Raw genomic sequence first — 72,089 nt, 5'->3', positions numbered from 1 at the left:
GTTGATCACCTTTTCAAGTAAAACAAAGTAGAACATCCTTTTGAAATGTCCGGAACATGCGTTTTTGACTGTTTTGGTTTTGGTTTCATGAACAGAAATCTTAAAGGATGAAATTGAAATTTGGTATGTATACTTTGGACATAATGGCTTTTGAGCTGACGTAAGAGGGTTTCGGAGATATTGAGTGTCAAGGTACGGCCTATTTTTTTATGCCCACCCGATATATGTCCAACGTGGTAAGACCATAGACGGACGGTCTTGCCATCCTACGCGGACCCTGAACCACTCCTTACTGACATCCTAGCGCGATCGTCCGGCCATGGTGATAGCATCATGGTACCCTCATGGGAGTATCATTCTGCTGTCCTGATCAGAATTTGCCAGTGCTCATCCTGTGTTGTTACGAACTTCTTTACGGAAAATCCGTCGTGTCTTCAGGAAAATATCTTTTCCTGTTCACCAATTTCTCGGCAAATCTATCATAGCAACGGTAGCCTACGGTTTCCTTGATTTATTTATTTTGTTTATTTGATTGGTGTTTTACGCTGTACGCAGAATATTTCACTTATACGACGGCCGCCAGCATTATAGTGGGAGGGAAGCGGACAGAGCCCTGGGGGAAACCACGACCGTTCGCAGGTTGCTGGCCACTGGCTTCCTTGATAAAGGTCGGGCATATGTAATGCAATGTACATTTTAAACTTGCACTTTCTGTATACAAACTGAGACATTTCAATAGTGCAGGGTACACCGGCAGAAGCCGAATATATATATCTATACACACACACACACACACACACACACACATATATATATATATATATATATATATATATATATATATATATATATATATATATATATATATATATATATATATATATATATATATATATATATATATATATATATATATATATATATATATATATACACATACTGTGGCACTGTGATGATACCATGGTACACGCATCCCGATCAAATTCTATAAAGATGGTGTACAGATAATCGAATACCACCCGACCATGGTCGGCCCACCATACAAGGATCGTACGTAGCCAAGATTGGCGTAGGACAGGTGTACTGCAACTCTTGTTATATAATATATAATACATGTATGGCGACAATTTTAGTACGCCGAATGCCAGCCACTACCAGGTATTATCTGGTAGGTATTCAGGTGAGGTCTTTGTCACAGTATTAACTTAAGTTGATCAGGCGTGTACCGTTTGCCAAAAGTCCATAAAGACCTATGCGTATATAGTCAATAATGCTGATTGATTTTTATGTATATCTATATGTAGTAATCAACAATTAAAAGTTATATATTTTTTAGTGTCAAGCTCAAGTCTTTTCATTTGGAGGTTAAATTAAAATTTACATATACGCACGTGGGTACCGCACGTGAGGATGAACAGACTGAGATGTGCCGTATGTAAACATTTTATAGGAATATAATGAGCCGGATATCTTAGAAAATCAACATGGGTGAAATCTGAAGCCTAATTTAGCCACCAATTGTTTGGCTAACGTGACGGATTAGTAAGGCTCAGCGGAAAACCATAGAAATCTCAGTATGGATTATAATGTCGAAGTAAGATTGATCCAAGACAGACTAACATCCTTCCCTTTGATGACAGTGTTTTCATTATTTCCATCAAACCTCTATCCGGTCATCGCGTTGTAGTGTCTACTTTCAATTCTTCGTGGCGATGTAAAGCTGATCAAACCCGTTTGTCCTTCATGAATATGAATGACCTTTCAGAGGAAATGAGTATCTGTGGATTCTTGTGGTAATGACGAATCACTTAGAGAGACACGTGTCGATCGAAATACCGAGTAGTGCAGAAACTAGTTCTTCATGGATCCATGCCCACTGTTATCAAAGGAACGCAGTCGATTGCAGCGGTCAGCCTGGCTGGAGAAAGGACCACGGTCATTCCCGCACTGTTAAGGGACACGCACTTCCTCGCGACAATACACAATGCACACTAACACAAAAAACAGCCTCAGTCGTGCTGTTTGGCAAGAAATGTATTGCTCTGAGGAAGTAGTCGTTATTGATTCTGTCCGTCTGTGGAACTTGAACTTGTGGTTTTTTGCCCGAGAGACTGTGTAATTACTGCACCTTTCCATTCCGCCTCTGATGGTATGTGAACAGGTAGATGGTAATTCAAATCACTGGGAAATTTCCAAGCTGACGATGAGGTCGCTATGGACAGCGTGTCCCACGGAGAGATGAAAAGTGTCGGTAATTTTGTGCATTAATTACGATTGTGGACTTGTGGGTGGCATCCCTCACAGGCATTCTGTTAGAGCCTACTTTTGTGCAATAATTATATTGGAAAATCGGAGCCAGTGTACAGCGTATGATACGCGGTAGAGCACGGAGATGTGGGTACAGTCTCGCTGATGGACAGCCGTTGCTGATAGCCTGAGTGAAGAACGACAGCCCAAGGCAGGACCATCCTGACACAGTCTGATCTCTCCCTATCATATCTCCGCAAGGTTTCCTTTCCAACGACTCTACATAAGTGGACATTGTGCTTGGTGCTGCTGAAGACGGAACTGATAGACTGGCTGCCCTGATGGTATCACAGTGCTGTACAGAGCACTTCTGTCAATGAGCAAACACCCGGAACACAAACGCCCCGGCGCTAGACGTCCCGTATTGGATATAATATTAGATTTCACTCTGTTGAATCAGCGAGTCCGGCACCTCAATACAGAGAGCTGTTTCCCACCAGCTGTGAAACTTTCATATTAAAAATGAGTGTATGGCGACATTAAAAGACGCCTGGAGCTTGAGAACACAACAGCATAACCCACGGTTTGACTGATATGAAGTTGTTCACAGCTAAGCGTTGCTGTCTTGGATATACGTCCGTTTGCGGATAACCGGTAAGCCTTTTCTTCTTGTTCCTAGTTGTAAGGTCATTTATTTGGGATAATTTTGTTGTTGTTGTTTTTTGACATTAGCACAAAAACAACTAGCTCCGTATATAAAGACTTACACAGCGCTAAACTAATATCTAAAGGATTTTTACTTACGAGTGTAATAAATCTTTATTTTATGGCTCTTTCCATCTGCTTTGGCAGAAAATTGTATGTTTATGTTTTTTGATACAGTTCGTTTAGTGTTATTAGAGTGTTTCTGATGTCATGTCCAAAACTTATTAAGTTTCTATCATAAGTGTCACTCACTTAGGTAACTTTGCCGATTGCCGGAAGCACCTGGTGTTCGCCACGTCATTACCACATATACATGAATTTATAGTGACGAAATGCTATAAACATGACTTTAAAACCATTATCAACTTTTCATGAATCCACACAAAGATGGCATGGCTCCTGTCTCTTGTCTAGTTTACAATGAATCCTCTACTGGTCAATTAGCCTGGTTATAAGCACACCTATCTGGCTGCTGTGGCATTGATATATTTAGGTAATGTAACATTTGTGGGTGAAGACTTCTGATTATAAATACTAAACATCACATCCGTATGTAATCTATTTCAGTTAGTTATGGAACATCAGCCGATTAACTGCTAAGGTTATAAAGATACAGTTACATGTTCGTATTACATGGTTGTATTTCAGAAGTGGAACACATATTTGCTAATTTGTCCGTTTATAAATAAAGCGATTATGGCGGTATGCGATTAATGTGTTTTAGTTATGGGACACCTGTTCCATTTCCTCAGGTTAGAAGGAGATATTGGCCATGTCCATCACTGAAGCATTTTAGTAAAGGCAAACACATACTTGTAGATTTCACATGTCATCAGAGCAATGGTCATGCATTTTCGTATGTTTCGACTTTGGGAGACCTGGGATCAAACCCGATTGGGTCATACCAATGACTTCAAAATATGGCACTTCTTGCTGCTTCACTTGATGTTCAGCACTGAGAGGTACGAGTAAGAAAACGGTATTGGTTGACTCGCCATGCTACAAGAAGACGCAGTATATCTACACGTTTTTTTTTTTGTTGTCATATGACTGAAAAAAATTGTTAAGTACGACGTTTAACCCAAAGCATACATATTCGTATGGTACTGGTGTATTTCAGTAGTGGTTCTTAATGTTATGTGAACATCGGTCATATCCCTGTGACATTGAAGTATCTGGTGATTCTTCAAACCACCAGAACATCTATCATATCCATTTAGCGATGTATTTTTTTCTTTTTAATAATAGAACACATTAGAGATAATTCCTCAGGTTATCACGAAACAGTGTTCATGTTGATTTGGCACTGATTCATTTTATTGGTAAAACTGGGTTATTTTTCCGGTAACAGGAAAAATGTTCATATCTGCAAGGCATTGTTGTGTTTTTCTAAAGGAAAAGAAAACACTCATTTGTTGTTTCTTTGGGTTATAAATAAGATCATCGATCATATCGTATTAAACAGATTAAGTGAATTACGGTAGATCTTATGAACACTTCTATATGTTATAAGAATACGATTATATTGGACTTGGAATGTATGGGGTAAAGATGTTCAAATGTGACATCGAAAACGCGTATTTTTGTCCCATAAAACGAAGCGCGCACGACTATGTGGCTTTGGAACATTGACTTAACTGTCTTAGTTGATATGTGAATTAAATTGTAAAAGTAAAGACATAAGCGATCAGATCCAGTCTAAAAAATAGCAATATCGCCACCATGGTAAGAAAGTGTAAAGCGGTCAATTACAAAATCGCTTAGAACTCTAGACATTGCTTTGTTTGGAATATAATACCAAGAGGAACATTCTGATTATGGCTTTGAAGTTTAAACATGTGCCAATACCCACAGAATGTTCCGGCATTAGAAGCCCTATGGTATATTTACGTGAACGGTGGAGAGAAAAAAAGTTGTTATGGCGACTCAGCGCTTTACTGTTATTTGTAAGGTTTCTCCTAATGGCTAGAACAAAAGAATGGCAAGCTTAGCAGTGTTGGTTCCACCAAGCCACTGTGCCGGTCATCCCATCACTCTGTCGCAGACAGCGGCTTATTGGAAGGTGACTCAATTCCATTACCAACCACTAGTTTGTTTTAAAACAAAGCAAAGCCGATCGTGACACGGATATGGTATTTTATGGATTACAGCGTTGTTTTGCTGCAGTAAACATTACACAGGGTAATTTCTGAGAGGGTTAGAATAATGTATCATTAAAATTTCAAAATTTAATGAAATGTAACAGGCAAAGGCCGGATAAAGTGTAAATCACTTTTTGGATAATTCGTTTTATTTTAACGTAAAAGGCATCAAATGAGTGTACATTGAAAAGTTGGGATGATGAGTAAGACAGTCCAGGGATTCCTCGTTAAAGGAAGTTCTATAATATAACCGTCTGAAAGATATATAATGTGAATATTAACCCTGTCAGCCATATTTTTTTTGATACTTAAATCTATATAAATAAAAAAACTGTAGCCCTTAACAAATAGGTGCAAGTTAATGCCGTAAAGGAAATGCCGCAAGATCAGTGCTCGTTTGTTCACTAAGTGATTAACTGTTAAAAACCGAAAAGTTAGAGGCGAGAACTTGCTTTGTTGGTTGTAGCTCTATGCTGGATAACCGACCAAGGCTAGGATAAAGAACATATGGAGAACTGTACGAAAATAGTAGTATGACGTACCTTAATTTGTTGTTTGCCATTTATATAAAAATAGACACCATTTCTTTTATACAAGGAATCCAGATTGCACAAAAGTCCATCATATTAAGAGGAAGTCTTCATATTAAGAGGAAGAGGTCTTTGTATCATCATGTAGCATTGCAAGGTGCCCCCCTCCCCCCTGCGGTGCTTTATTAATTGAGATGTGTTAGACTGTCTTTATCGTGAATTTTACTCAGGCCTGAAAATAACGGCGTAGAAAAAGGCGAAATGCATCATCAAAATGGCCCGCGAAGCCCGCTTTACAGTAATAGATATCTATATTTCCCCCACATCTTAATATATTTCCTGCTGATGCTAGCTTTTCCTTTCTTTGAATAGTCTTTTCTTTGAATAGTCTTCACAGCTAAGGCTTGTGTTTACCTGATATACAGAGCTCAGTCGTAATATCTACCACGCTGTTAGTTGTGGCCCGTACGCAAATATACATATTAAATACATATAACCTTTCATACGACATCGAGTGTGTCATGCAACACACTGGCCAGTACAGTTACCTCCTCGAGCAATATCATTTTGTGCTGTATACGTTTACAAATAAAAGAATTTAATTTCATTTACCTTTTTGAGATTTACATAAAAGTTAACTATCAAATTTCCTTCAGTGAGTGCTTGGGGTTTAACGTCGTACTTAACATTTTTTTTCAGTCATGTAACGACGAAGGAATCCTTAGAGCGCATTTAATGTGCCTCCTTATTGCAGGAAGGATTTTCACCACTCTTTTAACTACTGCTGCTTCACTGAGACGACTTACCAAAGGCAAGTACGCTGCCCAGCCCGAGCCATTACTGGTACAGGTCAACCAGTCGTTGCACTAATCCATTCACGCTGAACGCCAAGCGAGGAAGTTACAACTTCTTTTAAGGTCTTAGGTGTGACTCGACCCAGGATTGACCCTGTATCTAACGCTCCCGAAGCGGACGCTCTGCCAGTTATGCTATTGGGGCCGGTGTGAGGCAATTGTTTTCGAAATACGACATTAATAAAATATAAAACAGTCGAATAAATACAGTTGGCAAGTAATTACGTGGTACATGAAAGAAAAACTGTGTGAAAAAATGTTGTAATTTGTGGTCATTCCCAAGCTAAAAAGAGCACCGCTGTCATACGATTGCTCAGGACGGCTTTAAGATGAGTAAAAGCTTTAATGACATCTGTGCCGTCTTAACGCCTTTATTTCATTGAATGTCTCTATGTAAGGAGAAACTCTTGCTCAGCCATACGTCTAAAAACTGAAACAGGAAAGGTACTGAGTAGCAGCGACAACCTATGTCAGCTTATATTTAATTCATAAACACTAATTTCTTCTACTTAGTCCTCCAACCAGGTTCTTGTTCCCTTGGGGAGAACACGTCAGAGTTGGCGGAGCTCAGTCTGGGCTCTTGTGTAAGCGTGCACGAGTCTTCAACGCTTTTGGGTGATTAAGCCGTTGTCGCCATTTATAAAAAAAGCCTTCACCTCTATTTGTTTTGTCCCACAAACATGTCCAAAGAGACTGTATTTGACAGTGATATGTGTCACATTGATAAGCTGTGAAGGAAATGATTTCGGCTGGATATCAGTTTAGCTTCGTGAACTTCCGTTCTACGTTCTGTCATCAGACCCAGTCCATGTACATGGACAGGACAAAGTGTTTAAGTCTAAATGCTGAAAGGTATTTGTCCCTAAAGCAAAGAGCACACGGACATTTTTGTCGAAAACGTGATTTCTTGATCCAGACAACAAAAAATTCTTTAAATTTACTCGTGTGAAGATAATCACAACAAGAATTTCTGAGCTGCAAACACTTGACTCAGCTCGTTTAAAGTTGGGCAACAAGAAATTCAGAAACAAATGAGCCAGGAAAATTTTTTTTCTCGTCTGCGAGCAATCTGTATCATGTGAGAGCGTTGTCGTCTACATCAATCAGTCAGCATCTTCGGAAATGTCATGTGAATACTTACAAAATGGAAGATGTGACACACATTTTTGGGGTCACGTGACCGAGAGTAATCTTTCGTCGCTGGAATGTTGAAAAAAAAATGGACAACGAATGTTGCTCGTGTGCGGGTAACCGATATACCGGAACATTTGACACCGGGATCTGAAAATTCCATTTTCGACCTATCGATGCTATCGATCAATCAATCAGCCAATAAATTAAACAAATTACTGCGGGCATACTCGCATGTGTAGTGTACTATTCTCATTGGGCAAAAGTACGTCGTGCAATTTTATGTATAATATAGTGTAGCGTTACTTAATGCAAAATCCCTCCCACCATAATGCTGGCCGCCGTCGTATAAGTGAAATATACTTGAGTTCGGCGTAAAATACAAATGAAATAAATAAATAAATAATACAAAATCTGCTAAACGCTAGTATATATTAACAAGGACATCCCTTACGATCAGACATAGCATAGTTCTGGAAAACATAAACCATGAATAAATGACACACACGTTACTTGAGTGCTCTAATCTGTATCATTGAAAATAATTGATCATAATGTCATACTATGGTATTGGTTTTGCACAGAAATACTGTAAAAAGCGTCCTGTCGTCTCAAATAAAACTCCATTCATCAGCAGATATCGCCTTGCAGGACTGCTTCCCGGTTACAAACTAACAGTGGGTTGTCTTTGTGGGTTTGGAAGCTTAGATTAGACATACGAGATGGCTTTTCGACGGCATTAACTCTGTATCAGCATTCGGCGGCTACGTCATTTACACTGATGTGTAAAGACAGCCCTCTGTTTTTCACGGCCACTAATCTGCCGTTTGGGACTACTCACTGACTGGCAGAAAGGATAAAAATCCCTTCTGGGCTTGCGGGTAGTTGAAGCTTTGTCAAAATGACGGTCGACATGGACACACACACTACCAGTATGAGAAACATAGGAATAACCTGGCAATCATCAATGGTGTAAAATAACGAACGATGTCTTCAAGTTCTTTGCTCTGTTATGTGGCTTACTACGGCCATTTTTGTTTTGGTTATGACTTCATTTCGTTTGTATGCATTATATGCGTGAGGTTTTACATTGTACTTAACATTTTACCGTCATATGACAATGACGACGAGTAATTAGGTATATGAACAGATACTTTGTCTTCTTGTGGTATGTCGAGTCCATGCCACCAAAGCGTTGCTGCCACTGAAGTATCATGCCGAAGACACCAGACATGATACCTCACCCAGTCAAATTATTTCAACATCTGGCGAACCAGTCCTGTTTCCTTGCTCTAACCTCTCAGTACTGAACGCCAAGCGAAGCAGCAACAAGTACCATTTTTAATTCTTTGGCATGACCAGACACGGATTTGATCCCGAATCTCTCGACTTCGAGGCCATTAGGCCACCGAGACTTAATTTCGTAATACCATGAGAAAGACTACACCCCATAAGTAAAACCAGAGGCGCGACGAGAGTGTAACTGATGGCAGTTTGTCACAGGTAATCTGTACACGTCTGAAGAAGGACGTCTGCGTTTGTAAAAGCTCGTTTCCAGTGATATGTGTTTGTATCTCTTCGTTCATAGCAGGTACACTGTGTCAGAATGACTGAAAAACACAATATGATCTAATACCGCTTAACCTTGGGCTAGGGGCCGTAAAGCCATGCTCATTACATCTGTATGATGCCTTTATGAACAGTTGCAATTAACGCGCGACTGAGATACTTCTTCAATTGTTATTTGACATGGAACTCATGTACGGACTACGAATTTGAACTTTGATATGGAATTCATGCCTGGAATATTCATTGTCTGCCCGGCATCATTGAAAACTGATGATAGCTTCTCTCTTGTGTGTTACCGGCTTTATTTCTTATTTGTATAATTTCTTACGTACCTTTGTCTTTAGCAGCTAGTGATAAACGTTGTTTTGGAAATGGATCTTGCGATTATCGACTTGGAACGCCTTTTACGGACTACAAATGGTATATGAATGTCGGACTTGACACTTATATTTCCTACACTGTTTGCTTGATGTCGATTTTGGGCCTGACAGTAGAGATGTAATAACAAAATATGCTAAGTTTAGACCAATATAATGAAAACATGAATGTGCGGAAAATAAAACGTGAATGTGTGCAAGTGGAAATAAAACATTAATGTGTGCCAGTGGAAATAAAGCATGAATATCAGCGAGTGGAAATAAAATATGAATGTGCTGGAATGGAAATAAAACATGAATGTGTGCGAGTGGAATTAAAACGTGAATGTGTGCGAGTGGAGACAAAACATGAATGTGTGCGAGTGGAAATAAAACATTAATGTGTGCCAGTGGAAATAAAGCATGAATGTGGGCGCATTTGCACCAGATGAAATTAAACATGAAGATGTGCGAGTGAAAATAAAACATGAAGATGTGCGAATGGAAACAAAACATGAATGTGTGAGAGTGGAGATAAAATATGAAGATGTGCAAGTGGAAATAAAACGTGAATGTACGCCAGTAGAAATAAAACATGAATATGTGCGAGTGGAAATAAAACATGAATGTGTGCGAGTGGAAACAAAACATGAATGTGTGAGAGTGGAGACAAAACATGAATGTGTGCGAGTGGAAATAAAGCATGAATGTGTGCGAGTGGAGACAAAACATGAATGTGTGCGAGTGGAAATAAAGCATGAATGTGTGCGAGTGGAAATAAAGCATGAATGTGTGCGAGTGGAAACAAAACATGAATGTGTGAGAGTGGAGACAAAACATGAATGTGTGCGAGTGGAAATAAAGCATGAATGTGTGCGAGTGGAAATAAAACATGAATGTGGGCGCGATTGCACCACAGGAAATTAAACATGAATGTCTGCGAGTAGAAATAAAACATGAAGATGTGCGAGTGGAAACAAAACATGAATATGTGAGAGTGGAGATAAAATATGAAGATGTGCGAGTGGAAATAAAACATGAATGTGCAGGAGTAGAGATAAAACACGAATGTGGGCGAGTAGAAATAAAACATGAATGTGGGCGCGATTGCACCAGAGGAAATAAAACATGAATGTCTGCGAGTGGAAATAAAACATGAATGTCTGCGAGTGGAAATAAAATGTGAATGTATGCGAGTGGAGATAAAACATTAATGTGTGCGAGTGGAAAGAAAACATGAATGTGGGCGCGATTGCACCAGAGGAAATAAAACATGAATGTCTGCGAGTGGAAATGAAACATGAAGATGTGCGGGTAGAAACAAAACATGAATGTGTCCGAGTGGAAATAAAACATGAATGTGCAGGAGTAGAGATTAAACACGAATGTGGGCGAGTAGAAATAAAACATGAATGTGGGCGCGATTGCACCAGAGGAAATAAAACATGAATGTCTGCGAGTGGAAATAAAACATGAATGTCTGCGAGTGGAAATAAAATGTGAATGTATGCGAGTGGAGATAAAACATTAATGTGTGCGAGTGGAAAGAAAACATGAATGTGGGCGCGATTGCACCAGAGGAAATAAAACATGAATGTCTGCGAGTGGAAATGAAACATGAAGATGTGCGGGTAGAAACAAAACATGAATGTGTCCGAGTGGAAATAAAACACGAATGTGGGTGAGTAGAAATAAAACATGAATGTGTGCTAGTGGAAATAAAACATGAATGTATGCGAGTTGAGATAAAACACGAATGTGCGCGAGTAGAAATAAAACATGAATATGTGCGAGTGGAAATAAAACATGAATGTGTACGAGTGGAAATAAAACATGAATGTGCAGGAGTGGAGCTAAAACATGAATGTGCAGGAATGGAAATAAAACACGTATGTGCGCGAGTAGAAATAAAACATGAATGTGTGCCAGTGGAAATAAAGCTCAAATTCTTGTGCCAATTGCATCACTAAACCACTATGGCTTATTTTTGTTCATTATAGACGGGATTAAATCCACTCAAAGGATTTGATTCTGTCCCATGTTGATAGTCTTGGACGGCAGTACTATGGTATCGAGTGTGTGCACATTTTATATTGATTAAAAGAGCTCGCCTTATATAACTTTCTTCTAACCACAATTTAAACAGGTGCACATTGTTGCAGATTAGACGAGATTAAAACTCTACATTGTTTGCCGTTAAAGGTAAAATTAGTACTTCTGTATGACGTGACATGTCAAAAATATTAGGCAAATTTTGTCGACATTAATTTGCCCATCACCTGTCTGGTCATGTTCTGGATACCCAAAATGGCACAACTTTTCTTCAGGAACTACAAACCTCAGCACATCAATTTTCACCATCGTTCGTTTACTTTAAATAAGATTTTGTTAAACTCATTTCAGGCGCCCTTGTTATAGTAAATGTAAGCAAAATTAGTTACCTGACAAGTATTTTGAATTTTTCCGAAAGGTCACATGGTACAATCGGACGTGTCTCGCCTTCAGGGATAAAAGAGTACAAACTCCCCTATAGTTCACCTCAAGATGATCTTAACACCTTGGTGTAACTTTAATCTCGTAAAGTTTCTCAATAAAACTCTGAACAACCATACGTACCTAGTTTTTTTTTTTTTTTGGACGCTGCATCAGTCCCTAGTTCAGCGGCTAGGTTGCTAAGCTAACTAGCAGATGAAGTTGAATTGGTGCGCCTCAACACCCCAACTAATGATAACTAAGAGGCACGAATATGTACATGTTTTTTTTTTTGCTTAAATTGTGGCACCACATTGTAACAAAGTTAATAAGGCTATAGAGTCACAGCATTGCTCACGTGCCGAGGCATCAGAAAGATCTTGTGATTCATGAGATATGTAAAGGGGAAGAAAGGGTTAATATAGATAGCGAGGGAAAAACTTAAGTCACGTGTTGGCTGAGTTGCATCAGAAAGCTCTAATAATCAATACACACAATTTATCCCTTCGTGACAACAAAAGGCGTAATCCACATTTAGATGTCCCAGTAATTTACACGCACTTTAAACATCACGATTTCGGAGAAGTCACATGCTGGCTATATTTGTTTTTTTAATAAGGTTTCTCACCGAAGAAAGAATCGTGCTGATTTATATCCTTAAAATAAAACTGTTGTAGATTCCACGTACCAAGTAGCTATGCTTGTTATCAGCAAATGTCTGTAATTTTCTCCGTAATATACAGACAATTCCAACGACAAAAAAGGGGAAAAAATTAGATCGTGACAGATGAAAATTAGACCTCTAATAAGACTTAAACTTCAGATATGGAATTAGTAACACGTCGTTTGGCTCTCTTTTCCCATTGATATGTATGCCACTATTTATTTATTTATTTGGTTGGTGTTTTACACCGCATTCAAGACTATTTCATTTTACGACAGCAGTGCCCCAGGGAAGCCCGCGACTATCTGCGGATCCCTATCACCATTTAATTGTAAGCGTTATATTATTGAGAGGCGAGTGAAAATCACTACCTGCGTTTTTTAATAAATGTATTATATTTTCACTGATCTGTTTGAGTTAAGAATGAAGATCGACTAAAAATAATTATCAGGTACTTTTACAGCCCGGTGTACTTATAAAATAATTTCGTACGATCGCAGGAAATAATTTCTTGTCAGGAAAATCACGAATCTACTGCACTGGAAAAATCAATGTGTTAAATTTAACAGAAAGTCTGCTATCTGAGTGATACTAGAATGCATTTTGTTATTGCAGCAGATTATTCTGTTAAATATAACACACACACTCTATTAATTCAACATAAACCTATTAGACTACCATGCTATGTTTAATGTGACACCATATTGTGTTACAATAAGAATATAATACATTCCAGCATCACGTGCACAACAGGCTTTCTGTAAAATTTAACACATTTTTTGTGATTGAAAGCTGCAGTTGACCCAAGCAAAGCTGGATACAAGTAGTGAGCTTCTTTAGTCAACAGTTTCTGATTGAATGGTGAAGAATTTGTTATTTAAGTCTGCATGGAAGAACCCGTATTCGTTTGCATTACGTCGACACCCTTCTGGCTTTGCCCCCATTGCAGTGAGACTTGGGTATGAACACTGGCTGGCCAGATTTAGAATTGTGATTAAAATAGGCTCGATCGCCTTAAGTTGGCTTGAGGTGAAGTAATCCCGGATTGATGAAGACGACCGCTGAGTGATACATTGTCGTGGTAGGTGATATTGATGACTGGTCGAATGCCAGCTTCTGACTTGATGCAGTGGTTATCAAGTGTTAGAAGAGGAGTTGTCAGCCGCATTATGTCAAACTAACATATGATGAAGTGCCTTAGTTTTTAACACCTAATGGAACTTGCTTGTATTTTTTGTGTTTTAAGATGATATTTTCACGACTGAATAACGTCCCATCTGATACAGTATGGAAATCGATTCGGCTGACGCGGACTAAACCTCTTTTGATTCAGCGCGACGTCTTTAAAATCCCAAGCTGGTAGGAGGCGAGAAGCCTGCAAACGGCTCTACACTACTTGAAAAAAGAAGGAAAAAAAAGACCTGAAAAAATCCTCAGCAATAAATTACGAATCCATATTAAAAGATTTATGCTGATTAATGCTGCCGCATTTCCTGGAGGCTAAATGTCGCAAGTGTTATTTACCCCAGTCGATCTAAGATTTTTTCCCCTCGATTTATTGGGAAATCACAACATATTTGAAAATATACAAATCACATTTGATGTTTTATGACATTTAATAAACCGATTGAGATATTTATAATAGTATGCCCCAAAGAAGTGTTGGTCCTTAGTGCCGAGGTTTACCTCTGGGGTTAAAACATTGATTTACTGTGACTGAATACTGTTCAAGTCACTTTACTATCCTGTCTGCTTGCGCTGAATCATCGAAGGGGTTGTTCCTGTATGCCAGGAATTTGATACCCAGGGTGAGAGTGTTTGATGGCACCACACCATTTTGAGATATTCTTGACATGCCCTTGACCAATGACCTCAAGACCTGGACAGCGGCCTTACGTCAGGAATTTTACCCGGCACCTTTCGAGATGCGGTTGTTTTCCATGAGTTCCATCCTCACACAAACTTTACCGCTTAAACACAGGGGAAGTATTCCCGAATATCGTTTATGGCAGTAAGTAAGAAATGAACGTTTAGAGGTTAGAGTTATCATAATTCTGTCTGAATAGAAATCCATGGGTAAAGTTTCTATGATTATCACATGTTTCGTTCATTCACCAAAAGAGGTCAGAGGTTGGAAATGTACGCTACATTAAAGCCGATGTATGCGTTTACGAAGCTGTCGCAAAGTTGTTTCAAGTATATGTTCTTTGGCGACTGTCTTCACTATGTCGTTATGCACCATATGCCCGGCGCAAGTTACTGCTGTTTTTGTTTTAAAAAAAAACTCCAGCTTTTCTGTAATGCAAGTAAGGCATATAGAATGAGGGGCTCGCATTACACGGCTTATAATTACCTCTTATAATAGGAGACGCTTTGCTTTGACACAATTACGGTATAGATTAACGTACCCATTTCTGTCACTCTAGCTGTTAATGTTTGGTGACATCTGTACCCCGGTAGGCATTCAACGAGTTAAGTTTGTCGTCAAACGTGGGTGTTTACTGCAAAGATAGCAAGCGATTAAAATGTAGAGGTTAGTCTTACTTTACTGCCTAAATTCCTGAGATATTAGCTTGTTTCGAAGATACGGATCCTGGTAAATGGCCTAATTGTTGAGGAACTTCACTTACCTTATAAAACTACAGTTTAAGGATAACTTTTAGTATTCGTTTTTACTAACTGGTATCGCACCAATGGCAGCGCACTAAACGTTTGTACACAAAGAACGATGACGTACATTGTTCTGTTCGTCGCGCTATATGGGTAAACTTGACCTCGCGAAGCCTCTTGTCACAGCATGTTTATTATTCTAATATTACAGGAGAAGCAAAAACATTCTTGCATTGATGGTTTTTCGCTTGACCCACTGGTGCAGGACAGTGACTGTCGGTGTGGGCCAATGCATTAAGCTATCCCTGTGACCGTTGGCTCGTTGACGGTGGGGCATATGTGATAAGGGTTCAACCAACGGTCGGACTCCTGATCGACAGCTTGCTGGATTAACTCAGCGAAGCCACTGTGCTTTATCCCGAGGACGGAACTTTAGTTTCTAGCCGACCGCGCGGCCGGTCGATAATGTGTTAACCCTTTGTACCTTGGACATACATCAAAAACGACCTATGCTGACATAAATACATACTTGACGGGAGGAGTCTCAGGCCATCTGCCGTCGAAAGTTAGCGACCGGGTTCTCGCAAAGATGCCAATCTCACGGTAATTGCCTTGCAGATTACCGTTCGCTATTTTCTTTTGCTTGTAAATTATGGAGGATTAATGACACAGATTGGTATCAATTAAATCTCTGTTATTTCAAGCAAGAGCTCGAACTCTGAAGTACGGGTTCACTCCCGAAGGCGTAACGTCTGAATTAATGGCGGTGTAATTAAGGGGAAATCACCGTGTTGGTGGGAACGTATGGACGAGTCGTTTGCTGGGATAATGTGGGCTTCTGTTTCTTGCTTTCACCCTCCAGTAACCACTTATAATGATTACTCTGAGCAATTAGCGATTCCCAGTCCCACCCTCCAAGGAACATAGCGCTAGCAATACAGATCTGGACACAGGTGGTAACTGTCATATTGCCTTGGAACTAATTATGTCTCGTCTCATTCCCACATACTTACGCATATGCTCCGAAATATTTCCACGGAGAAATCACGAAATCATGTGTCTGGTTAAAATTAACAGTTACATAGGAGGAAGGGCTACTTCACTTGGTCACGCGCAAGTGCTGACCTGGGCGTTGACTTTCTCGTTTACCATGGAGTGATTTACATAGTCTTGTCAAAGCTCCATGGAATGCACTTGTGTATGTGTGTATTTAAGTATGTACACGTGTATGTATATATGTATGTATGCGTGTGAGTATGTATGTGTATATGTATACATGTATGTATATATGCGTGTAAATTCGTAGGGGTTTAAAGTCGTGCTTGACAAATTTTCTGTCAATTGACGACGTGGAATTATTAGGTACATGTGTCTAATTGTGGCATGGCGAATTGTGGTGATGTAAGTTCTTGCTTTAGGTTGCCATGAATATCACGGCATCCAGACGAAAAAAAAAAAATACAGCGATGTCGCTAAATGGGCTCCCTGCCAATTTCAGCAGCTGATTTCCATAGCATTCGAGGTGTTGCGACTGACCGATGAGTGTGACAAGGGCATACAACCCCTTGGCTAATGAGAATCCTGTCTTGCTTAAGTAGACGGTAAGAAGGTTTGTCAGGACGGCGGGGGAATGCGTTGGTTTCCTGATACACCAGACTTGGTCATCAGTGTCTAATATAAGTTAACATAAAGCCGTAAAGCATAGAGAGAAAAACTAGAACATCGACGATAGCGTTATAAATGGCAAATTGTCACATGTAACGGGTGAAATACGATCTCTTGTGAATTTACCTTGGTTATGGTTTTATTCTTATTAACTGTTCATGTAAGTGCTTAAACTGTAGCAAACTGAATGCCCCGAAGCCCAATGGTTTGAACAAAGTTAGGTAAAATGATGCAGTGATGTTAATTACAATATATGAAACTGATTACTTGTGTACAGTTACTCAGGATGCTGTATTGTCATCACATAGCGTACAGTAACATTCAAACAACCAGGGTTTCTTTTAACAGAACGCAAAACATCAGTCGTTTTGCTTGAAATAAAATAACCAAAGTTTAGGTATGGTAAGACATCCTTAAATATCTACAAACATAGATATTCTACCGGTAACCATAAGAAATATGCATGTAGTCACCAGGCCTTAATATGCCACATACAGCTCATAAGGTGATCTTGGCCAAATATCAGCGACTTACATGTCAAACGTATACTGTGGGAGAGAGAAGTTGATTGGCACGGTGTGCTTGTACTATGAACCGGTATCTCTTGTTCCAATGCAATGGTTAAAACCTAGGCTATTTATTTGACACTCCGAGAGCACTAAGACATGCACAAGGAGGTCTTCCGTTTAAAATCAATTCATTTTATTTCTCCTTCGAACAATTGAGAAAGCCACTTTCAAAAGGAAGAAAAACGGGATAAAAATATTCAAAAAGCCTATTTTAACTGGCGAAAAGCGGTCTTGGCGGAATTGTTTTTCCAAGTATTGGGAGGATCTTCAGGCGAGATTCAACAGCTTTTCTCGGTAAGCAATGCCTTTGATTTACCGCGGCTGTTTCCATAAGCAGTGATCAATAGTGGTCTCATGCGTTTATAGAATGACCAGCGGGCCGATCTCTTTCGACGAAAACCCAACAGATTGTGACAGTCTCGCGTAGAGATGTGCAAATAACATCGGCTATGATAAGGGTCAAACGATCTTTCTCGAGGCAATTAGTTACGAATCCTAAACAAAAGCGTAGGACGGTCTGTTTTCGGGAACCAAGGTCGTAACTGTTCGCTAGATTAAGCCATTTTTCATCCGGCTGCAAGATTGTCCATTAGCCACCCAGAAAGAATCTGGCACGGAAGCCCACAGATAACCTTAACTCTCAATCGCCATGGTGGGAACGTTTGCAACAAGTAAAGACCCTAAAATCGAATTAGATTATAAAAGAAAGCCGTTAGACAGCTCTGTTTCGCGTGGCGCTCTTGGAATTAAGTCTTGTCAAGTTGATTTACTTGCTTTAGACTTTGGCTTTAAAGGGAAAGAAACTGTAAAAATGAAGTTAAATTCAGTGAGAAAAAGCACTGAAACCTGTGTCTGAAAATAGCTTTTTTGTAGATTTCTTCATCTTTTTTTTAACTGAATGAGATGCAGTCGACTGTAGATGGTAGATAATGTGTGAAATGTCCCTGTCCATAAAACAAGTCTATAATACCACATATGCCTTATCACACACAGGCACACACTAGATGAGCAAAACTCGGACGAATTTTTTCAGAACTGAAGGAAAAGATCTAGAAAATGTTGTGTGACGTCACTGGCGGCATAAATTAGACTTATGGTCCATGAACCGCGACTTACAGTCGAAACATCAGACTGTATTTTATCACGCAGAAAAATAATCGTCAAAGACAGGTAAAAGCATGCCTTAAAAAGTTTCTAATGGTGCAATGATTTCTCTCTCTTTTTTCTCTCATTTTTATGGTTTCTGTCCCTGTGACATACAATCTCAGTTCACCCACCATCACAGCGTACTCATCTGTGTCGTATTTTTGTTATTCTGTGATTATTTATATTTTTGATGGGCATTCATGACGCTCTCAAGTTTTTGTGAATGCCACTGTTTGTCTAAAATATCCTCCTATTGATTATTATTTGATTTATTTGATTTGCGTTCAACGCCGTATACGTTCTCTTATATAACGGTGGTCAGTTTTATGTAGGGAGGAAACCGAAAGGCCAGGGGTTGCACCTCGCTAGATACCTGACAAGACTCCTGTCGTCCCAGTCGAAACAGCGAGAGCTGGATTCGAACCCGAGACCCCGTGATGTATAAAGGTACTGCCAATTCTGATCTGCCACCTCATTATCTTTGGCCTGTGAAGCTTAGAAGTAGGTAGACACCCTTATGTTAGTGTGCATGTGGGGAGAGGGGAGTTGGGTGTGAAGGAAAAATTGAGTGGGGACGGAAGTTGAAGCTGAGTGTTGCCGTCCTGTTGTTTTATTTATACAGAGAATGTCATGTTTGATACATGTGTGGTCTGCTGTCTTAAAAATGAAATGTTGTTGAGAACGCCGTTATAGTCCAATTAAATTTATTTATTTATTTCAGCAGTGTTTTACGTTCAAGAGGCCTGGGGTCAAACCCAAGGCGGGTCATACCAGAGACTTTAAAGATGGTATTTGTTGCAGCCTCGCATGGCTCTGTTGTGTTCAACTTGCATGAAATCTTACTGGCAGAAAAAAATACGAATACGAGATGGCTGGACTTAGCAAGGTATTAATGCGGCATGGTGTGGAACAGTGGGCTAACAGACAAGTCGGCGTTCAATGCTAATTATGTGTAGGACGTCAAACATTTACGCGAAGCATCACTTTTTCATAATTAGAGAATTCGGTCAGCTATAAAAAGCACTGAATAGTTCAAAGTGGCATCACGTTGGCTTTTAAGACGGTTGTTATTACCCTGGAATATTACATGGCTTCTAGAGTGGAGAAGAAAGCTGTTTTCCTTCCTATCCTGAACGGGTACGGTCTTTCTGTGCATTTTAATGACGAGAACGGAGAGAAAATATCAGCAACACCAAAGTACGATTTTTATTAAACATTTCCAAATCGTTGTGAAACTTTCTTTGCTCATAAAACCATAAGCTATCATGGGTCTTTGAATCCACCCACATCACAATCCGTCCCACAGATAGTCTGGATCCTCTAAATCTATTAAACGAGACCCTCTCCAGCAATATTGGCCAGCAGTTGAAACCAGTTTCTTTCTTTTTAAAGAACTGAATTGACACAATCCTATATTGGGTATAAACTGCATGTATCCCTCTGGATGTCTGAGTGTATCCCCATGGCACCATTTGAAACAAGCTCAATGCTTTTCCTTCCTTGCCAGTATCTTGATGTCTTTTTCATTCTCATTATTTATTTTCATTTGTTGTTACCAACATTGCGTTGTACATTAATATTTACCGTTTGATTCTTTGCGTGCATGGAAGGCAATTTTCTGCTGAGGCTTGGATGGTTAAGTAAATGGTTGTGAAATGGCATCTAGAGTTTTGCTGTTTTGGGGTTTGTATTCAGCAGTTAGACATCTAGTAAATTCTAGTGCGTGTAAATGTGACTAAGGGCGCAGAGATAGATTGAATAGCTTCGACTGAATCACTATGCATTTTAATTATTTATAATTATCTGTTGACAGCTAAAAAAAGTTGTTCTGTATATGGCTCTACACGCTTTGCCTTTGTCTCAGTCTGTCAGACGAGCCTCGTTTTGATGTCGTGTATTCTGCACCGCACGCGCGTGCGATGATTTGCTCTCATTCATCCGGATCATCCGAGATCTATAAAGGGTAGAGATAAAAGAGATGAAGTCAATTTGTGCAGGTGAAAAAAAGGATATATTGATCTGAGCGCGCAATGATTCAGGCGATCTGTCAGGCAGAAAGTTCAATTTTTCCTGGAGATAGGAATAACAGCAAGCATGACTGCGTTAAATGAACCAATGAACTTGAATAGACGTTAATTGGCATTATTCTGCTCTGACATCCGGTTCTCCTAGGTAACAACATGGCGTCAATACGTTGATTACCGTTCTCTTGCTTGTATCATTTCAACTTTTTCGCGTGACCCTAGAGCGGCGGAGGCCTTTCCTTCTGCCAGTGCGCCCAGGGGTTCACCGATACAAGTGATGTGTACATAGCGGGGGATATGATCTTGGGTGTCAAGCCTGAAGAAATAATATGATGGTTTTAATCTCTCAGATTCTCATCAATAACAATGGCTGCAGAAAACTAGTTATTTATAGAAATGAGAATTTTTTTGGTATTTGAGAGAAACCATGAATGCAACGGATTTGATTGGAATTTTACGCCGTACACAAGTGTGTTTCATTTAACCAAACAGCAGAGCCCGGAGAAAACTCACCCCTTAGGGCATGTTGCTGGCAGACATTCCCACGTACGAAGGAACCCAGCTCAACTGAAAGTAAAGGGAATTCACAATCAATTCCACAGTCTATATGTGTATGTACATATATATATAAAGACATGCAAAGGATATGGATATTTTATAATATTTCACGCAAAATGTGTAAAGAAACTTTAACTGCACAATATATTAATGGATATAGTATAGATTCCGCTACTTGCTAAATACTGAAACGAGATATTTATCGATATGTTTTTTTTTTTTGATATTTGACACAAAATATATTGACAAACTTTCACTGCAACTTATATTTAAGAAATATAGATTGGGCAGTGTAGGGGATGGCATATTCCAGGCTATGTCTAGGATAAACTGAACTTTAGGTATGACACGCTTGTTCAAGTCGGACTAAGATTGTATGATTTAACCCAAGGAATCATATGAATATCAACCAATCAAAGTCGATTCTGTATCTCCCTCAGCAATCGAAGGTTGTATGAGAGAATGGTCAGTCGGGATATGCACCACGCTATCCGTTTAGGGCGCAAGAGAAAGTTATTCTCGGTGGTGCTAAAGCTAGTGCCACTGTGTGACGTCACTACTGTTTGTGGACTTTGTAGCAATTAAGTACACATTTTGGTCAAGATTTTTAAGAATATACTTCCTCCTAAAACACAGTGAGTATATATCATTCATTACCATTACAGAAATATCAAACGCATTCTGGTGATCATCGTTAAGCTATAAAGGATTTGATAAACTCGCCTAAAACAAATTCAAAAAGCATCATAAAAGATGTTTATTGTATCAAACTTAGTAAATGCCGGACTTAAAATAAATATCGTACTGGGTATCCTGTGAGACAATCCCTAATGAAATAATGGCTTCATTAGACAGGCTTATTTCATGACAACTCTACATAACGAAACATTTATTTCAGTATGATTTCAGTAAGAACCTCTACAAGGCTGACCCGGCCCAGATAGCCCAGTTGGTAGAGCGTCCACTTCGTGGGCCGTAGATCTGGGGACTGGTTGACTCGTATCAATATAATCACTCGGACAGGTGGCTTACTTGCCTTTGGGAAGTCGCCTCAGTGAAGCAGCACTAGATAAAAGAGCGGTGGAAATCCGTCCTGCAACAAGGAGGCACATTACACGTACATGCACCCTAAGGATTCCTTCGTTGTCATGTGATTGAAAAATTGTTGAGTACGACGTTAAAGTCCAAGCAGTCTCTCACTCCACAAGGCTGGCCTTCTTTTCAAAAGGTATATGTATAAAGGTATAATCAGATTGGCAAGTCAGAGAAACACTAAGCTCTGTGGCAGATTGGCACTTCTTTCGTATTCAGTTGCGTATGAATACCGGATGCCGTGGCGGGGTGGTTATTTGGCTAAACCATCAATACACATTATCCCAAGAGATCTCCTAAAGACGGATACGCCGTTTCCTACATACAGCCTCGGCCGTACCAAACCCCTGACGGAGAGAACCCTCTTAGTGCCCTCTATCAGATATGTATATTTCACCACACATGGGTTTGATCATAAACCTCCTAACAAAGGTGTGTGCTAAATGAGTTAGACGAAGTTCGGGTCAGAATAGGCGATACCACATCTCAGCTCACGCCTCATAGCATGTCGGTTAATCCTTGCCAAACATTGTCCTACGAATACCAAAGTAAAAGACCACTGCATACAGAATAAAACAATGGCAGCGCCGATTTCGTAGTTCTCACTAGTCTAGAATTGCCCGTGTTGCTGTGATGTCTTCACATTTAACACGCAAAACATCAAAACAATGCAAATGCATCAGGTTTTGGAGTCGACCAAGAGGAACCGTCTTGGGGTTATTCAACATTAGCGTCACATTCAGCGTTCATAAACTAGTTATCACCCGAGCTTATTCATCACAACATATATAACCGATTTGCAAGGTATAAAACATACGTATAAGATTTAGCCATTCCTTTAATATGGGGACACAGGGGACATGTCTTTTCTTTGGGAGGATTTATTTTGCCAAAAGCCTCTTTGTATTGCCTCACAGAAATACTGGTGCTGATTAGTTCTTAGCTACTTGGTCTTCGACCTGGGCCCAATTGTTCGAAATTGTATACTGGTATTTAGTTATATTTTACATTTAAATCTTTGGCCAAACTCAGCAGTCAATGTGGTAATCCAAAGTCAAAGTGTAACAGCAGCCGTTTTAGTTCATATTTGATATAATGTTACAATATTATTGCAGGCTAAGTACTAAATTGAAGACTTTGCTTAAAATTAAATCTTGTATTAAGTCTTAACCAGGTGTGAACAACCGGGCCCTGTTACTTGGTTACACATCATATTTGTAAGAGACTGTATGAAGATTCTTGTCAAGTATATTGCCAACTTCTCTTGGCTTTAATTCACCCACCACCTGTCTCGCCGTGTACCGGAGACTCAAATGACCCCCACTTCCCCTTAATATCAAGCGAAGTTGGCAAAACTTTTGGCAAGAAACTTCATACAGTACCGGTGTCAGCTCTCCTACAAATATGAATGTAACCAAGTGACAGGTGTAATAGTCTGTTACTCGAAATAACTTTCCGCGAAGGGTTCTCAGAAGATCATGTTATGTGATGAACAATGGTTGCATAACATACCTGACAGGTCACAGTAGGAATTTTACCTTTAGCGATTAAAGAGTTATAACCCAAAACGATCCTATTATGACAATTTCCTCTCCTGATCGCCGTCGTATAAGTGAAATATTCTTGAGTGCGGGGTAAAACACCAACCAAATAAATAAATAAATAAATATTATGTTAACTAAACATGCATATGCGATTTAAATTTTGACGGTACTGTTGAAATGTGACATCCCAGTCCCACGTTGACGTTTTTGGAATGTGAGAGCCGCACAGTGTTTCATATTTTCTAAAGCCAACGATCTTCTGATTTATTTATTTTTGTTAATTATTTTTTGCCGAATTTGTATGTATTAATGTAATGCATTTAAGAGGTTTTATCAGGTTTTTCTTTTAAGGCTAAATGAGATACATGTTGAACAACAGTCACATAATTCTACGTCGTTTCATCAACCGATTCTCTCTTTCTCCTCAACGTAAAATGCATTATTCGAGTACCAGACCATGGATAATTTTAGTTTCCGTAGGCGGAGCATAGCATCAGTCAATTTTTAATGGAGCATAAGAACACGCCAATGTTCTCTTGCACAACTGGGAGTGCCACCGACGAGAGGCTGACCAAGTCTACGCATATCGACAGCCGCAACAGCTTCAGCGCGAGAACATAGATAGAATAATAAGTGATGTTAGAATGTAGTCTGTTGTTATAACAGAATATTGTCATCGTCAGTATAATATCTTTGTAGTGTAATAGAACTTTTCATGTTGAAGTAATAGAAAATGTCCATTATGTTTCACAGAGCTATCTGTTTCAATGATAGAATACGTTATAGCATCCCTCAGCTAACAGACTTTCTGTTATAACTAACAGATGATATTTTTTGAGTGAAGGTGTTTGCGATTTGCGTGGATCCGTTTTAATTTCTTACTTTACATATTTACTTAATTCTGTGGCGGTTTGTGTTGAACGTATTGGGAAAAGGCCTTGCCACCTAATCATGGTGTACTGTGTACGATATTGGACTATTCTTATTCTTAAGCCTTTCTCCACGACTCAAAGCAACGTTTAAGCCTGAAAGCAAATCGAAAACAAAAAACAAGATGTATAGTGTTTAATGGCCTCAAGCTACCACGGTCATTAAATGTGACGACAACGCGCCATTTTGAATAATTCCTGATTCAGCACAAGCCATGCTTCTAGCGTTGTATAAGTTGCTACTTTTAAATATTTACAAGAACAGTTAAAATAAGCATCTAAACTGACAAGAAACCGCAATCAACCTGTTACGTGTGACCATTTCTCAACCATTACAATGGTCTTGCTGCTCTAATCTTACTTCTATGCTGTACTTTTTTTATGATCTATTTGTGACTTGATCCAGTTATGAAATGCATGTTTAACCACTCAAAAGGCCCTTGCATCATTTAAGCGGAACTGGATCGGATTTCTCTATCTGTGGAGACGAGAGACTGTGTTCATTATTTGTACACAACGTCCATCCACAACGACAGTATGGTGTCACAACGTCCATCCACAACGACAGTATGGTGTCACGTGATGCATGACCTAAGCCACTATCAAGGCCCTCTAACGGGCGTTTGCGCAACAAAGCCTGCTAGGAAATATCGTTGCATGGATCCAAGTTGTTTATGGTGTTGTAATTAGCGTATCTCAGGGTGCCCTGGGGTGAAAAAAATGCCCACATGATGTGAATTCAATTGACTTTTATTACCTCATGTACAATCCACTGCTTCGCTTTGGGAATTGGTCTTGCGATCATTGACCCGCAAGGTACTTATTGTTTGACGGCGAATGTCTGTTTCCACGCATAGATTCTCATCTTTTGCATCGAAATTAAATGCCATACACGAAGGAATAAACAATGACCTCAAACGCAGATATTATGGTTATAGAGTATATGAGCGCCACTAAAGTGTTATGAAATAAGAGTACAACTGAATGTAGATTGATTAATTCATTCATAGGTTAGGCAGATTCTGGTAATATGTGCTGTCTTATTTATTGTGCGTGTGGCGCAATGACCCAGAAAGCATCTCACCATTTAGGTCGCTAGGAATTCAAGTTCAACTCATCTTATCATCCTCTGCGGCCGTACATGGGAAGGTCTGGCAGCATGTAGATGGCCGTTGGTTTCCCCAGGGCTTTGCCTGGCTTCCTCTCACCATATTGAGGGTTAATATCATATAAGTGAAACATTATTCAGTACGGCGTAAAACACCAACCAAATCAAAATCAGATCTTATTATTATTATTATAGTCAAAATCTGCATCCGAAGTAATACTTTAGTAAACTTACATATCTTTTAATGAAGCTGTATACTACATCACATTTACCACCCAATCAGCATAACTTGTAACTTGTAACACTGTAACTTGCCAGATAAAAGTAATGCCCACAAACAGTATGAAGAAATGGCTTAGTTGTCCTTGTCGTTCCCTGTTTTTTTTTTTTGTCTTTAAGCCGAATATTTCGAAATCTTAATAAAAATAATTTCTGATAAGATTTTAGAGCAAACCCTCAAGTATCCCAATCGCATGGATGTTTCAGTTACATAGCCTGATGTATGATTCAAATGTGTTTATTGTGAGAACATGTAACGACTACTCATAATCTCCACTGGTGTCCTTCAGCTAGAGTAGTCCAGTAAACACGCGTCAGAAGTCCCACGGCGTGCCTGCGGAGCGCTCATTTATTGATAAAACTACAGTCTCAAAGCAATATCTCATAAAGCCAAAATATTCTCTGTCTTAGACCATCATCAAACGTATCATGTGTCATAGTGGAAATGGGTTAGCTACGACCAGTGAAATCACAGTACACTTATAGATAGGAAAACTTTTTCTAGAAGATTTTCTAATCATATCTGCTATTATCTGTCTAGACATGTATGCTAATTCTGCTATTAATAAAAGTCTCCACCAGCCTGCATTCACCACAAGCGTTTTCCAGTCAGACATTTTTGTACTGGCTGTATTCTACCAAATAATGCCACTTCAAAATATCAAAATTTCATAAATATAATTATTATTGTTAATTATATTTACGTCGATAATTGGGAGATGCCTTTTCGAAAGCAAACAATTTATCAAACAATAGGCCTGTCAAAATAGGTGATAAGTTCCTGTCATGTGTTTTGGTACCGTATACGATTTTATTTATGTGACGTATTGCTAATGGTGTCGCCGCCAAACTCTGGCAGCCTGAGCATGTTGCTAGCTAACTACTCCCCTTCCCAGACGCTAATTGGTATTTACAAGATTAGGAATCTGTTTTAATGGCCTGATTTATTAAGGTTTACTCTCATTGCCTTAGGCGAAATTCGCATGACATGCGCTTTTAGCCTGCCTTAAATAGTCCAACAACGACAAACAGGTGATGATGTATCTTCTTGTTATCAGGGAAAAGATTAACAATGTACAAAAGCCTGGGCCACAAGACCAGTACCATCTTACAGAAGAACACTGTGTTCATCGGTGGAAGTCTGGTTTCTGTTGATTTTGCAACTAAAATTGAAAATATTACAGAAAGAACAAATCTTTTGCGATATTGAAAACAAAAGATATCAAAATAAGGGCATCAGTATACACAAATTGACACCGGAATACCTCTGCACCGAAATCATTAAAAGCGGTAGGTACTTATGAAACGAAGCGAACGATCAAACATGTACGATGCTTGACAATAATAACTACCAACGTAAATTTGGTCGCTCTTCCCAAGTCTAATGCTTGGTACGAAAGGACACTTTTTAATTATTACGAGTTGTCAGACTTCAGTTAAGTGTTGAACTGTTTCTTTTGCATTGTTATTTAGTAACTGCCACTTTTAAAATACTACGTCAGGTTTAATATTTTGAGAGTAATAAGGATCTGATATGGTAAGATAGAGAATCAGCCGCAGAACAAAAAGAATGGCATCTCAGGAAACGAAACAAACTACAGCTCTGAGTGACAGCGACTGACACCTTCGTAAAGCTATGTCCTTTCTCAGTTTTGACAGCACGCCGTTAAAACACCAATCATACAAAGAAATATATAACAAATGTAGCTTCCAGGTTTATAATTCTGCTGTACAACACATATCGACTCTACTTCATTGTAGCTCTTATTTAACATAAGTTAGCCTATATCTGTACGCAAGCAAAAGTATGTTCACACAGAGAAAAATGATAAATCACGGAGATTTGAACTCCTTTTCAAATCGCTATCTGTTCTCCACAGTAAATGCAACATAAATGATGTCTTACAGACTTTGGCAGAAATACGAATTTTAGACTTGCCAATTTTTAATAAAACTAATCACATTATAAAGTTTGTGTTTTACATATAAAGACAAACGTTAATCAAAACGAAACTTCAACCGCACGCCTAAGTACATATGTGAAAGTTTCAGTGAAGATATTTTTCTGTTTATCGTTGTTTTCATAAAGTAAATTAAACAAACACAGTGCCTCGTTTGAACCAAAAACTGGCGTTTTTAATATAAAATGTATTTGTGGTGTGTTATTACTAAGCAGCCATGTCTTCTATGGCTATACAACTTTTATGAGCGCTTCGGCCAAGATTTATAATTCTGCTTTGGAAATTTAGGACAATTCTGCAGGAACAGGAAAAATCTCTACATTGGCGTTTTCGTCCGCTGGTATGGCCTCCCTCTACTGGGCTTTGCCGGTTACCTCCCACCATAATGCGGGTTGATGTCATATAAGTGAAATATTCTCAGGTACGGGGTAAAACACCAATCAAAGCAAAATTAAATCTTATTATTATTATAGTTAAAATCTGCATACAAGTATTATTTTAGGAACTTTCAAAATGTCACTTGTTAGTGTGCGTGTTTAAAGCTTCAAAATTAATTATATTTACGTCGATAATTGGAAGTTGTATTGTCGAACGCAAACAACTTATCAAACAATAGGCCTGTCAAAAAAGGTGATAAGCACTTGCCAGGTGTTGTGCGTCCAGGAAAAGATATAAAAACGTGACAGGTTGAACACACGCACCGAGAAAACAAAATAAAAAACGGATCAACTCACGACTGTTCTGTGTTGTTAAACACATACTGTTTAAAAAGAGAAAGACCGCTCGTTTTTCCTCATATAAGATAAGACGGAGGTCGCTTTTCTGGTGGTTTTGGATTGAATTCACAGATTGGGTGCATGACAAAGCAGTACGACTTCAGTAATTCAGAAAGCGTTGAGCTAACCTCAATAACATTTCCGGAAGTTCGGACTGGAATCAGTTCAGACAGGCCGTTTAAGATTTTATTTCTGTAAGGTATTGCTAATGGTGTCGCCGCCAAACAACACAACTCTGGCAGCCTCAGCGTGTCGCTAGCTAACCAGTCCCCTTCCCAGACGCTAATTGGTATTTACAAGATTAGGAATCTGTTTAATGGCCTAACTTATTCAGGTTTACTTTCATTGCTTTAGGCGAAATTCGCATGACATGCGCTTTTAGCCTGCCTTAAATAGTCCAACAACGACAAACAGGTGATGATGTATCTTCTTGTTATCAGGGAAAAGATTAACAATGTACAAAAGCCTGGGCCACAAGACCAGTACCATCTTACAGAAGAACACCGTGTTCATCGGTGGAAGTCTGGTTTCTGTTGATTTTGCAACTAAAATTAAAAATATTACAGAAAGAACAAATATTTGGCGATATTGAAAACAAAAGATATCAAAATAAGGGCATCAGTATACACAAATTGACACCGGAATACCTCTGCACCGAAATCATTAAAACGGTAGGTACTTATGAAACGAAGCGAACGATCAAACATGTACGATGCTTGACAATAATAACTACCAACGTATATTTGGTCGCTCTCCAAGTCTAATGCTTGGTACGAAAGGACACTTTTTAATTATTACGAGTTGCAGACTTCAGTTAAGTGTTGAACTGTTTCTTTTGCATTGTTATTTAGTAACTGCCACTTTAAAATACTACGTCAGGTTTAATATTTTGAGAGTAATAAGGATCTGATATGGTAAGATGGAGAATCAGCCGCAGAACAAAAGAATGGCATCTCAGGAAACGAAACAAACTACAGCTCTGAGTGACAGCGACTGACACCTTCGTAAAGCCATGTCCTTTCTCAGTTTTGACAGCACGCCGTTAAAACACCAATCATACAAAGAAATATATAACAAATGTAGCCTCCAGGTTTATAATTCGGCTGTACAACACATATCGACTCTACTTCATTGTAGCTCTTATTTAACATAAGTTAGCCTATATCTGTACGCAAGAAAGAGTATGTTCACACAGAGAAAAATGATAAATCACGGAGATTTGAACTCCTTTTCAAATCACTAGCTGTTCTCCACAGTAAATGCAACATAAAGGATGTCTTACAGACTTTGACAGAAATACGAATTTTAGACTTGCCAATTTTTAATAAAACCGATCACATTATAAAGTTTGTGTTTTACATATAAAGACAAACGTTAATCAAACGAAACTTCAACGGCACGCCAAGTACATATGTGAAAGTTTCAGTGAAGATATTTTTCTGTTTATCGTTGATTTTCATAAATTAAATTAAACAAACACAGTGCCTCGTTTGAACAAAAACAGGCGCTTTTAATCTAAAATGTATTTGTGGTGTGTTATTACTAAGCAGCCATGCCTTCTATGGCTATACAACTTTTATGAGCGATTCGGCCAAGATTTATAATTCTGCTTTGGAAATTTAGACAATTCTGCAGGGACAGGAAAATCTCTACATTGGCGTTTCGTCCGCTGGTATGGCCTCCCTCTACTGGCTTTGCCCGGTTACTTCCCACCATAATGCGGGTTGATGTCATATAAGTGAAAATATTCTCAGGTACGGGTAAAACATTAATCAAAAAAAATTAAATCTTATTATTATTATAGTTAAAATCTGCATACAAGTATTATTTTAGGAACTTTCAAAATGTCACATGTTAGTGCGCGTGTTTAAAGCTTCAAAATTAATTATATTTACGTCGATAATTGGAAGTTGTATTGTCGCACACAAACAACTTATCAAACAATAGGCCTGTCAGACAAGGTGATAAGCACTTGCCAGGTGTTGTGCTTCCAGGAAAAGATATAAAAACGTGACAGGTTGAACAGACATACCGAGAAAACAAAATAAAAAACAGATCAACTCACGACTGTTCTGTGTTGTTAAACACATACTGTTTAAAAAGAGAAAGACCGCTCGTTTTTCCCCATATAAGATAAGACGGAGGTCGCTTTTCTGGTGGTTTTGGATTGAATTCACGGATTGGGTGCATGACAAAGCAGTACGACTTTAATAATTCAGAAAGCGTTGAGCTAACCTCAACAACATTTCCGGAAGTTCGGAGTGGAATCAGTTTGAGACAGGCCGTTAAGATTTTATTTCTGTAACGTATTGCTAATGGTGCGCCGCCAAACAACACAACTCTGGCAGCCTCAGCATGTCGCTAGCTAACTACTCCCCTTCCCAGACGCTAATTGGTATTTACAAGATTAGGCATCTGTTTTAATGGCCTAACTTATTCAGGTTTACTTTCATTGCTTTAGGCGAAATTCGCATGACAGGCGCAATAAGCCTGCCTTCACAGTCCAACAACGACAAACAGGTGATGATGTATCTTCTTGTTATCAGGGAAAAGATTAACAATGTACAAAAGCCTGGGCCACAAGACCAGTATCATCTTGGTTACAGAAGAACACCGTGGTTTCTGTTGATTTTGCAACTGAAATTGAAAATATTACAGAAAGAACAAATCTTTTGCGCTGTTGAAAACAGAAGATATCAGATTAAGGGCAGCAGAATACACAAATTGACACCGAAATCATTAAATCGGCAGGTACTTATGAAACGAATCGAACGATCAAACATGTACGATGCTTGACAATAATAACTACAAAGGTAAATTTGGTCGCTCTTCCCAAGTCTAATGCTTGGTACGAAAGGACACTTTTTAATTATTATGAGTTGTCAGCCTCTTAGTAAGTGTTATTCGTTAGTTAATAATTGGCCTTTTCTAAACACCACCTCATGTTTAGTACCAAAAGGACACTTTTTAAATTTAACTTATTAATTCTTTTTAATATGACTTATGAGTCCAATCAACTGTTGAACTGTTCTTTTTTTGTTATTTGATAACTGGCACTTTTTAAATACTACGTCAGGTTTAATATTTTGAGAGTAATAAGGACCTGATATGGTAAGATGGAAAACAAGAAGAGTTGCATCTGAAGAAGCGAAACAAACTATAGCTTTGAGTGACAGCGACTGACACCTTAGTAAAGCCATGTCCTTTCTTCAAAACGAAACTTCAGCAGCACGCATAAGTACATATGTGAAAGTTTCAGTGAAGATATTTTTCTGTTTAACTTTGATCTTCAAAAAGTAAATTAAACAAACACAGTGCCTCGTTTGAACCCAAAACAGGCGCTTTTAATCTAAAATGTATTTGTGGTGTGTTATTACTAAGCAGCCATGCCTTCTATGGCTATACAGCTTTTATGAGCGCTTCGGCGAAGATTTATAATTCTGCTTTGGAAATTTAGACAATTGTGCGGGGATTTTGAAATTTGCACTTTCTTAACGCACCAGATTCTTTTTATTTAACATTTAAAACGTAGACTAAAAGACAAAGGTGATAATATCTATGGCATTTTACTTCCATCGTGTTTGCATTGGTTATCTTATTGACAAGATTCTGAAAGCAGCGATACGAAAATCTCTACATTGCCGCCTTGTCTGCTGGTTTGGCCTCCCTCTACTCGCTTAATCGTCTATCGACCGATTTTTAGATCGTCAGCCGCTGTCGGCAACGTGACCAGAAATAAATATCCACTACGAAGCAAACCGTTTGAGGCGTCCGTAAGCCCGTGCCACTTAAGTGTCTTCACAGACATCTTCCGGGTGGAAGGATTATCCCCCTCCCCCTTGTTACAGAAACTCTCGGTCCTCTTTAATTACCCAGCGATTCTATCCAAACAAGCACGCGTTCTGTAACACACACGTGCACATGTGGGTAAATCTAAAACGGTTTAGCAAAAACATTATTTTTTGTACAATAGCCTTCGGTACACCGGTTACGTGTGTAGGCTGTCATGTGATTTTAATGTGATTGTATGCTGAATGTGATGTCAAAATAGTAGTTTGAGTATTTCTAGACCAGTGACATCTAATCAACTGCAATTAACATCACTGCATTTTTTTTACGTGCTTCTATTTAAGCCATGGTGCAGTCAAAACCTTGACTGAGATAAACTGACAAGAGGACGTATTCCACCGGTTACGCGCGACCTTTTGCCAGCTATCTCACCTGCTTTATGCTTACTCCCTTTGCTGTACGTAGAATTATATTCTACTAATGGTATGAAGGTTTCTACAGAACCGTTAAGTGTTATAAAATCAACGTTAATCTCAAGGTTTTATGATTTCCTTTCCTGCCCTTTGACATTTTTATTTGACGCTTTTCATAGCAATTTTATATGACCATATTGATTATATGGACTCGCATATCTCGCATATCTTGATTTTATTGCTTATATTTGCTTATTAAATGAGATAACTCGAACTGCGGATCGTTCAAGTAAGAACGTTGAGGTGTGAAAATGATTCAGTACTGACGTCGTGGTATAATAGTTCATCAAGCAGTCCTGGTTGAGTTCAGTCAGTGTTACTCCCGGCGATGTTGTCTGCCAAACTTCTAGAGCCGTCTGTGGTTAGATTTCTCGGACATTTTTCACTGGAACACCAATCAAATAAATAAATAAATTGATACATGCATAAAGACAGCACACCCTGGTCTATTGCTTAGAAGCACTTGCCTTCCAATGGTTAGGACACACGAGTTGTGCATTTGATCGCTGTCTCTGTTCATTATGTACAATTTAAACTTCTTCTGCAAATTACCATGACCTGATGCCCCATTTTATCAGTAGGAATGAACAAAAAACTTTGTAGCACTGTCTAGTCGCGCGAAAGGTGTGAACAGCACTTAATAAATGTTGCTGCTAACCCCAGCTTTCGGTCGCCCGTGGGTGTTTATTAAAGTTACCTTACACTTGGACGCTGACCATGTATACCGCGCCATCATTCAGGAAGCCCATTACCACCTTTAGGCCACATTTGACCAGGTATGCAAATCTCAGCTTAATGCCGTGTCCGAACCTTATTGCTGCTGTGGACAAGCATTTCTGGTTCTTTTTAAAGTTGTGTGGGGATAGGAACGTTGCTCAGAGGTACATTGTTAAATGTTCGAGTTCATCCAGTGTAACTCTAGGGGCGCGATCAGACACGGCGTTGAACTGTGAATAAAGAGATTAAGATACCCGTCAACGAGGCGCGGCTACGGCTTGTGCGTATCGCTACCTTGGGAAACTATTAACCTATTTACATCTTTGTAGCATGGAAGGTTACACAAAAGCTGAATCAGTTACGTTAGTAATCGTTATCGCACAGTGTCAGACACATAACATACATGAAGTTGCCAAATTTCGTTTCCTCGGCTTAATTTCTACTTTTTGCAAACAAAAATCGATACTTACGATAAACAAATGCTTCTTGAGTAGATCGTTTTCATTATATTTCACATACCCCTCAAATATTAACTCGGAAATGCATTACGAACAAGTGCCGCTGAGCTCGTAGAAAAACAAGCGGACGATGCGATCTAGATTTGCCAAACGTGACGTCATACACAGATAGCAATGACGTCACTCGTTACTCGTAGGTCGTTTACGAGTGTTTTAGCCTCTCTGATGTCTTTACCTGTGTTAACTTCTTTGCACCAAATATGACATGCAAGTCTATACCTCATATGAGGGAAAGTTTGTCAGTAAGTTTACTCCAGTTTTCTCCAGCCATAAGAATGACCACGAACTGGTATGTGAAAGCCCCTTGGGTATGCATGGCAACAGCTATCGTATAAAACTAGGGTCGTCAGAGGCGTATTGTCATTCCTGGGTTCTGTGTTATGATTCCACATGATCGCATGTGAAATCTAAATGCTGTCGTACACTATACCTTGTCTCTTTCAATCTCTCTACCCCTCCGTCTCTTTGCGCCTCGCTTAGACATTTGATCAACAGCGCGAGATCTGGTCACGATACTTATTTACCAAAAAGCGGGTTAACTATTTTACGCCAAGTGTTTTTTCTTCCTTTTCTGCTCCTATCCTGACAATCTGTATTACTGGTGAGAAACCTTGTTCCGTATCGGTAACATTTGCAAATCATATGAGTTTATGGTAGGTTTAAAACTTAAATAATCGACATGTCCGTTTTTGTGACTAATGGTTTTTTGATTACTGTCTAGTAATGCACTAAGCCCATGCCGGCTTCCTTTCCGGTCTGACGTGATAATGTCTACCAGCAACCTGCGGATAGTCGTGGGTTTCCCGGACGCAAAATACCATCAGATGAATATAAAATGAAATAAAAAACTATTACACTATTTTCTCTGCTCTAGTTTTTTACACCCCTTGCTATAGTTTTTAGTATAATTACCTTGACCCCTGGACCCCGGATTCCTCCCACTATAATGCTGGCCGCCGTCGTATAAGTGAAATATTCTTGAGAACGGCGTAAAACACCAATCAAATAAATAAATAAATTTTAGTTATTTAATTCGTGTTTTAAACCGCAGTAAGACCATTTATCTTATAGAACGGCGACCAGCATTATTACGGTGGGAGAAAACCGGGCCGAGCCCGGAAATATCCCATCACCATCAGCAAGCTTCTGACAGAATTTCCCACGTACACGGACTCTTATAAGTTCTTAAGTAAGAGACTTCCACGCTTACAAACTAATGTCGTTACTTAGGCTAAATTCGTACTGGACAAGACTTCATCCACACGAGGCGATAGGCATATCAGCCTTGACTTTCATAATCAAGCCATCTCTTCCTGACATTGGAGTGAAGGTTCCATGGTTAGTGTCTAATACCATTACCGTACACTTTTGCATTACCCTGAGCCAACCCAGATACGGATCATGCGGTCAACAAGCCCTAGTCAAAAGCCATTTACATGATGTATCCAGACAGGGCATGCCGGCGAAACGCGCTGGCCTGCCAAAAGACATCAATTCCCTAGGGAGGGGACATCCAGCTACCAGTGTGTAACACTCTCCCTGCAATGCTCTCAGCTCCCGCTGGATTTTCCGGCCTGCAGCCAGTGATCTGATAAAAATAGGCACGGGCGTTTGAGGCAGAAGGGTGTCGCGATAAGGCAGGAGCACCCAGCTAGGAGCTGCAATATTTAACCAATAAATACCAAGAATAGATCAAACAGTTTCATTATTGATGATACCCTACCGCCTGCTGCCACACGGCAAACGCTGTCGATCGTTCGTAACATTTTGCCAGCCAATCCTACACAGAGCACCTATTCTCAGACAGAAAAACATGAGCTTGATGGAATATCACCATAATTGGTATTACCAGGGAGATTTTCACCGGCAGTTACAGACATACCTGCCTGTGTGTCCAATGCCTACATTCCATGGCAGCCGAATTCTCAGCCCAAACTGATGCCATGATTGTACTCGGAAGCTGTTTTCAATGTCAACCAAGGCTGAAACGCACATTTAATCATCGCCGAGTGTTTTTTCAAAGGGTGCTGATGCGGCTTCAACACATGGGTATTCTTTCATTAACATTATTAGTTGCTGAGGTACTGAGTTATAATGGGGACGCCTGGGTGGCTAGCCCTTGCAATTGATCCTTATGTTAGCAACGTCTGGCAAAAACAGTTACGCTACACAATTAGAGATATATAGGCCACCGTTCTATGTGTCCTAGCGCAATACAAACAGCCCATTTTGTGACATTGCTTAGTGCTAATTTCACTCACCATGTGACATAAGACAGAAGAAAACCATCCAGTATGTGACATGTGTAACCATTTGCCAGCTATCACACTGCCGTTGGTGTTCTGGTTTTACTCTCTGTGTTTGGTCAATTTGTATTGGAAGTGACCAAAAAGAAAACAGATATCCTATCAGACTTTCTGTTCTAGAAGAAGCCTTTATGACTACCTAGTATATGTGAGAAATGAAAGAAACCGCTCCACATTGTAGTACAGATATGAGCAAAAATGCAGCAATCCCTGGCAAAATGATGCGTCGTGTACATAACGTCCTCAAAATTTCATCAATGTTTTATTTGTCATCTCCAGGAGGAAACCTTCTCCGTTGAAAACGGAGAAAACATCAAATATAATACCATTTTTTATTTGTTCTAACGGACGATGTTTAGGTTCCAAATGTTTTTGCGCTAACGTATGACAGCGGATATAATAGCTGTTGAGAGCCCGACATGCCCAGATATACGATTTCTTAACTTATCACAAGTTGCAATAGACGGTGGAAAGCCTTCAACACACAGGCTTTGAATAACACCACTCATTAGCCGCACATGGAAGAGCAACACTCAGATGTGGATAGCCTTGAAGTGGTTTGCTGGAGTATCACTGGAAGGGAACATTTACCACTTGAAACCATCTCTTGCCAGCTTTGAGCAGTTTGATTATAGAAACAGCCGAATGCATCGATCCAGCAATTATTGCCCATGACTTGACCAAGTTATACTCAGGAGAAGGATGCCTTCCTATGCTACACCTTGACTACCTCCGCCGGACAAGACGCATCGAGGTTGTGTCACTGTTTAGATCTAAAAATAGTGATAGAAAAGGGTAAACTTGCAAGTCTCGCACCCAGGTTATTTTGTGTAAGGCTCGTATAATAGTGGATAAATTGTTTCGCCATCTAAACCTCAAACTGGTATGTATTTATGTTACTTATGTCGGGGTAAAAGTCAATAGATCTAAGTCCTCTCAGGTAGTAACCGGTCGACAGTGGTGTCAGCGCATTTGCTAGTTCAGGTGTCGGCCGGTACTTAGGTGTCAGTGTAATGAAACATCTCTGTCCATACGGGTGTCTGTCGGTACACATGTGTGTCAGTATAATGAGAGATCTTTGTCCTGACGGGTGTCAGATTGTACACACGTGTGTCAGTATAATGAGAGATCTCTGTCCTGACGGGTGTAAGATTGCACACATACGTGTCAGTATAATGAGAGATCTCTGTCCTGACGGGTGTCAGATTGTACACACGTGTGTCAGTATAATGAGAGATCTCTGTTCTAAAGGGTGTCAGACTGTACACATGTGTGTCAGTATAATGAGAGATCTCTGTCCTGACGGGTGTCAGATTGTACACACGTGTGTCAGTATAATGAGAGATCAAAGTCCTTACATTGATGGCAGTGTTATAGTTGACAAACGGTGAAAGTTATCCGGTAAAACTTGGCCGCTTGTTAGAAGCTTTTTTATTCTTTTTACAGTTTTAGTCAGGGCTTAAATAATTACGAACTACACCTAGCCTCATTGCTTAAGCAGAATTACGTATGGAATATGCTGTCACGTTATTTGCAAATTTTTTTAGACGTCACTAATCTAATATTCCTCAAAACACTGTGTTGTCATTACATTTAATAGACAAACACATTAAAATGTGTGACTTGTTGATTGATAGGTTACCACCAACCTGACTTACAATACCAAGGGTTTTCCATGACAATAGCTTTCTCCTAGGCTTCCCCGGCCTAGCTTTGAATCATAGCTGATTGAAGAATACACAGGCCGACAAACGTAATTTGTCAATTTTTACCTAATTGTACTGAAGCATTGGTTGTATGGGAGATGTAATTTGCTACTATTTAAGCATTTACACGAAAAGGTGAAATAAACCCCTGACGGGGGAAAAAGGCCAGATTTATTTATTAATGCATTTGATTTGTGTTTTACGCCGTACTCAAGAATATTTCACTTATATTACGGCAACCAGCATTATGGTTGGAGGAAAACAGGCATTGCCCAAGGAAAACCACGACCATTCCCAGGTTATTGGATTAAAGAAACTATGTTTTTGTAGCGTGCAGCTTTGGCACATTGAAGACATCACATGCGTTCCAGGTTAGTGAATGGAAGGGTATAGATGTTCATTTCTGAAAGCTAAGCTGGGAAGAATGAAGCAGATCTCAGATCGAGTTCATAGTGCATGTGGCAGGTGTTGGAACAATTGCCGCAATGTACAGGCGATAATGCGAGATACACGGGGAACCACCTAGGAAACGTCGTGACACACAGGGACGCTGACCACATTTATACGTTATCTTTCCAAGAAGTACCTCGCATTGCGGAAATTAAACTTGATTTTATCTACTCCCTAAACTTTGGTGACAAATACATGTATTGATTTTAAACCTGGCTGTGTGGCGTAGTGTGGGTAAGGTTGCGGGAAGTGTGTATGTAACACAGACTTGAATACCGCAGAGAAGATCACACTGCAATCGTTTCATAGGCTCAGATCACACTCCTGGCCGTCGTCGTATTAGTGAAATAATAATATTAGTGGGTTTGGCGTAAAACACAAATCAAGTAAATAACTAAATCGTTCGGCAGGTTCCGGATCACCATAATGGTGGCCGCTGTCACATAAGTGAAAAATTCACTTAGTCACATAAGTAAGTTCGGCGTAAAAACACAAATCAAATAAATAAATAAATTGTTCGGTAGGTACCTGGCGAATATCTGTCGTTTACATCGAGTACTCTGGTTTCTTCTCACCATGATGCTGGCCGCCGTCGTATAAGTGAAATATAATTGAGTACCGCGTAAAACACAAATCGAATAAATAAATAAATAAATAAATAAATAAAAAATAAAAAATAAAAAAATAAATTGTTTAAATAAATCATGATTGTGCATTGGACTCTATGTACCGTGTGAAAACACACGTTTTTAGAGACTAGTTGTGGATGTTTCAACCATGTTGGTTACACATGCCCGACTGGGAAGTAATATTATCACAAAATATGAATTTCACCACTTTTAAATTCTGCTCATTTTATTTTTTCAGCCTTCTATCCATAATGGAAAGAACAAAAGACCTAAAGCTAAAAGATGAAAAGACTCAAAGTTTGCCGATCATTTAGCATTAACACCATGCATGGAGATTGACATATATATATAGGGGGCCTCCGTGGCTCAGCTGCTTAGCGCGCTAGTGCAGCGTCATTACCCAGGAGCCTCTCACCAAAGCGGTCGCTGTGAGTTCAAGTCCAGCTCTTGCTGGTTTCCTCTCCGGCCGTATGTGGGAAGGCCTGCAGGAACCTTCGAATGATCGTGGGATTCCCCCGGGCTCTGCACCAATCAAATAAATAAATAAACATATAAATGAAATACTCACAGTTCCGGTCAAAATAGCGGAAAAGAGCAATAATGCGAAGTCAGTTAAATGTTTAGAATGGTGTTGCTGCAGCATTGTTAAGTAATAGTCCAGCCGTGGAATCGATTCAACACAGACATTTCTAACTTATTTAGAGTTAAAAATAAATAAGTTAAGTTAAAAAATAAGTTATTTGAAAATAAATAAATAAGTTAATAATAAAAAATATTTATTTATTTGTTTGGTGTTTTACGCCGTACTCAAGAATATTTCACTTATACGGCCTTATCTACACGTTGCTGGCTGACCTTCCCACATATGTCTGGAGAGGAAGCCAGCATGAGCTGGACTTGAACTCACAGCGACCGCACTCGTGGGTCATTACGCTGCCTTAGCGCGCTAACCAACAGAGTCACGGAGACCCTCATTTGTGACTTAAGTCAAAGTTTAAAAACTGGTCACAAAGCTTGTTTTTGGTTATGGAAGTTAAACTTTGGACACATTTGTCTTACGGTAACATTCGTGAGATGATCAAAATGTTGATTTATAGGACTGAAAAATAAGCTCTGAAATCATATTTTAAATTTGGAATTAAGTCAAAACTTGCTTTGCGGAATCGGCCCCAGGGCTGATGAATAAATCTGTAATTAAGTAAAGGGCAGTGTTGTTAAGTAATGAAACAGTGTTATTAAGTAATCGACCAGTGTTGTCAAGTAAACCACAATATAATAAAACAAAGACATTAGGAAGAGCAAAATTTGTTGTGGATAGGAAAGATCGAACATAGGATAAGATAAAATTTCGGCATTTCCACAGGGTAAACCCACCGACAGCTATTCTGAACAGAGAGATGATGATTTATAAAAATAACTGCGAAGCTGATGGCAGCCAGTTTCATTCCGGCGTGGGAATATATTGGCCTTCTTTGCTCCCCTGAGAAATCACGGAACGGACCAGGAGAGCTGGTTCAAGTGGCGGCTCTTGAACTCAGTTAATGTGGACAATTTTCACGAGTGACACAGAGAAAGTGTTGTTCCAGTCACAGTTCCATTGGACACCCAAAGTTTGTCAATGGGATTTTACCGAATTTTATGCCACAGGGTTGTTAGATAATACCAAAGTGTTGATAAAATTTGCACGACCAACTGTCTTTGTCCATGGGGCTTTGGTCAGTGTAAACGATCGATAACAGTCTGCAAGTTTCCACAGAATCTACCTTTCGTGGAAAAATGGTGGGCATATCTGTACTCCACACGCGGAAAATCATCACAAATTTGCTAAGACCGGCGCTCAGATTGGTGGAATGTACGAGTTCCCGGTCCACGGCATCCCCTTGTGTCAATGGGTTGAAGCTACCATGGTCAGCACGTCAAAACTCATTGATTATGGCATGAAAACAACAGGCAGCTGAGAGTTGAGATCAAGGACAGTGGACTTGTTGGATCGGTGTCAGTATAATGTGCTATTTTGAGTTCTCATGTCTCATGTCTTCGGCATGATACTTTAGGGCAGCAGCACTGGCGGCATGTCCGACAAAAGAAGACACAGTATATGTACTTACACCTACTGACCTCTCATCGTTAGATAAAAAAAATTGTTTAAAGTGCGACTTAAAACTCCAGACAACATAAACATACGCTAATGACGAACCATTGAGTTCCTTACACTGGTTGGCTACTGTATACATATTTGTTGTAATTATGTGAATTATTGACATATAACAGCCATGTGGGACGTAAACAGTGGTCGCTAGGTAACCTGAGTTTGTGCAGCTGTTCGTTCGTGATTCCTTTCATTATCATCGTCAAGATGTAGGTTACAAAACATCTCTCAGTGACATGAGAAATCTTTCTTGCCATCTGTAGTCTCTTGTAAAAGTTCTGGCTTCATCTTATGGTCATCTCATATTTGATCACGTATACATCTGTAATGAGTACACTCAAGAAATGAGTCTGTTTTTTTTAAGAGAGAGTCTGTTGCCAGAGTTATGCTAGAATGTGTTCTGCTTTTGCTGCTTTTGCAGCAGTCTTTTAAAGATAACATACATATTTTTTCTAATTCAGGATAAAGATTTAATTAGAGTAACGAGATATTATATTGAATGGCAAAATACGGAACTATAATACCGGAATAAACTGTAGCATAACTCAGACAACAGACCTTTTGTAGATTAAGTAGATTAATGTTTTAAGTGTGAAGAAACATCCTGGGGCAAACCGCAGATGTGGGATACCAACAGCAGATTACAGTCTGGATTCCAAGACTGATTTTCATTATCATACCTATTTTATGACAGGCGATATATGGCACTTTTACGTCCAATTCAGGGAAAATGATTGATTTTGTCCCGGGTAAATGTGTTCCATAAATTTCATATCTTTAACATATTGAATTGATTTAAAGATATTGAATTCAATGTGTAAGTTTCGATTTCTCACAATTTTTTGTTTTTGTTTCTTGGGGCCGTCCCATGAAATTTGAAAATCTACTGATATGTAGGTTAAAATTAAGAGCATTTGTTCCCTGCACATGACTGAACAGCGATGAAAGTGGATGACCCATGTAATGTAGAGATTAAGTCAGCTCAAGTGGAACTAAACCCAGTTGGTTAGGCGCTGCAATAAGTGTTGTCTATATACTTGGCCTTTTGTATATGTAATCATAGCTTACTTCCGGTTTACTTCATAATGTTTTTGTTTTCTCATTTTTTAATTATCCTCATATACATAATGTAAACATAAAAGTACAACGGTGTATCTATGTCTTCTCAACTTCACAGCGCTGGACTTATTTATGTATTCAATTGATTGATGTTTTACGCCATACTCAAGAGTATTTTACTTATACGACGGCGGCCAGTATTATGGTGAGAGGGAACCGGGCAGAGCCCGGCGGAAATCCGCGATCATTTGCAGGTTGTTGACAGATCTTCTCACATACAGCCGGAGATGAAGACAGCATGAACTGGGCTTGAACTCACAGGATCCTGGGTCATTATGCGGTGCTGACGTGCTAACCCCCTCGCCCATGGAGGCCCGGACTTATTTTAGCTGTTCGTTTTTTTTTTCGTAGGTAAATGCCCGACTGATCATCAAAGAAACTGCAATACCTTTGTATAGACACACTGTGTTTGTAATAAAAGTTTTCTGCTTAACTATTCTGAGCGATGACATCCATTTGGTGTTGCTGGAGTTTCTCTGGTAACTTTGCCCTGTTTTTTTTTTTTGTTTTCAGATAAACAACTTGCATGTCGTGACCGATCAATATCTGTCAGCTCTGAGATGCTCTTTTAACAAAGTAAGCTACCTGTATATTTTCCAGGTAAGTCTTGCATCAAAGAAAATCTTCTGGCGTCACTATAATGATCTTTCTGTTTGTTCGTTCAAGTTTGCTAAGGAAATCATCGTTTGTCTGTAAACCCTTAGTAGGGAAATGAATTTACCCCCCATGTAGAGATATGAGAAAAGATTGAAGTCTGAGATGAAGGGTTGAGGCCGATTGCTACGCTTTAAAGGACATGAAAGAGGCTCGTACAGGCGTATTTTTGAGCACATTGAAGTTACCCGCGGGTTAGTTATTAGTTATTCGAATAACTAATAACTAACTCATCAGCGGGTTAGTTATTTGAATAACAAATAATTAACAAGCAGCTGGTTAGTTGGTGGAATAACTAATAACTAACCAGCTGCGGGTTAGTTATTCGAAATCAGTTATTTATTCCAATAAACAATAACCAACTAGCAGCGGGTTAGTTATTCGAATTACCAATATCTAACCCAACAACCAGTTGGTAATTCAAAATCAGTTTTTTTAATAACTAATAACAAACACAGAGGCAGGTTAATTATCCGAATAACTGATAACAAACTAGCAGTGGGTTAGTTATTCCAATAGCCAGCCCGCAGCTGAGTTAGTGATTAGTTATTCTATTAACTTATCGACTTCTAGTTAGTTATTAGTTCTTCGAATTACTAACCTGCTGCTAGTTCGAATGACTAACCCGCTGCTGCGTAAGTCATTAGTTATTCGAGTAACTGATTGTGAATTGTTTACTATTAATTATTCAAATAAATACCCAGCCCGCTGCAGGTCAGTTATTGGTTATTCGATTTACTAACCCGATGCTGGTTAGCTGCTAGTTATTCGAATAACTAACTCGTTGCTGTGTTATTGAAATAACTAAATTCAAATAACTAATCCGCTGCTGGTTAGTTATTAGTTATTTGAATAACTGGTTTTGAATAACTACACCTCTGATGGGTTATACATTGGTTATTCCAATAACTAACCCGCTGCTGGTTATTTATTAGTTATTCAAATAACTGATTTGGAATAACTTAAGAGCAGCTAGTTTATTATTAGTTATTCGATTACCTAACTCACTGCTAGTTAGTTATTAATTAATCGAATAACTAACCCGCTGCTGTGTTAGTTTTTAGTTATTCAAATAACTGATTTCAAATAACTCACCCGCTGATGGTTAGTTATGAGTTATTCAAATAGCTAAACCGGGGCCGGCTTAGTTATTGGTTATTCGAATAACTAAACCGCTGCTGGTTATTTATTAGTCATTCAAATAACTAACCCGCTGCTGAGTTAGCTATTAGTTATTCGAATAACTAATAACTAACCCGCTGCTAATTTCAGCCTCCGGTATTTTCTAAAATTATGCCTAGTGTGTCGGTGATGACATATTGCGCAGACGATCTTGTTCGCTTCGAAATTCGCTTCTATCCAACATGTCAGACACTCGAGAAAAAAACACGCCTGTGATTTCTCCAGCGAATTTCAGCGATCGAGACGAACGCGCTGACCAATCAAACAACAGCGAATTGTGTTGATAAGATTTACTAGATACCATGACCTGTAGATATTCCTCAAATGTAAGCAAACAGAAATTAAACCAAATGTGAGTCCTCACCCATTATTTTCCGTTGCCTACCTTATGATTGTAGAATTTTTCATTCTATAATTCGGCTAAAAATGACAAAAATGAAAAGAAAACCAAGAGTATTTCACGTATGTTTTGTCAAAATGTGTTATGATTGAAAGAAATCAAAGACACAAGGATACCACAGTCTGCTAATCGGCGACGTCGCTAACTCAGTGGGCTTATCGGCGGCGTCGCTAACTCTGTCGGCTAATCGGCACCGCCGCTAACTTAGTTGGCTACTGCGTTTAAAAAAAAAACCAGTGTGAGAGTCACGCTGATCAGTTCCACTGAAAACTGTGCATGTCTGTCAAGATGATCAACAACAAAGAAAAACACTTTGTTACTCACTCTGATTAGTAAATGTGAAAACTGGTCTGACAGTCACGTTGATCAGTAATGGTGAAAAACCACTGTGAGAGTCACGTTGATCAGTGACAGTAAAAACCACTGTGACACTTATGCTGACCAGTGACAGTTAAAACCACTCTGACAGTCACACTGATCAGTGACAGTGAAAAACCACTGTGACAGTCACGCTGATCAGTGGAGATGGAAAACTACTATTGACAGACACGCTGTCAATATGTCGGTCCCAATGATCAATAATAAGCACGGTATTCAGTGACATTGAAGAACTACTGCGCCAATCACGATGATCAATAACGGTAAAAAATCAGTGTGACAGTTACGATAATTAGTAACAGTAAACATCCTCTGTGATTGTCACTATTATGGGTGATGGTAAAAATAATTATGGCACTCACGATGGTCTTAAACGTGAAAAAAAACACTCTTACAGTAATGATGATCAGAAACAGTGAAAAACCACTATGACAGTAATCAGTGCCGACAACGACATGCCAGTTTTAGCTTTTCATTACTAGATTTCACTTAGTCGTAAATGGTCAGAAATTACATTGGAAAGCTTCATTGTCAAATTATTTGGCCCTACTAGATTAATGTCTACACAAACATAATTATATGCAGATATAATGCTGGTTGATTTGGAGTAATGATTATCGCCGTTTTTTTTCAGCGAGTAAAAAATGTCGTGATCGCCATCGTAAAAGTGAAAATTACTTATTGCAGTGAGAATGGAATTGTTTACAGATTGGTAGAAAAAAGCAAAATTATTTACGCCATCGTGCGTCCGTTGTACGAGATCGTAAAATATTACGTTCTGTCACATGAGCAATGGCTACAATTTACTGAGTGACGATCTTCGCGATACTTGTATACCAACCCGATGGCTCAGCTGGTAGAGCGTCCACTTCAGGGGAAGTAGCTCGGTCGTGTCACACCAAAGACGTTAAAAGAGGAAGTTTTAGCTCCCTCGCTTGGCATTGCGCGTACATGCACTCTAAGGACTCTTCGTCGTCACATGACCAAAATTGTTAAATACGACGTTAAACCCTAAGCACTCACTCACTCGAAATACATGTAATCAGCCGATAATAAACCTCAATGGTTTTCCGGTGCAAACAATAAAAACATGGGACATTATTTTCCGTTTTTTGATAAATGTATATCGAACAGAGACGCCGCCTTGTGGAGGGAATATCTGCTTCTAGACAGATGTAAATGTAACAGCCACACATTTGTTGTATGCGGATAGCAATCTGTGTGTTACATTAAATCTCACAATTTCCAATTTATGTTTACATTTATTAAGGAGAACAGGGGCTTCCAGGGCTGGGTGCAAGCCCAGTGCAATGGCCCGTGAATCGATTACCAATGCGACCGCTGTGAGTTCAAGTCCAACTCATGCTAGTTCCTCTCCGATCTTAAGTGGGAAGGTCTTCCAGCTGTGCCCGGTTTCCTCCCACCATAATACTTGCCGCCGTCGTAAAAGTGAAATATTCTTGAGAATGGCGTAAAATACAAATCAAATAAATAAATTACGGAGGCTAAGGGGTTTAAGCACTTTATTCGCTAGCACAAATTGAAAACGCGTGTGTGTTTCGTGTCCTAAACCGTCAAGCATGGAGATATTTATTTATTTATTTAATTGATGTTTTATGCCGTACGCAAGAATATTTCAGTTATACTACAGCGGCCAGCATTATGGTGGGGGAAACCGGGTAGAGCCCGGGGGAAACCCACGACTACCCGCAGCATGAGCTGGACTTGAACTCACATCGACCGCATTGGTGAGAGGCTTCTGTGTCATTACGCTACGCTAGGGCGCTAACCAAATGAGCCACGGAGGTCCCAGCATGGAGATAGGTCACAGAGGTTTGATGATTTGGAGCAATTCGTTTGTCGTGAGGATAGATCTCTCAAAACAGTGAACTGCTTTTAGTTGGAGCTGAGCTCGTAGAGATTCTATCTATATACAAATAGAAACAGTGCTAGCGAAGTAGCCTTCCAGGTTTGCGTTTCTTTCCATTTTTAGGATTTATATATAGAAAGAGCTCTTTGGAGTAATTGGAATTTGACTTGCAATTTATAAATCGAATTTATCTGAGCACAAGACTTTCCGCGTAGTCAGAACCCGCCGGCATGAGAAGATGGGAACGGAGCGCGCTGTTCAGCTCTGCGCGGAGACGCCTGATTACAACGGCGAACTAGTAGGTGGGTTGAAAGGGCTAGCGCAGCACTTCTGCGATGTTCACACATTTGACATGTAGTGTGTTTGCGTGAAAGGTGTTGTAGTCCATGAAAAGCAAACCCTGTCGCTAAGCGATGAAGATGATGCGCTCAGCCTCCAATATATGTCTTGAACCCCATTTGGATGTGCCAGTTTTCTTGTTTTGCCAGGCGATTTCGTACGGCATTGCCATGGTGGAACACGATTACAAACAGCTTCTGGACATCAAGGACGAAGAGCAATGTATAAGCTCCCTGGGCGATGCAGTCTCACCACCGGACGATGGTTGTAAGTTTTGATTTTATTGTTTACCACGTATATTTTATGAATGCCTTGATTTGATGGTATATTGTATATTGCTGGTTGTAATATGGCGATAACTGTGCTTGTTTAAGATACAGAAATATTTTCTGTATCTTCGCCACATATGTTCGTAGGCCTACCTGTTGAAAGATTTCCAGGAGTGTTGTGTTGACAGTTGAGAGTTCGTAACAGTCGAGAGTTCGTAACAGTCGAGAGTCCGTAACAGCGAGAGACAGAGACGGAGTCAGACTGCACATTTTTTTCTTGTTTTTCTGTCTTAAAAATGGTCAATGCTACATTGTACGATCGTCATTTAAAACAAACTCTTTCCTAGTTTAGACATAATGATATAGCTCATGTATGTAATCTTTACAGGATAGTACACTCGAAAAATTAATTTGTTAATTTGACCAGAAAGTCTGTTGTGTGAGTGATGGTAGAATGTATTCTGCTATTGTAGCAGATTATTTTGTTAAATCTATCATACATATTCTATTAATTTAACATACCGATTCTATTAGGCTAACAGGATATTATGTTGACTATGACACAATATGGTGTTATAATAACAGAAAAAACATTGCCTCACCACTCAGACAGCAGGCTTTCTGTTCAAATTAACAAATTAACTTTTTATGAGTGTAAAGATTCCTATTAATAGCTGTCAAGGTATTTATCCCATTGCAGATACCACTTACACTGGTAATATTTCTAATCAGCACTAACACGCAGAACACGGAACCAAACGTCTGATTTATACAGTACCGGTATTATTATTACCGTAATGTTGTACAAGCACATTTTGGATGCAGACATCTGTTTGATAGCATTGCGGTTAAATACATCCCAGTATAGCATTGCATTACGTCCACACGGCATTGTGGATCGGAAACCCCTTGATTAATTTGATTTATTTTATTGCGGTCTCTTGACGTGCTGAAGAATGTTTCACTTAGACGATCGGGTATAGTTTTCTGGGTAAAAGAAACCGGGATGTTCGCGAGAGACAACCGATCTTTTGGCATGTTACTGACGAGCTTGTCCACATGTGACATAGGGATATGTAGACGATATTGATGGAAGACATTTGATCCTCAACCATTTTATCGGCGTCGTCGCCACCAATCACTAATGAGATAACATAGACACGTAAAATTTCTCATCACCCCTCACCTCACAATATCTGAAGCGCAAATTTTTTCGCTATCAACATGATCTGTATGCTAAATGGTGTACATGGAGATTTCGTTACAAGTTGCCTCAGTTACCGCGCCATGTTACCATGTAGTATTTCGTAATACAATGACGTCAACATGACGCCTATCGATTCCCAGTTCACTTCCCATGTTATTTGATTTATTTAATTGGTGTTTTACGCCGAACACAAGAATATTTTATTTATGCAACAGTGGCTAGCCTTACGGTGGGAGGAAACAGGGCAGAAACCCACGATCATCCGTAGGTTACTGCAAGACCTTCCAACGCACAGCAGCTTACTAGAATGCGTTGAAACATGGTTATTATGGGACGTGAAGTTGTATATGTACTCGACTGACCGTTGATCTTAATTATGTAGTATAACATGATCTTTAAAACATATGTTTACTGCTTTTGTTTTACAGATGTGTATTGCAACGCAACATTCGACAGCGTACTCTGTTGGGCTCCAACGAGAGCAGGAGAAATGGCAAGTCTTAACTGTCCGCCGATCTATTCATTGGATGCCACCAGTAAGTTTGTGTAATACACAATTAACTCTTGTGCATGAGACAAGTTTTATTATTCTTTTTTAAGTGGTGTGTAGGGGACCTCCGTGGCTGATGTGGTTAGCAATGACCCAGAAGCCGCTCACGAATGCGGACGCTGGGAGTTCATGCGTGAACACTAATCAAATAAATACATAAATATTGCCACCATCGACAAATAAGTAGTAAGGGTGAGAAAAGCTATAAATTCCATTCCGATAGCCTGGATTGAAGCCACACGTCGTGGTGTCAAGGCCGCTGAAATGCAAGCATGGAGTTTTGAAAAAGTCACTTATGATTTAAAAGTGTCATTTCTTTTTCAGAGCATGCCACCCGTCGGTGTGGAGATAATGGGATGTGGGACGGTCGGTACCCCGGTGATACAAGCATGGGACCCCAGGGATGGACCAACTTTGACAAGTGTTTTATACCTCAAGCGAAGATCCTCGTGGAGCGTTACTTCGGCAATAAGACAGAAGAGGAAGTTGAGGTAAAGTGTACGTAATTATATGGAGAAAACCACCGACGTTTGGCTGCTGATTGACGAAATTTCTGATGTATTACGAGCAAATAGGCACGTCGTAGCAGACCAATCAGAACGCCAAAGGATTTCAAAACGACCGCTAGAACCATGTAATTGTCCCCATGTTGTGAACAGGCATGCGTGAATTACTCTCTTAAACTAATCGATTTCTAAAGATGAGTTGAGGAAATTTGATTTTTGTCATAGATTTGATTTATACTTCAGAGTTGTAAGTAGCAAATGATTGCATCGATGCCAAGGTCGACACTATATAGGTAATGATGTAAATTGTAAATCCTGAAAGCTGATTTAGTGTTGATTAACTCGATACCAAACACTGATACACGGTGATGGAAATTCTACGACCTACATGCTTACCTTTCAAGAATTATGTGCTTGAATAGCCTATTACTTAAGTTGTGCTTGGAGAATTCTGTGTCTGTTGTACAGCCAATCAAGCATCTAGAAACAAGGGAAGGTGAAATAGAAAAGTGTGTAGAGAAGTCATGGAATTGACAACAATTCTCTTTACACAAACATTGCCATATACCCATCGTTATAAAGAGTATCACTGTCTTAACAATAACCCTAAACCATATCAGATAAACAAGCACCCTGGCGTGAAACTATGCCCGCTGCCTTTGCTGTAGATGCTTAAGTACATCAGATGAAAACCTGGGATTTCTTTATGCCACGTGTGCGTTACTTTGCATATGAGTGTTTATTACCATCCTTAGACATCTCATAATACAACCATGTTGTCGTTTATAAAAGATGTGATGGAATTGATGCAAGCTTTATGTACATTTCCATTATTTGCAAAAAAGGGTAAAAAAACGAGTCTTCAAATTCCTTATTCACAGAAAGTGACAATAAGCTTCTCTCTCAAAGAAAGTATCCGTTAAATTTAACAGAAAACCTGTGAATGGTTCTAGAATGTATTCCGTTATTGCAGTGGGTTATTTTATTAAATGTAACACACATATTCTGATAATTCATCATAAAGAATGTATTTAACTAACTAATATGATATTACCTTAAATATAACACAAAATTTGTTATAACGAGAGAATACACTCTAGTGTCATTGAGAAACAGATTTTCTGTTATACGGAGCAGAGTAATTTTTGAGTGTACTTGATATCAGCAATAGCCTCCACTCTTGGGTCAGTTTTCGCCATGTTTTCACCATGTTGCAATGCATTGTTAGATAAAAATATTAATGGATTGATGCAGTGAACGTGTTTTCCGTATTCTACCAATTGGTTCTAATTAAGTTGTCCCGTCAAACGTGCTACTTTACTGCCATCGTTTGTCGACGTCTTCCTGTATGCACGCCTTTACAGCCCTCCACCTCAGTCCTCTCCCCACCCCCAAATAAAAATTCCACTGCAGTGCTAGTAATAAGAATGCGATGGTTTTGGATTTTAGTCACAGTTTCGAATTCGTTACGCAGCAACGTTCAAATTGGTTCTAGAATCGGTGTGCCACAGACATCATTCCAGTAACTGGCCGCTGGCCTAATGATCACATGGTAGGCAGAAAGGCAGATGTTTTGTGTGTTGAATATATGTGCTAAGTTATTAAACATGGCTTCATTTCCTGCAGATTTGTCGTATTTTCACGTTGGTTTCACCAGCCATGTGATAAGATAGGCCCTTCAACTCGCTGTTAATTGGATGGGGAATAAGTCGCAGGCAGGGTCGGCATCCGGTAGCCGGATTTGGTTTGCCATAATTAGGCCTGAGAAGTAGAAAGCTTGAGATAGCAAGCCACTTAGGAATAATACAGACATGTTGTCCTTGTTATTACAAATTTCTGCGCGTTAATCCTGGCTAAATATGCGCACAAAATCAATATGAAAACTTTTGGTGCGAAGGTCAAAATGAACTGTACTCAGCCAACCCTAAGTTTATTATCTATTGAAGAAGTTTATAAATCTGCTACTTAATTTTATGTTTTTGACCAACATATCTTGTTTTTCCTTTATGGTAAAGCTGGCCATAGGGTTAGTATTACCAGATAATGACGATAGTGATCTAAAACTGAAACGGCTGGACATTTCTCAAATTTTCTCTCAGGCAGAAACCAAGGAACTTTTGTAGCTATTGCTAATCACGAGAAGATGGGTCCCAGCGCTTCCGCAGAAATGGGGTTAGTGGTGCGGGATGGTGGTGTGTGTGGAAGGGGGAGTAGATAGTGTCTGGTGTTTTGGGTACGTTGTTTTGGTAGGCCTTAGTTAATATAGACCTGCTGTGAACAGACACCGTTGAAACAAAATAGAAAGTCAACTAACCATCAAAATGACGTTAAACCTCAAGCAATCCAATAAATAAATTGTCCCGCTAACACCAACGAATCACATCTGCACAGTTTTGCCTGACGAACAGTGGTCCGGTCGAATCTTGCAGTTTTCAATACAATCTGAGCGGCCTTCAGAGACTGGTGACTATCTCCGGGGTAAAGAACCCTAATCACGTTAGGCTCTAGCGTACTGTCGTAATGGTTTTGTACCACCGGCCCCAGGCCGTGTTGTGAAGAAACCGATGCGGAGTTGCAAAGAATCGGTTGATGCTTGTGCTTGTCTTTGAATCGCTTATCGGGTGTTCATTGAGAAAAGCATATTCTTCCATGTGACAATAACCGATACTTTACAATTTCCTGCCAATAACCGTTCTGTATAACTTTACCGCTGTTTTGGAAGCTTTAGCTGTTGTATTGTAAAAACAGGTGGACAACAAGTTTCATTGACTTTGTCATTTTGGATGTCAAATACCACAGAACCAGACCTCACAGCCTTAATTGCACTTGAATATAGTGAAGTCATCACAAAGTAATTTTCAAAACCAAAAAACACATGTTGTATCTGATTTAAAAGCGGAATAGATTACACTTGCATTGAATATATATTAAATCGTCAACAGCCCTTACTTACTTGTGAGTCTACGTAGGAAAGACACCGAACACAACGCTAAATGCAAATACCGTTAGTGTTTACATGGGGTTGTTATGTTTTCTTTCGTCAAGTCATTGAACGGTATTTCTTTCATGTCTCAGCTGTAAGGTTCGAAAGAAATGCCTTGTTTCTGCTGTTCAGTTTTGTCGTTTTCTACGCACTGAAAAGTGGCGAGTCAGCTGCTTATAGCCGACTATACTTTCATATATATGTATACTTTCAACGAGTATGTAAAATGACTATGCAGGAGCCAGTGAATGTTTCTAACGTTTTATTTTCCAGGCCATGCGATCCACATTACGAGGAACTCGCACTCTGGACATGGTGGGATTAGTGTTATCGCTTCTGGCTGTCATCATATCGCTGTTAATATTCTCCTACTTCAGGTAGGACAACTGGCATTACAATATTATTTATTTATGTATTTTATTTATTTATTTATTTATTTATTTATTTTATTGGTGTTTAACGCCACTACTCAAGAATATTTTACTTATACGACGGGGGCTAGCATTATGATGGGAGGAAACCAGACAGAGTTTGGGGAAACCCACGACCATCCGCAGGTTGCAAGAGAGTGGGTGACTGCTTTACAACACACAGTTACTTTAAAGTCATTGGTTGAAACTCCGTCCCTGGACAGGAAATCCTCGGTCCTCTCCCCCTCACTTCCCCCGGTTTCTATACTATTTGTAACAATAAGTGAAATATTCTTGAGTTACCCTCCGGCCCCCTAAAATATGTAAGAAAACAAATGTTCAGCTTTTGTTTTCAAACCAGTGACTTCGTCAAATATCTGACTTAATTAAGCTAGAGTCATGAGGACGACGTTAAAGGAGAAGAAAACATAAAAATGATGCCAAAATCAGTTGAAAGAGTGTCTAAAGTTATTTGCAAATATGATCTTTAATATTTTTTGGATTTTTCTTTTTCGATGAGAAATAGGTATCTGAAAATATTGTTGTATGGTGGGTATTTGGGACCAACTTTTGGTATTTATCGCTGTTGCATAATAGTATTGCAATTAAGGATGTGATGCTTGTCTAATAAATTTATTTGAATGTAAATTTGTTGTTTATATTGAAACATATGCATTTAACCTATATTATTATAATATTTAGTAACACACTAAAAATATAAATATGATCCAAATTGAGGTTTAATCCATTTGTTAGCTGAAAAGAACAAATTCTAGTGCCAAAATGTTTATTAAACCTGTGTTACGTCCTCATTTATGACGTTATTAAACAAAGACTATAAATACCAAATGGTGTTCCCAAACGCCCCCCATGCAAAAATTATTTTCAAGTGTCTTTTTCTCCTTAAGGAAAAATCGGAAACAATATTGAAGACTACGTTTAGGAATAACTTTTCGCATCCTTTCGTCTTAACTTTTTTGTCATTTTTATGTTTTCTCCACCTTTAAATATCGATCAATCGATAACAAGAAGTTCACGTCTGTATTACAAAGCTTTGGCCGTATCCGTACAGTTTAGCCCTGAAACTCGTGGTACTATTTCAAGCCTTCTGAGTAATTTTAGTCCATTGACGTCTTATAAGTTGCAATCAACATCAGTGCATATTTTTTTACCTAATTCTGCTAAAGTCATGGTGCTAGGGGGCGTGTAAATTACTTCTATTGATGCATTTCCATGCACAGTTAGAATAAAACCCTGACTCGGGCAAATTGACACATGGCCATATTTCACCGGATACGTGTGCTATCACACTGTATGCGCTGTACTTGTTTTACTCTCTGTGCAGTACGTTTAATTGTATTTCTTATTGGTTATGCGGTAAATGCTCAATATCGAGAAGAAAACTTGCTGTACAATTGAATACAAATGCAGACATAAACGTCACAAGTGACCGTAATTAACGGCTTAAATTAGACCATATGGCAACACATTGTCGTCTCTGTTTTGTTTGGACTTGCGTTAATGTACGTTTTTTTTGTTACTTCAAATTAAAATATAACAAAATGAAAACCTAATAACTTTTGTAGTAAAAATGCTGGTGCACGTGGGCGCCAAAGTGGACACATTTGTTTATTTTTTATAATCATTTATTTTTCTTACATTCGTGACATTATTGGATCGGTCATAGTTATTTGCTGAAAGTATTTGTCAAAAGTTGGAATCATTTGTCTCATGAAAAAATAACAGCTAAAATAATGAATCAGTAAAAATGTTCCTGCCATTCGATGTAATATGATTCAGGAATCCGTATGTCGCATCCACGTGACGCACATCCAGCAAACTTTGCGCAAGTCCATTTGTGCAGAAGAGAAAATACTGAACAATGACTTTACTTCAGATCCAGCACGTTGTACTACAATCACAGACATTATACTAAACGTCTTGTTCATTTCATTCTGCAGGAGTCTTCGATGCCATCGAACCAGGATTCACCGTAATCTCTTTGTCTCCATCGGAATACAAGTTATTCTTCGCCTCGCTTACTACATCGACCAGCAGGTTGCCAGGACATCAGGCGGAGAGATTGCTGGTTCTGCGGTTCGATCCAGTGGCATCATCTTTCACGCGGTAAGCAACCGTTTTTTGTTTTTTTTGTTTTCATATTCGAACAATTTCCTGTCATTTCGTTCTTCTTTTTTGCGTGTGGGCCTCTGCTAAATCTTCTTTTCCAAAGTACATACTCCTTAAGCCTCCTTACGCTATTTTGGGCACTTGGAACCATATTTATCAATCGTCTTATGCCTTAAGTCAAAAATTCACAGAGTTACAATTACACAGTTTCGCTCTAGAGCGTTTAAAATTCGTGCTCTGATTTGTTTTACTGCCGAGCCATGTGTTTAATTTCAATTTGAGTTTTTCCTGTTCTGAGTTTGGCTTTCTTTATGACTTGTACTTTATGACTTAAGTGGTCAGTTACTTTAAAAATACTTAAGACTTAAATCGTAAATTGCAAGCGCGTTACAAACCAAACTCAGAAAATGCAATATCTCAAATCATGGTTGGTAGGCCTACATGTACATTGCACATTTAAATCTACGAATTAATCTCCCTGGAAGAAAACATTTTAAAAGTTTTGACATAAGTCTTCGGACGTTTGAATAATATCCGACCTTGGCTAAGGATAACAAAGGTATCTTAGACTTAAGATAGTCTTAACTTGTGATATTATTCCTCAGTAGTTACTATTAATACCTATTATTCCTGAACTTAAACGCACATTTTGATTTTCCCCATGAAGGTCTATGACATAAAGGATATTACAAAGTGAAGGTTGAATGCCATAAATATTGTTCGGGTGAAAGGTAGAAATGATAACCCACGAAACGCTTCGTATTTCTAATTCTCTTCATACGCGCTGCAGTTTCGTTCTACAGTTTTGAACGCAGTCTATAAGTAATCATACATTCTACAAGATGCTTAATGCTAATGCAATATAGGTATTTACTTAAATTAAGCACATGAAGAATTTCTACCTCTTTTTTGGCGAACTACATATTGCGTAGAACCGTACGGCCTTGTGATGCGGTCCGAGAAGATTTCAATGAATGTAGCAGACGGCATGTATAAAAGTAGTTCTGGCAAGGTCAACTGTGGGTCATTGGTCAAGGTCTTCAGCAGTGTACTAGAAAAATGTAATAACAAAACCAGTGAAGATATCATTTTTATCAGTGAAGGAAATGCTTGGATTTCACTGATGTATAAATAATAAAATTCTTAAAAATTGATGTCTAAGACAGCTTCGTGATCCTGGGGCCATTGTGACATTATCATTATCCACAGACAAGTTAAGGACAGAGCCCTGCGTATTTTTAGCACCAATGTGTTACCTAAAATGTGACTGATTTTCCTTTAAACCCTAGTTCTGACATTGCCATTTTGAAATTGATTTGATATACAAAAACTTTTTGTTCAACTATGTGTTAACAAGTGTGTGCTTCGTCTTTCCAGCCTATCGTGTGTGAGATCCACCTGGCGCTGTTAGAATACAGTCATACCGTTATGTTTATGTGGATGTTCATAGAAGGCTTCTATCTCCATAACGTCATAGCCGTATCCGTATTCTCCGGGAAGCCGAACTACAAACTGTATTACGCCGTGGCATGGGGTAAGTGAATATATGGTAGCAAACTCAATTATTTTATTATAAGAGCAGGACGCCGCGCAAGTTCAGTTAAGTTAGTGGGAAAAAAAAGTAAACTACAGGTTTCGTCATATATATTACAAAAAGAAAAGAAAACTCAGATTCATATAATCAAGTTAAAGTATAGGAAAGCGAAGGTGTAAAGGAAATCACACAAACAACTGAAAACTATGCGTAAAAATACTTTTTTTTTTTGATTTTTGTGAAGTATTGCAAGGCATTCAGATGTTTGAATTCTATGGTGGTCTTTACGAGCCATACTGACAATATCTTGGAACTCTGACATCACCTCACCTTTTTTCCCTGATGTTCGCAAGAGGGAAGGAATTTTTAAGAACATCATTTCACATCATTGATAAAAAGAGTTATTCTAACATTCAATGTCGTGATTACACTTGTAAACATTTCACATGACATCAGAGTTCCTAAACTCAGATAGTATTACTCATAAAGCCCATCTTATAATTCAAGCGCTTGAAGGCCTTTCACTCTCTTCACACAAATTTAATGAAATAAATGAAAGTATATTTATTCATGGATTTAAGTGGTCTATTAAATGACGCCTATTTTTGATTTTTATTGCTCTTGTCTTTTAAAAAGAAAAGAAAAAAAACCCTCCCAGATCAGTAATATCTGGAAAAAAAAGTATGTTCTCCGTAGTTTCTGTAGCAAACATTATTTTTTATTTTCTTCGCTTTACAGTACAATCTATCAACAGATAGAAAAGAAAGCAATGCTATACAACCTCGATGTCTTTTGGGATACTTTTTTCTGCCTAATGGCGACTCGGGTCCACGCTGAATTGGCCCGTGTTTAATGAGTACTACATGTACTTTATCAGTTTAATCAAAAAGACAAGAATGAACAGTATACTACAGAGCTTGATCCCAAACTGTTTTATGCGGGAAGTGTAATCCACTGAATTTCTGGTTCGATGAGAAGAGTTCTAGCAATACTTCACATCACTAGTTTGGTCGGCATTGAATAATTAACACGGAGACACAGAGAGACACAGAGAGCGTGGTGAATATAATGATCTTTAAAAGGTTACATGATAATACTTTAAGACACTAAGCAGTATTTGAGCGGAACACGGCAATATCTGGCCATTATTATTTATCCAGACTCTATGGAGTATTTCAGCGGAACACCCCATTAGTATTTCTCCCGACACTAACCAGTATTTGAGCGGAACACGGCAGTATCCGACCATTAGTATTTATACAGACACTAAGCAGTATTTGAGCGGAACACGGCAGTATCCGACCATTAGTATTTATACAGACACTAAGCAGTATTTGAGCGGAACACGGCAGTATCTGGCCATTAGTATTTATGCGGACACTAACCAGCATTTGAGCTGAACACGGCACTGTCCGGCCAGTAGTATTTCTCTTGACACTAACCAGTATTTGAGCGGAACACGGCAGTATCCGGACAGTAGTATTTATCATGTGTTTAGTGAATATTTACTCACTTACAAAAATCATACCACAAAATTATGATGACGATCAACATTCACTATTACGACGGCGACCAGTAGTATGGTGGGAGGAAACCGGCTAGAGCCCGGTGAAAACCCACGACCACCTGCAGGTTGTTGACAGACCTTCCCAAGTACGACCGGAGAGGAAGCCAGCCTGAGCTGGAGCTGAAATCACAGCGACCGCATGGTTACGATCAATAGAAGTGTATGAAAAAATTAAATTTAACTTTTTGGATAGAACCATGTTCCATAGGTATATAGTTATATTCAGTCCATTTGGTATTTTGTGTAAAGGTTTTCTTTAATTTTTTTGTTGTTTCTTGATATATAATTAGGGGAGGTTTAAATTTTTGTCTAGTCGATATGGGCACACTGTCTCGTTTTGACATTTTGACGTTACTCGGTGAAATGACAATGGCGGTTTCTTCTTGTACGCTTTTTTTCTAGTGACGCTACAAATATGGTGGCCTTTAATACATGTAAGGATACGTGCAGAAGGCAATGAATTTCTTAACGCCAATTCACACTATACTGTATATGGAGCGAACATAATGCACCATCAGGGTCATGACACTGTTATTTCATGACACTGTTGTTTTGTTATAAGAGAAACACGTGGATACAATCCACCAGACTACCTTCCCTTGAGCCTCGTACATGAACAAAGCCAATGATATTGCTTAAATGAAAACAGATCTAGGCCAATGACAGTTCGTCCCCCCCAAAAAGTCATCTCCCATGAAAGTTAAATATTTTCTCAGGGCTCCGTTATGTGATGTGGAAAGGTGAACGACTGATTGCCTCTTCCCAATGGGGAGAAAACATATAAATCAAAGGCAACCAAATCCACAAACAATTGCTTGGCCGAGATTAGATGTGGTCGCCGGAAAAATAGAGCAGCATTGGATTGCGTCGGCAAAGCTAAGTCTCTGATGAATACTACTATTATTTCCTCGTCCGATTCTGCAGTCGGGATCAGCCGTGTTTTCTGCCTATCCCTCTTTACAAATACAACCCATTACCGCACGCAGTGAACAAGGGTTAGACGAGCAACAGGCAACATTCATTACAGTCTTTTTACAAATCGCATGATGATTAATTGCCACTAGTATCGTTTTTCACGGTGCTCGTTAAAATGAAGGATGACGCTTAGATACACTAGCACCTTATGGATACATACGGGAATAAATCCGATCCTTGGAGAGGCGGCACGTGTTTTTATTTTCACCGCAATCAATTTGGGTAAAACTGGCCTTGTCGGTTTTTGATTGGCAAAGCCCCGGTAGAATACCCACTGTGCTTTTGCCTTGTATTTGTTTCGCAGTTCAGGTGTATGTGGCACATCCATCATGCAATTGAAAACCTCTTAAGTATGAAGTTAGACAGCAATCAAGTAACAGTAAATGAATAAATACATGAATAAATATAACACGCCGAAGGTGTTTTTCCTATGTCGTGAAGAACAAAATCTGATAACTGAAATCTCTCGACTCTGGTGACAACCAACCTCTCTTAGAATCGTTGGTTTGTCTGTGGTTCCTCATAGGAAGGTGGAAAATTCTTGAGTATGAAGAACATTTTACTTATACGACGGCGACCAGCATTATGGTTGGAGGAAAAGTGGGCAGAGCCTGGGGGAACCCTAAACCATCCGCAGGTTGCTGCAGACCTTCCCACTTACGGCTGGAGATGAAGCCAGCAGGAGCAGGACTTGACCTCACAGCTACCGCATTGGTGAGAGGCACCTGGGTCATCGTGCCGCGTCTGCTTTGTAGCCAAACATATCTTCGCCGCGAGTTCAGGTCCAACTCATGCTGGTTTAATCAAATACATTATGTTTTGACCTGTTCTCAAGTAAATCTTCAGAACAGTTGCTTTGGAGATGGTAGTGAAACACGTTTACCTTTTTTGCAGGTGTTCCATTGCCGTTCGTCGCAGCCTGGGTTTATGCCATGTCAACAAGCTATAATCAAAGGTGCGTGCAAAACTACTTTTATGAATAAAATTAATCTATTTACTTACCTGATTAGTGTTTAATGGGTTTGGATTGAGTGCCTAGAGTAACACAGACTGTCGGTAGGTTTCTGAAAACCTCTTGATCCACAGTCGAAGCCGTAATAGCAAGTAGTGGATTCGAACACTCGAACTCATTTTTCAAGGGCCTGATAGCTGCTACGAGGACTATAACCTATAAAGAGGTTGCACAGGTGACATCATTATACTGGAAACATTGAAGTCTGCCATACTGAGGTCCTGTTAACATAGACTGGTATAGCCACAGTACTCCAGTATGGCTGCGAAAAGTAGGACGCACAACCCCTCAAAATGGAATGAAATGTAATCTGTGATGAGAAGGAGTATGAATATGACGTGTCACGATATTCCGTTTAACACTTGTGGTTTCTGTAATGGCCATTCACAAAGCAACCTATGGACGTAGTTATGCTTACTACAGTGATGTTCCACCTCGCAAGATGGATTCAGAGTGAAAACCATTGTTCTGTTTTGTACACAAGATTACAGTTCTTGCATTCTGGTGATGTGCTTTTATTTTTCAGTTGTTGGGAACTGTATTATTACGATTTGAACATTTGGATACTGGAGGCCCCTCGCATCGCGGTCCTGGCTGTAAGTATACCCGGAATAGCTGAAGAAAAAGCAACCAGATGATTTGAGCGGGAACATCTATCACTATAGATGCATTCTTTTAAGTGATATTTTGATCAGATGATTTAAACAATTTTCCAGGTATGATCAAAAATGCATGAGACTCCAGTTTGCTCGCTGAATTAAACAAACAATATTGCCCTGTTATTATTTTCTTGTTGTTAACTGGAAGAATCGTCAGTATGACGTAAATCATAGCAAAGTGCGTGTATTTTTTACCTCAGCCGCATCAGCTACACAAAAATCCATGCATAATGCAAATCTCGTTTCTGTTTCAGATAAATTTATTTTTCTACTGCAATATAATTCGAATATTAATCTCGAAATTACGCAGCAGTTACAGTAACGAGGAACAGCAAGTCAGGTGAGTGATCGTTCTCCCTAAATCCAAACGTCCAATACAAGCATATGTTTTTCTTCTCAGTACTATTTGGAAGTAAATATAGATAAGGCACGTGGAATAATAACAGGTTATTGTCGCTGGGTTTGTTTTAGCTACCGTACGTACTCATTTTTGATTGATGACATGGGGATTCGGTTTTGGGGGATTCTGGTTGCTTCTAGAGCTTTATATGATAGATACCAGTGTGGTTGAAGTAAGAATCAGCCAGAATATAATGTTGCACAGTCTCTTTTGGATTCGTCTGGAGGTTGTGTCATTTGAACAGTGGCCGTGGTTGTGTCATTTGAACAGTGGCCGTGGTTGTGTCATTTGAACAGTGGCCGTGGTTGTGTCATTTGAACAGTGGTAGTGGTTGTGTCACTTGAACAGTGGCAGTGGTCGTGTCATTCAAACAATGGCAGTGTATATCTTTTATCAGTAGGCTCAAAACTATTCATCTAACTGCGTATTGATTTTGATATTCTGGTCGAGTTGATACCGCTTTATTTGCCTTGTTGTGAGGAATTTTCGAAGGGATATTATGTGCTGAAAATTTGTGTTTCATTTATGTTTATATTCTGAACTCTACGCCACAAATATTTTTGTATTCGTTACGCTCTGCTGCGTCTTATTGATAACGAACCTTGTTGTAATTATATTGTGTATAACCTAAGTTAGGACGAAATGGTATATTTCATAAAAAAGAGCTTTCATTTGTTTATGTCGTGGATTTGGGTAACATCTGACCATAACCTGACCAACGAAGTGAAAACTTCTTGACTACTATCTTCATCACATGTCAGATAAACAAATGAATATCTCTTATATCCAGGAAAGCTATGAAAGCAGCGATAATCCTTTTGCCGTTGTTGGGAATGACGAATTTCCTGGTCATGATGGAACCACCGACGTCAACAGAGGGTTTTGGTGCTTGGTCTTACATATCTCATTTTCTCGTATCATTTCAAGGATTCTTCATCTCAGTGGCTTATTGTTTTCTCAACGGAGAGGTAAGTCCAACAGAGGATATTCAATGGAATTATCTTTCTCCAAGTTTGACATATGTTCAATGAAGATATGTTTCTACAAGATAGACAAAGATTCAACGAAGATATGCTTCTCCAATATAGACATGCGTTCAACGAAGATGTGGCTTCACCAGGATAGACATAAGTTAAATAGAAAATAAATAGAAAATATGCCATCCAAATTTAACATACGTGAAAGAGGTATGCAGATAGTTAGGCAGGTAATGTCATGCAATGTCTTAACTTTCCAATATGAAAATTGTATGAAATATACAGCCAAGCATAAATCTATGTCAGTAGATCGGGATGTCATGCGTGATCTTGATCCTCTATAATTTTCCTCACAACTTCCACTGACATCTATTGCTGACTTATCAATATGTTACTGCAGTATTTTAACGTTTACCGGACATGATATGATGTTCGGTGCGGGTTTTACTACGTTTCAGACACCAGTAAATTTATCCTCCCCCAATCCGCCCAACCCTCGTCATTATAACTTACAATGAAAGCAACAGACGTAGTTTCCAGTTTCTTGATTCCTTTATAGTTGAATAAATGTTTGGAGCTCCAAATTAATGGCTCATTTGTACGGCATTCTAAGGTATAATTGACATTGCTTCAATTCTTTGGGGGCTATTGGGCGTGGGGGTTACCCGAGTTGCTGGTAAATATCTCAATTTAATATCTTTGCATCACAAAGTCTCCAATGATCACCGTCCAATTGTCCTGCCCATTTGTCCGGTGCTTGATGAATGGTGCTGGTTTTCTCAGGGAGATTTGTCTTGTTTCCTCAGCATGTAAACCAAGCCGCCGTCACGTAAACAATATGGTTCTATTGAGATCGAAATATTTTGTCGTTAAAGGCGTTAAAGTCCTGCTGTACATTGTGACTTGTCAAAAATGTTAGGCAATTTTTATTGACATTGATTTACCGATCAGCTGTTTCACTGTGTTCTGGAGTTACAAATGACACCCCTTTCCATCAGTGAACTTCTGAAGTACACCAACGATCAGCACCTAAGTTTTCTCCATCGTTTGTCTTCTTTAAATAACTTTTTATATAATGCTATTTTATGTTACTAGATATGTAACCTAGTTGCCTAACATTTTGAACAGGTCAGGGCGTTTACAGTGGAACTATTTTATCTTTAGCGACAAAATAGCTCGAACTCAAAACACCCATATTCGTGAAAATAAGAAAAAAATGCATAAATAAATGCATTATGACGTCATCACCAGTATACCTGGAAATGCGATTGGTTGTTCTGCTCTAGGTTCACGTAACGTTGAATAGGTCAGCGTTCAAACTCCGCATATCGTCCAGGCGGGATGTGCGATCGAGCCGTCTTGCAGGTGAACAGGTCCAGATGGTCTCTGAGGTACTTTTGGGTGACAAACTACAATATCCATCCATGTTACCTGCTGTTGTTATAGTGGATCATTCACCTGCACTTTAAACTGGGCGGCTTTATGGCCTGAATATTGAGGCACTTTATTTGTGGGTCTTGTTTAATATTGTATTCTTTGGAAAAAATTTCGCACAAACTTGATTATCCACATGTGTATCAGTGGAACGCAAATGGTTTACCACAGATACGCGTCAGTGTGGATGTGTTACACAAGTGACACAAGTTGCGTACTGCAGAAACACAAAATTATGTCAATGTGAATCTTTACACAGGCCTACCCCTTAGAACACAATAGTTTTTTTTTAACAGAATAAAGCCATTGTTGTGTCAGTGATCCACGCATTTATAACGGGTCTTATACAACATTATGGGGTACACTGACAAACATGTACAAATAGGAACTGTCTTTCCTGACCAATGTTTCTACCAGATTGGCCGCATTTCATTAAACAAATGCTACCATTCGTCTACAACTTACACTCTCCTCGCTACAATGGTTTTGCTTTCCATTCTCTAGACTTTAATATTTGAGGAAGACTTCGAAAGAAAACAACTGACTGTGGAATACACCAACAACGACAACAAAAATTGAAGACTGATTTAGATACAGTTTTTATACAGTGTACTGATCTGAATGTTCCTTTTTTTGGCCTCACTTTTAACGCATTTGTCGGAGACGAACCTTCCCTGAGTAACGTCATTGCACATGTCCACATGTTCAAGTCCACAAGTACAAGTCTTGCCGGGAAGAGGACATACCCAGCCACACATCTCACATTTGCAAGTTCTTCCAGCTTATCTTTTCTATATCTTTCAGGCGAAATAACACACCACGCTTGAAACATTAGTATGCAAATTTGCTATCTTTATTGATTCAGCAAGCCTCTCTACGACTCTAGGAAATCAAAAAATAAATAAGAGAAAGCCTCAATATTCTGGTGACTCAGGCAGCCTTAGTTTCGCTCCCCGTTTGAGGCCATTCGTTGCATGTTAATGATGCATGCGAAACGTGCAGTAAACGAAGACTCTGTGTTTGCTTGTGTAGGTTCGTCTGACCCTGAGTAAGCGCTGGGAGCGTCATTGCCAGCATCTGCCAGCTCATGCGTCCAGCAAGCGGAGGCTCAGTCGATCTCTATCCATCTTTACCTCCTTTACAGAAGTCTCGCACGGCTCCTCACAACAGGTACTCACGACCACGTGATCCTCACATCTCCCGAACTGATGGATTGCTAGTCCTAGATTTCCAATCACATTGTCTGTGTTCCCTGTCAGCTTTCAGCAAAGATTCAACCTTTCCTTATTCCTGATACTATAGTGCTTTTTTGTGAGTGTCACGTGATGTCTAATTTCTCTGGACCTTCCCAGCAACCACATGTTCGTAGTCCTATCTGTTCATTTGATTGGTGTTTTACGCCTTATTCGACACTTTTTTCACGTCTACGTGGACAGTCGCCCTTACGGAAGAAGAAAACCGCAGTGCCTAGTTTAAATCACAGAGCTTTGGCAAGTCACTGATAAACTTTACCCCGTACAACTTACGCCTAAGGTGTCCAGCAAAGTTCATAATATCACCACACCAAAGTGCGCCGTCCACCACACATTACGACCATGAATCCAAAAATAATGGATTCCAAGTCGGAGAATATTGTGGTCCTTGCAATTGAAACGCAAACACTTCAACAACTCAGCCATCACCAGCTTACCGCAACCTCATGTATTCTTTATCTGTGGAAATCTAAAACGAAAGTGAAGCTTTTGGTCACCTGATTGCTGTGGACAATTTAAAAAGGACGGCTTACTGGCGCTGGATGTGGAGGACGTTTGATGTCGTCAGGACTTCGATGATTACCAATTATGCCAAATCTTCCCCGCGTGATTCGCGTACAAAGGCTCATTAAATTCTGAAGGTTGAGAACCATTCCTTAGGGGCTTGTGAGTGTCCACGGATAAAGTCTACCACAGACACCACAGCGCTCTCCGGGAAAAGACGCCATTAGCTGGCTGGATTTGTAGTTTAGGCATAGTTTAAAAGCATTGCAAGTGCTTGTGTGTATAGAGCGTTACACAGCCCCTGCACTGATTTCTTAAGAAAAAAAATTAACTCCCAATGGCTGTGTACATGTAGACTGTGTCGTAGCCTCGTCATGTATATCACTTGTGAAAGTCATTGCAATCGTTTGTTTCTGTCTTTTACCCAAGCATGCTTCTGAATGCATGAGTTTCTGAGTAAATTTCATTTCTTGATCAGTTATTATTGGTGTAGAAAGTAAGCATATAAAACAACGACCTATTAAATGTTTCTTTCGAAATATTCAGGTAGATCGTTGATGTACATTTTTTTTAATATACCATCGTAAGAAACATGTAGCTTTTAACAATACACCCAGTGTGATGTGCCGTACACACCGAATGTAAATATGTTGATATTAGACGGTAAATTATGAAGCTAAGTACAGATTTTGATTGATCTTCTAAATCCTTGCTTGAAATAACCAATTAAACTGAAGTGCTTTTTGTTATTCCAGAACAAATCTCGAACACCATCGACAGGGAATGGAGTTCCTCTGCTGAGAGATTTGGCGACTATCTCGGAATCGCACACGCGTATTTAAGACTGTCGGGCTAGACTTTCATGTTGTGCCCATTAGGAAGGAGTGACGAGTACGGACAACCGCTTCCGGCGACAACAGGCTGTTCTCTTACAAGATTTGCCAAAGACGCTCGAGCTCCTCGCCTTCTCAGTGTGCAAAAGAAATAGGCTTGGTTTAATCAGTGGCCTAGGGTGGAACTGGGCTCGGGTTGACCGAGACAGTAGATATAGACCCTAAAGCCTGGATTAACACGGATAGTGAATAGATGGAAGTATTAAAAAGTAGTGCCTTTGGACAGTGCACTGGCATAACTCCCAATGAACAACAGTGATCATAGTACAGTGCAGGATTTATTTAAAATACGCTTTTCTATTATTTTTTGGCTTCAACAATCAATCAATGCAGATAGATGAAATGTGACTGCATTTAATTGTGTCGATAAATACATTATTCCGAAGGGGAAAATTTGTTATGAAATAACAAACTTTACGTTATCAGAGCTGTTCAGTCTCAGACTGGTTACTTGTTAGTGATACTGGACAGTGATATTTCAAATGCGGTGCCTCAAAGGAAAGTGAAGATTTCAGATCTGCGACAGCAAATCATCTTTTCCGTTTAAATCTGTCTTAATCAAAAGACTTGATTTAACCTTTAAGGCCCTTTGTGACTTAACAAGGATTTTCGTTGCAAGCTGAGACATTTTCTAATGGGTTGACTTTCCCTCAGAACCGACCCTTTTAGGTAACATGGTGTTGAGCTCTGTGGATGTTGCAGGGTGATCTTGTTGTATAGAGTGACCTGGATCAGAACTACGAAGCACTGACTTAATCAAATATCCCCGGGGCTTCTATTTCAGTACATCTGGCGATGAAGTTCAGCCTGTGATGGGCTGTTGTCTCTCTGAGCTTTATCCCCTTAAAACTAGTTACGTTTACATGCTTTGCGGAGCAGAATTGCACGGCATGATGAGTTTAACTCTGATGGCAAATGGGGCTACTTAGAATAAATCATGCCCGGCAGAAGCCATTGGTTGGTGCTGAGTACAACGCCAAAGATCTCGACTAAAATCGTCCGTACGTATGTCAGCGTAGTGCCTAAGCCATCGGTAGGGATACTCTCTCCATAAGCAAATTTCAAACGGATTCACAGCCAAGGGGCGTAAAGAAAAGTAATCCGCACGGAAGATCTACCACACACGCTAACATCGTTCCAAGTCTTGTAACTGTCAGTCGCAGATCTCTGGCCTCATTTGGACACCTTTGTATAGTTGTTTATTGGCGCAGTACAATTTCTTAGGGATGTTAGTCAATAAGTTGCGCAAAAATACTTTTCACGCATCCGCTGGAATCTGAATATGTCTTAATGTTATTGTATGTTAAATTTGATTACAACACAGCATTTTGGAGTGTTTCTAGTCCAGTGACTTCTAGTAAATTGCAGTTAGCTTCCCCTGCCTTTTTATTACCTGATTCAGCCTAAGCCAAGGCGCTAGTGGGCGTGTAATTTGCCACCATTTAAGTACATACATGAGCAGTTAAAACTAACCCTAACTGAGGTAAATTGACAAGAGGTCGTATTTCATAGGTTACATGTGATCATTTACCCAACTATCACATTGTCGTTGCTGCTCTGGTTTTACTCTATATGCTGTATGTCTGTCACACTGTCGTCGCTGCTCTGGTTTTACTTTTTATGCTGTACGTCTTTAATTATATTCTAACACGGTTTTGTCGTAAATTTTTTGCTCTGTACATACGTTTGATTTGATCCCAACTGATTTTCCGTTTTTGCCCAGATACCTCATTAATAAGATACTCACCCCTGTTGCTTTTAACAGGGAAGCAAAGTTACAGTTGACAGCCCAGAATAACAGTGTTTAGAATGTTGAGTTTATGATACAGATGAATTTACCTTTAGATGTTTGCTTACCTGGAACTGTTAATCCACTTATATTGCGATTGTACATAAACACATACCTATCATCGCTGGTTAATTCATGATTTATTGTATGTTGATTATTATCAATTTTAGGTTAATGTCTATACCAAAGGTGATAAGTACACATGACGTGTTCTGTTTGCCACAAAATTGATAAATACATATGAAGGATTCTATTTGTCACTGGTGTTGAAGCTTTTACAGTTGCTCACGATAGAAGCAGGTGTTGTTGTTAGCTCAAAGCTCAGAACGTATTTTTATGAAGGGACGGTATTTTCTACTAAATGGAAACAGTGTTTCTGGCGTAAAATATGGCTTTAATCATAGGAATGAAGAGATTGTCTGAAAATTCAATCTGCGAAACGCTTCGTCTGTCGCTTTGCTCATGTTGAACAGGACTGCTTTGGGTTCATTATACCTTTGTGATTTAGCTGATTGACTTTAGCAGAATGGGTGGTGATCGCCGTTTTTTTCGTGCGGATCAACACCAGGTTGTTCAATGACATTTGAAGTTTTGTGGGTCCAGGTAAGGGTACAGACATTTGTAGGGTTACACTCAGCTTGAATACAACGTCGAAATACATCTTGGCCATGAGTCAGATTATACGTTATAAGTTAAAACAGACTATGACACTATGAGTTAAAGAAGAACTAGATCTTACACACGACCACGCTTACAATAGGCCAGGGGTTACAGTATACTATGAGTAGACAATGAGTTAGTGCAAACTAGATGTTACAGTTTAGAGCAAACGCTAGCGAAGGAGCAAAGGATAATTTGAGTTTGAGTTAAAGGATAATTTGAGGTTTGAGTTAAAGGATAATTTGAGTTTGAGTTAAAGGATAATCTGAGTTAGAACAGAGTATTGTTTTCGGAAGAATATCAGTCACAGCAGATAATCAGTTTCAACAGACAATGCCTTACAGCAGACTTACATTTACAGCAGATTATCACTTACGTCTACAGCAGGCTATCACCCTACATGTACAGCAGGCTGTCACCTACATGTACAGCAGGGCTATCATCTACATGTACAGCAGGCTATCACCTACATGTACAGCAGGCTATCACCTTCATGTACCGCATACTGTCACTTACATGTACCGCAGACTATCACTTACGTGAACAGCAGACAATCACTTGCATGTACAGCAGACTATACTTACATGTACCGCATACTGTCACTTACATGTACCGCAGACTATCACTTACGTGAACAGCAGACAATCACTTGCATGTACAGCAGACTATAACTTACATGTACCGCATACTGTCACTTACATGTACCGGCAGACTATCACTTACGTGTACAACAGACTGTAATTTACGTGTACAGCAGACTATCACTTACGTGAACAGCAGACTATCACTTACGTGTACAGTAGACTATCCCTTACGTGTACAGCAGACTATCACATACATGAACAGCAGACTATCACCTACATGTACAACAGACTATCACTTACATGCACGGCAGACTATCACTTACATGTACAGCAGACTATCACTTACATGTACAACAGACTATCACTTACATGTACAGCAGACTATCACTTACATGCACGGCAGACTATCACTTACGTGTACAACAGATTATCAGTACGTGTACAACAGTCTATCACTTACATGTACAGCAGACTATCACTTACGTGAACAGCAGACTATCACCTACAATGTACAGCAGACTATCACTTACATGTACAGCAGACTATCACTTACGTGTACAGCAGACTATCACTTACGTGTACAACAGATTATCAGTTACGTGTACAACAGTCTATCACTTACATGTACAGCAGACTATCACTTATATGTACAGCAGACTATCACTTACATGTGCAGCTGACTATCACTTAAATGTACAGCAGACTATCACTTACATGTACAGCTGACTATCACTTACATGTACAGCAGACTATCACTTACATGTGCAGCTGACTATCACTTAAATGTACAGCAGACTATCACTTACATGTACAGCTGACTATCACTTAAATGTACAGCAGACTATCACTTACATGTACAGCTGACTATCACTTACATGTACATCAGACTATCGCTTACGTGTACAGCAGACTATCACTTACATGTACAGCAGACTATCACTTACGTGTACAACAGATCATCAGTTACATGTACAGCAGACTATCACTTATATGTACAGCAGACTATCACTTACATGTGCAGCTGACTATCACTTAAATGTACAGCTGACTATCACTTACATGTACAGCAGACTATCATTTACAGCAGATTCTTAGTCACAGCACAACTGACTATCAGACTATAAATTTTGGATATCTGCAATACATCGATGAGTGTACACCACATTGCTGTTACAAGCAGCTCAAAATAAATGCGATAGCCTGCCTCTATCACACAACGTCCAGCATATCCACAATTCCCTTATATGAGGACATTTGACTGGCTAGGGAGCCCGATTCTGATCAAAGGCAGCATTCAACCAAAGTGAACTTTCCGCGAGCATCTTGTTCTGGCTGTGTAAATAACAGCGCCCCGGGCTAAACGGACGTGATTATGATCACTCCTGAGGGACTGCCCCTTGTCTCTTGAGTGAAGGCTTGCACCGAGTGTCAGGTGTATGGACGACAGATACCCTGTGGCGTTCCCTGCATTGATACTTCAGGCGGTCTGATGTCGTAACCTGACAGTGATGTCAAACATCGCCCATTACTGAACGCAAAGCGCAATCATAGCGTCTTCTAATGGCATGCATGGATTTGTTTTCATGTACGACCTTCTTTGGCTTCACTATATACAATGTGTTTGGCTTCAAACGAGCTTCAAACGACTCGTGAACGTAGAGGGTACTAAACAATATCCAGTACCGACAAATACTGTTTTTTTTAAATGCCCAACAACGTAAAGGTCGCTGTCAATGACTGGAAGGTTGCAAAATCGAAATAAACGATGTATTTTTATTGTTACAATAAATACACGGTACTAAGCATTAACATAGTGATTGTATTATATCTAAACAAATAATTACAAGTTAATGAAATTTAGTGCAAACAAAGGCTGTTATTTGCCCCGCAGCCTTGGCCTCGCTTGAATAAATCTGCCGTACCTAAAATTCAGCTTAAGGTCAGCTTAGCCTGGACTTGCCTATCCCTTACACCAGTCAGTCTGAATCGATCTTGTAACTCTTTAAAACCGCAAGGTGGCTTTTTTGGAAATGTCACTTAGTTGTAATAATGTTAAAAAATGTTGACAGTATGCCTTATGATAAAGCCTGGATACCGCCATACTGTGATTTATCTTTCTGGTACATGTTAAAATTCCTTTAGTAGGCATTATATATTCGGGTATTGCTAACGAACCAGTGAATA

General features: G+C 39.3%; 1 protein-coding gene across 1 annotated transcript; it reads left to right on the top strand.

Moving 5' to 3' along the window:
- The first annotated feature begins 47,756 nt into the window (after positions 1-47,756).
- LOC135477780 (PDF receptor-like) lies at positions 47,757-66,821 on the top strand. Its single transcript, XM_064757983.1, has 12 exons — positions 47,757-47,876; positions 49,514-49,621; positions 49,960-50,126; positions 53,398-53,501; positions 55,496-55,661; positions 57,042-57,198; positions 60,635-60,695; positions 61,279-61,348; positions 61,666-61,751; positions 62,602-62,779; positions 65,255-65,392; positions 66,735-66,821. The coding sequence occupies exons 1-12, from the start codon at positions 47,780-47,782 to the stop codon at positions 66,819-66,821; spliced, it is 1,419 nt and encodes a 472-aa protein (XP_064614053.1). The 5' UTR covers positions 47,757-47,779.
- The last annotated feature ends 5,268 nt before the right edge of the window (positions 66,822-72,089 follow it).

The sequence above is a fragment of the Liolophura sinensis genome, chromosome 11 (genome assembly GCF_032854445.1).
Source record: "Liolophura sinensis isolate JHLJ2023 chromosome 11, CUHK_Ljap_v2, whole genome shotgun sequence".
NCBI classification, from domain to species: domain Eukaryota; kingdom Metazoa; phylum Mollusca; class Polyplacophora; order Chitonida; family Chitonidae; genus Liolophura; species Liolophura sinensis.
The sequence above is the reverse complement of the archived record's forward strand: the minus strand, read 5'-3'. Positions and strand labels throughout refer to the sequence as shown.

Bases quoted from the DNA above. Each gene is read 5' to 3' on its own strand.
- LOC135477780 (XM_064757983.1), top strand. From the start codon at position 47,780: ATGGTGGAACACGATTACAAACAGCTTCTGGACATCAAGGACGAAGAG. The intron at 53,502-55,495 runs GTAGGACAACTG...TTCATTCTGCAG, and splicing joins TTAATATTCTCCTACTTCAG to GAGTCTTCGATGCCATCGAA. The intron at 60,696-61,278 runs GTGCGTGCAAAA...TTTATTTTTCAG, and splicing joins TCAACAAGCTATAATCAAAG to TTGTTGGGAACTGTATTATT.